General features: G+C 46.8%; 1 protein-coding gene across 3 annotated transcripts; it reads right to left on the reverse strand.

Moving 5' to 3' along the window:
- Positions 1-17,771: 17,771 nt before the first annotated feature.
- Positions 17,772-56,418, reverse strand: LOC140720033 (oxidized low-density lipoprotein receptor 1-like). Of its 3 annotated transcripts, none has more exons than XM_073034933.1 (10): positions 56,295-56,418; positions 38,301-38,478; positions 37,903-37,974; positions 36,528-36,647; positions 34,469-34,585; positions 23,090-23,233; positions 20,457-20,599; positions 19,895-19,959; positions 18,444-18,629; positions 17,772-17,804 (listed from the first exon to the last, which is right to left on the reverse strand). In XM_073034933.1, exons 2-9 carry the CDS (start codon positions 38,365-38,367, stop codon positions 18,449-18,451), a joined length of 909 nt encoding a protein of 302 aa, XP_072891034.1. In that variant the 5' UTR covers positions 38,368-38,478; positions 56,295-56,418; the 3' UTR covers positions 17,772-17,804; positions 18,444-18,448. The 3 variants fall into 3 exon arrangements, with proteins under 3 accessions (XP_072891034.1, XP_072891032.1, XP_072891033.1); XM_073034931.1 differs by lacking the exon at positions 56,295-56,418 and adding an exon at positions 54,097-54,185; XM_073034932.1 differs by lacking the exons at positions 17,772-17,804; positions 56,295-56,418 and adding an exon at positions 54,097-54,185 and having other exon boundaries at positions 18,049-18,629.
- Between the last annotated feature and the right edge of the window lie 794 nt (positions 56,419-57,212).

Below are 57,212 nucleotides of genomic sequence, written 5' to 3' on the forward strand. Positions count from 1 at the left end.
TATTAACATGTGTAAAGTGATTTCGGTTAGATGCATGGAGCATGGAAAAATAGAGGGCTTTGGGGTAAGCCTAGTAATTTCTAAGGCAGTGAAATGTACGGCACAACTTTGTGGGCCGAAAGGGGCCTGTATTGTGTTGCATGTTTTCTATGTTTTCTATGTTTCCACCCATAAAACCATTACTTAGACAAGTTGTCTTGTCTGTTCTGACTGTGTTTTGCGGTGACGATGACATTTGCTCATCACTGTAATGTCACACCTCCTCCTTTAAAATCTTCCGTTTTCTCACGTCTAAAAATAGGGAAACCCGAAATATCGTGCTGTCCTGCTTGCTCCTCCTACACCCTATTCTCAATAATGGCTGCAATATCATATTCACTGTGTTGATTTCATGTCCTGAGGCTCAACTGCGATTTTCAGAAGCTTCCTGCATTGAAATATACGGAGCTCAGGGCACCCAGTCCCATGATGCACAACTTTTTGACTCCTGACTTTTTCTGAGGTCATAACACTATCTGTCTCATATCGACTCCGCTATCTGCTCTCGAACTCTGAATCCCATCCCCCTGCAAATCGAGTTCAACAACTCTCCAAAAAACTCTCATGCACAGTACTGACAAACCTTCCCTCCAGGATATTAGCTCCAATCCAGTTTAGATGTAAACAGTCTTCTATCTCTTCAGTAGACACCTCAAGTTTCTTGGAATAAACACAATGAATTCTGAACCCCTCCATCTGCACCCGTAGCTTGAGCCACGTGCTGAACTGTATGGTCTTCCTGTATCTGGACACAATGGGACGGGTGGTGGTCCTGTCCTTTAATTTAATAGCTAAATCCCTGACCTCCACTCTGCAGAACCACTTCCCCACACATACCGATTTAATTGAGACATATATCGGACCAAGACGTCGAGCTGCTCACTCACCCACTTAAGAATCACAGAATAATTTTGCATTTGCAGTTGAGCCTCTTTCTATTGCACTTAAGTCAACTACATTATTTCAGGGTGTTAGGAGAGGCGGGTCACAGAACATTGCCATTGAAAATCCTCTGAATTCACATCTCACCCTGTCGTGCTCTCCACCGCTCAAAAATTTTAAATCAATTTCGCTGCCACTATACGTTCACATCAGTTCAGTTTTGGGTCCCGTTCATAGAAAACCATCTATTTCTTCCCTCCACTCTCGATTCAGTTTTTTAGGACAATGGCGGTTTGAACGGTCTTATGTGCATTAAGGATTTATGTTAATATATTTAAACATAATGATATTTTTAATAGTTCTGATAATCAGTGCAGTAAATATGGCCTTCCGCACAATCATTTGTTTTCAGTACCTGCAGATTCCTCCACTTTGTCAATGAAAAAAATTCCCTCTGTTCCTGATCTACCACTTTCTATGTTGTGGGACAAACTCACTCTCTAGCTCTAATAATGAATTGCTGATCTCTGTACTATACCGTTCAGCTGATGTCTTTGGGAGTTCAAGATATAAATAAAACTACGACTAGCTGGGAGGATGACCTTGGTGTGCGATCTGGGGTGAGGGATATTGGGCAAAAGCACTGAATAGGGTTCATTCCTCGTCATCATGTGCTAGACTCGGGCTCATACAATTTAAATTTTACACAGTACATTTAAGTCGAAGCCAGGCGTGCTGACAAATATACGGGGACAGTTGTTCCTTCTCTCCGGCTGGTTTATTGCATGCATTTTGGTCTTGCCCTCGGCTTGATGTCTACTGGGTATTTTTTTAAAAATTATCAGTCAGGTTTTGGGGGCGACACTGAGACCTGTGCCCGTTTATAGCTCTATTTGCTGTGGCGGATGATGTTTTGCGGTTTAAATGCAAACCAGTCGGATATCATTTCACTTACATCGCTTTTGACCCGTAGGAGAATCTTGCTGGTCTGGAAAATCTGCCACTCCCCCATCTGCTGCTGCTTGGTTAGAGGACGTAATGTTTTATTCTGAAATTAGAAAAGATTGAATTCACTCTGAGGGCGTCTGTGAGAAAGTTCTATTCGAAATGGGGGTCTTTCTTGTCATATTTTTGGAGTCTTAAGGAAATTACCTACTAGTTGAGGACATTTGATTGTACTTGGGAAGATGGCTTCCCTTTTCACACGCATATGGTTTACCTCACAGGGTGGTGCGATGATTTGTAATATGAGTGTATTCTGGATCATCTGAGATGTTGTAGATGTGTGTGGGATTTCGTCTTGAAGTAGTGTGGGGGGTATGGCTGTGAAATGCCCGTACTTGTATTTTGTGAAGTGTTGTATTGTAAATACATTAGCCGTCATTGTATGTTCGGGGAGGGCTGGTGAGGGGAGGTTTGTTTCGGGGTCAGATACAAAGAAGCAAAATGGAGGAAAATGTAATCCATTATGTATTCTATATTATGCCGTTCCTTCAGTAAAATATATTATAAAGAAAGAATCATAGAGAAGGGACGGTGGTGCTGTGAAAAAGAGGAAGGAAGGGGAGGAGAGTGGGGGCCACAGAAAGGATGTTCAGATTCAGCCGTTAGTGGCAGAACGGTGTGAGGCGCCATCTTCTTGTCTTTGTTTGTAATTCTGTTTAAAGGCCGACATTCACTGACCCATGGCCAGGAGTCACAGAGAGAGCGAGAATTCCTCCATATAATCATATAACACTCCTGGAAACATACAGTGAATAACTCTCTCTCCTCAGCGATCCATCACACACCCCCGGGATCATACACAGAGTGCAACTGCCTCCATATTGTTTCAACACACACTCCGGGGTCACACACAGAGTGAAGCTCCGTCCACACCGTCCAAACGCACAGTTCCTTGGTCGGATAACCAGCGAAACTCCCCTAAATATTATCCGCATCACACTCCCGGGGTCAGACATGTGAAGTATCTCCCGCACCATCGCAGCACACCCTACCGGAGTCAGCAAAAGTACGAAACCCTCTCCCTCCTCCAGTCTCCCACTCACCAATGCCCAGCTTTTCGACTTTCCAGTAGTCTTGAATTGTGTGTGTCTCTCGGAGATGGCGTGTGTGTGTGTGAGCGGTTTGGTGCTGCTGCCGTTAGAGGAAGGAAGGGGAGGAGAGAGGAGGCCAGAGAAAGGGGTGGTTGGTTTGCAAACACTGATGCAAGTGGTGTGGAATCACATCGCCCGGCCTGTGCATGCAGAGTTGTGGAGAGATTCAGATCATGGCGATCGATAGCCGTGGTACGGGGGGAGGTGAAACACCAGCCATTATCTCTCCCTCATACTCGGCACAATTGCCTGTGTCACAGAGTGGGAGGAGAGTGGAGGGGCGACGTAGATGGGGAGCGTTTAGCGGGTGGAGTTTTATCACAGTCACGGGGCGGGGGCGTATGGTTATGTACGCGATGACGGAGACGGCGAAGTGTGCACGAGAGGATGTGGGTCACGGAGACGGGGTTGCTTGTAGGAGAGGGATGGGTGACGGAGAGACGGGAGTGGTGTACTGCAGTCTGTGTGACAGTGACTGGGAGTAGTGTCGGAGTAGGGTGACGGTGACTGGTAGTGGTTTTCGACAGGGAGGGTGTTATGCATACGGGGAGGGACTGTATTCGAGTTACAGTGCAGGGCCTGACTCTGTGTTGGTATCGTTGAGTGGTCGAGATCCTGCTGTGGTGCGGAGCCTGTCAGTGTTGTCAGTGCTGTCACGATGAGGGGCGTGTTCATGTCAGATGTGGGTTGTGGGCAGTGACACCGAAACACTTTCAGTGTCCCATTGAAGAACATCTCCGTGTCACAGTGAGGGTTGTGTGCCCCCGTTCATAGCTTATGCAAACGGTACTGTCACACCTGCAATCAAGTCTCACTAATATCTGCCGTGTTTAGCCTTAGATGCGTTGACCCTCTGACCTGAGCGCATCTGCCCTTCAAACAATACTTCCCGCATTGAAACGTACGCAGCTCAGAATATGAGTCCCAGCAGGCTCAACGTTTTGCTTCCTGACTTTTTTCAGAAGTCTTTTGCAACATGTGACCCAACAACCACTCAACTATCTGTAATGGCGCGTTCTTGTTTACATGTCCCTGCAACTCTAGTTTATACCACCACTCTGCCCTTTTAATGGAAAACTTTACCGCTGGGATATTAGTTCCAATCCAGTTCAGGTGTAAATTGAGAGAGTTGCTCATGGGAGAGCAAGGTGGGGGCGGTGTGGCGCGGTCGCCAGCCAGGTGTCTGTGCTGCTCCCCAGTGTTCATTCGGCAGAATACAATCTCTGTTGTGAACAATTGTAGATTTACCGTGGCATTCAAAATGCCCAAGGGCCTCAAGCCTGCATAAACGTGTGTGTGTGTGTGTGTGTGTGTGGTGTCGTGTGTGTGTGTGTGTGTGGTGTGCTGTGTGTGTGTTGTGTGTGTGTGTGTGTGTGTGTGTGTGTGTGTGTGTGTGTGTATAAATCATTTGTGAATGTACTTACTGATATCCGTAAATATATCCTGCTATATTTATATTTTTATACATATTATGTGCACTTCAACCCTAACTCTTTAGCCACATTTTAAACAAAATGTTTTTTCTAATTTTTTCCACACCTGCACTAACATAAGTTTGAAAAACCGGCTGCCTTTTCCAGTATAGCAGGATATATTTATATACTGGTTGACGATAACGACAGCATAGCATCGAGGAATCTCGTTCTCGTTCTACAGTACCTCTTTTCCCTTCACCTAACAAAGACAACCCTATCGATACAGCTTGCCAGATTTTCAACCCCTACCCCCCTGCTGAGCAACAGAACCATAGTTAGTGCCACGAGACCTGACCGGTGAGACTTTCTCCTGCTTGGTCAATTTGCACCTCTCCCCTCCCATCCAGAAGTATCCAAAGTCGGTCTACCAGTTATTGAGCGGGTTGGCCACAAGGTGTCTCTGTACCTGCTCTGGCTGATTAACCCTTTAACATCTTCCTGTCTGTCCCCCCAGTTTCCTGTATCCGACACGCTGGTTTGTAAATACCTGAATTCATGTCTTCCACGTCATCCCCTCAGCTTCCTGAATGATCCCGAGTTCAGCCAGTTCCAGTTCCAACGCGCTGTTACACAGAGCGTCACAGCGAGATGCGTGTGGGTTCATGGTATGGGTCGCTTAGCGTCCGGTCAGGGTTGAGTCCATGTCATGGTGAGGTGGTGCGTACGTGTCACTGTGACAGCTGTGTGGCTCTCTCACTGCCTATGCCGTCTGTGAAGTGGTTGTTGTCTCTGTGTTTCACAATCTATCATCAAAGTCCTTGACCTACCCCACTCCCTTCTCTGCCCCCTTGATGAGTTTTAAATATGTCGTTTTGCTCCTCTTGCAGAGCAGGTGAACGTAAATCACCAAACAGAACAGACACTTTGGCCCACAATGTTGTGGTATACCAGTTGAGCTAAATCACTTCTGACTGCCACAACAACAAACTACCTGCATTCACCGCACATTAACGTCCCTGTCGAAGAGGCACATGAACCCCTCTCTCCCTGAGTTCGTCAATGAACCTCGTGACTAGTAAAGCCGCCCCTGAACTTTGAATACTTCCCACTTCACCACGACTAATACACCCGAAACCGGGAATGTTGAGCTGACTCTTCTGTCCGCCCTGCAACGGCGTCTCTACCAATATCATAGTTCCAGCCGTTGACCCCTGCCCTGAGCTGATCTGCCTTTCGTACAATACTTCCTGCATTGAAACGGAGGCAGCTCAGAACATGAGGTCCCAGCAGGCTCAACCTTTTGCTTCCTCATTTTGTCTCTGGTCTTAACAACAATCTGTCCCTGAAACCTAATCTACTAACCGTTTTGGCATTCTGTTTTTTCATCCCCCTGCATTTCTGGTTCAATACCTTCCTGCCTCCTCTTTAATGGCAGAGCTTCCCGCTGGGATATTTGTCCTGTCCAGTCCCGGTGGAAACGGTGAGATTTTGATCAGAGGCGGGAGAAAAATGAAGGGGACTGCGGAACATGTGGTGTGGGAGGGGGGGCGTGGTGGTGTGCGCCGGCCTGCGGACAGTCGTATGTGCCGCCCCCTAGTGTTTCGCTCGACAGAAGACAACCTCTGTTGGTGTCGAATCCAGATTTCGGTCGCCATTCCTGTGGAACCCGGGACTCAAGCTGCGTTGTGGCCGATTTTAAGCCTTATATTTTACAGGTGTTTTTTGCACCCTTGGTCCTGGAGGTAACGCTGTTTCGTCCAGCTATACTAATGGCTATTCATGTAAGATTGAATGAAAAATTAAGACTTTTCATTGTATTGAAATAGGACTTATACACTGGTCGCACCTTCCTTGGAAGAGAAACCCAATGGTCCAACTATCAGAAGCGCCTCATACATATCACGGCATCTTAGCCACGTGTTAATCGGTGTTGTGTCTTCCTATTTCGGGCCACACTAGCACGTACCGAACTTCGCCCTGCACACCCGTCCCACTTAAGAGTGCTGAGGATACGTTGAGAGTGGTAGTGTCCCCGACACTCGGGAGGGCAAAATACCATCCAGGAATCTCTCTATCACGCACAGAACCTCTTTTCTAATATAAAAACGGACAGTAAAACGCTTTCTAATTACATAAAGCGAAAAAGGCTAATGTGAACGCGTATCCAAGTTTCGGCACGCCCATTCCCCGGAGTGCTGGTGAGCTGTCACTTCCCCGCTTTAAGACTCAGGCTGCCATTTTCTGCCCGCCACATTCATTCCTGGAATATCTGTAGTTAATTGGCTCCTCAACCAGAAGAGATCCCTTTCTGTTACCAGTGTTTGTGAATCTGTCTTTGGTTTTCTTCAATGTGTTTTTGTTTATTTCGCATCTGAGTCTGAGTGTATTCTACACCTTGCTCTGTACTAACCTTCACCACCGTCCATATCACTCAGATGCCGAAGGGGATGACAACTTTAGGAGTCTGGGGATCTGCGGTCTCTCGCTGAAGATTCAGAAATTTCTCCAGAGGTACAGCTGGAGAGGATCAGGATCTGGTCTGGAGCCTGCAACTCAGAGAGGGTCGCAAAAGGCTGCAGAGGGATGTAGCCACAACCAGCACTATCATGGCGAACACTCCCCTCCATGGCTGTGGGCTGAATTTGAGAGGATGGGAGGGTTGAATGAAATCCTTTCTGGCATCATAATGTCCATCTCCCTCCATTCCCTGTACATCCACGCGCCTGTCAAAGAAGCACTTAAACATCTCTATCGATCTGTCTCACCCACAAACCCTGACAGCACATTCCAGTCACCCAGGCTCTCTGTGTAAACAAGAGCTTGCCCATCACAGCTCCTATAAGCATAGACCCCCCCCCCACCTTAAACTCTGCGGTATTCGACATTTCTATCCCAGGGGAGAAATGTACAGGTAATCTCGTCTGTCTATGTCTTTCGAAATGAGAAAGACCTGTATCTGCCCACCTCCCACACTACGCCGCTCCAGGAAAATGTACCGGTTGTCTGGTCTATATGTGTCTCTCGTAATAAAGTAGAATTTAGCCCTAAGGAAATGGTCTTTTATTTTTTATTCCTCATTTCCACCCATAGGGCCTCACTTAGACGCGTTCTCATGTCTGTCGTGACTGAGCAGGGCGGTGACATTTTCTCTGCCTAGGATTTTCACCCCTCCTCCTTTAATTCCTTCCACTTTCTGATGTCTAACGCTGGAATTGAATTGAATTGAAATGCAGTGAAACTGTCTCGCCTTTAGATGGCGCACATTCCTTGAAAGATCCCACTGCGATTTTCCATCATTCGGTCACCTCTCCGACAGTATCCACAGTAATATAACTGTCGCTAAGGGTGAGAGATATCCGGTGGAAGGCGCGAGGTGTAGCAACAAACGTCAGCTCTCCCTCATAGACCCCACAATTGCCTGTGAACACAGTAAGGGAGGCGAATGGGGCGGCGACCGAGACAGGGATAGTTTTAGGGGATTGAGGAGGTAATGGAGACGTGGGAGGTGCCACAGGAAGGTGGGTTATCAGGGAGACGGGGCGTGTGCAGGGGAGGGAATAGGTCACGGAGACTTGGTAGCCTGTAAGGGAAGGGGGCTGAATGAAAGTGAATCGGTGTTGTGTGTGTAGTGTGTGACAGAGACAGGGAGTAGTGCAGGAGAAGGAGAGATTGACGAAGACGGGTTCGGGTTTAAGTGATGGCGTTGGTCACGCGGACGGTGACAGGCGTAGTGAATGGTAGGAATGACCCGGACGGAGAATGTGCGCAGGGTAGGGACTGTATCAGAGAGAGAGGGTAGCTGGTAAGGGAGGGACGGATGACGGAGACTGGAGTGTGGGTAGTGGAGGGAATGTATGACGGGGACGAGGAGTAGTGTTGGAGAGGGCGTGTTTTACGGATTCGAGGAGGGGTATTGTGGAGGGTGGGTGTTATGAGCGAGGAGGTTTTCTTGTTGCATTGCAGGGTCTGTCAGTGTGTGGGTGTCACTGTGAGGGTCGAGTTCGTATCACGACGAGGGTTGTGTCGGTGACACAGAAACACTGTAAGGGGTTTTTCAGTGTCCCTTTGAAGATGGTGTCGCTGTGTGTCTTTTTCACGGCTTATGTCATCTGCGAATTGGTCGCTCCCTCTGATTGTCAATAAATCGTCAAGTTCCTTGTTCTCCCCATCCCCCTGCTCTTCCCACCCGATGAGCTCAAATCACCCTGCTCTTTCTACAGAGCAGAAAACGTAAATCACACAAGAGATCCCCTTCGGTCCAAGAGTTGTGATATACCAGTTCTGAATTCCTTCTGCCGACACAACATCCGCCCGCCTCCATTCCTGCCCACCCGCGTGCCTGTTAAAGAGCCACTTAAACGCCTCTATGGATCTCCCTCCACCACCAGCGTTGCCAGCACTTTCCAATCACCCGCCAGTCTCTGTAACAACAAAAACCTGTCAAATTCATCTCCTTTCAACCTACTCTCTCTCACCTTAATGCAGGTCCTCTGGTATGAGACATTTCCACGCTGGGGGTAAAAGATACAAGCTATCTGGTCAACCTGCGACTCGTATTATTGTAAACCTCAAAAATAAACTTAACTCGAGGTTACACCCATCCTTTTTCCGTAATTACCCTGTATCTAATGGCATTACCACCACACGATGCAAAGTGGTCCCCGGCACAAACGGCGTGTCCTGTTCGATAGGATGAGATCAAGTACTGCACTCTCTTTGGGACTTTCCGTCTACTGATTAAGGAAACTTTCTTAACTGATTAAGAAAACTGTCCAATGTTTCTTTCACGGTATGAGGCTCACAGTCAATACCAAAAATGTTAAAGTCACCCAATGACACAACCTGATGTCTCTTACAACAGACTCCGAACGCTCCACAGATTTGTTCCTCTAAATACCCAAACAGTTCGGTGGTCGATAATAAGCTCCATGAAGGAGTTCATATCTTTCTTATTCCTCAGTTCCACCTTTAAAGCCTCGCCTCGGCCTAAATTATACATACATTAACACGGCAAAAACAGCGGTAAACAGGAAGTTTGAGCTAACAAACCTGCCCCTCCTACAACCAAGTCTTACTGATGGCTAAACTACCCTAAAATTCATGCGAATATCATACATGTGGAGAAACCAACTTCCACATTAGATTATCCCAGAGGAAGTATCATTTAAAATACTTCATGTCAAATTTCAAATTAAATTCATTTTTCACGTGATCTAAATAAAACAACTTTGAGATTCGGCACACCCCAAAACCGCAGACACCTCAAATACGTGAGAAATCCGTGTGCATCTCCAAATGCAAATACATTCCCACAACTTTAAAACCGTGGACACACACCCGCTAACTAGATTATCTCAAAAGAAAAATTTCAGACCTTCACAAGATGTCAAAATCTGTGTACAACGAGCCCCACAAATGAACGTGTTTGGGCTGCGCACGGATTTGGTGATGCGCATCAATTTGACGATGCACATGGATTTGGTGATGTTCGCTGATTTGGGTTGCCTTTTCGATCACGGGACACACATAGATTTGGTGAATTGACGGATCAAAATTTGAGTGCGGATTTCTAATGTCAAGGCTGCCATTTTCTCAATTGTTTTTTATTGATTGTTGCTCCCGGAAAATCTGATGTATAAGTGGCGGAGTCCGCGGGTTTAGGGTGCGCACTGAACTTGCGATTGCGCAATTTTATTTTTTGTCGTCGAATGTGGGTTGCATACGGTCTTCTGGTTCATATGGATCTAGGGTTGTTCATGGATTTAGGAGCGTTCTCTAATAAAGGGTTGCAAACTGATTTAGGGGAGTGCTCCGATATAAGGGTGCGCACCTTTATAGGGACAGCAAATTTAGGGTCGTAGTCTCCACGTTTTTGTGAGTGCTTATCGATTTGGTGACGTACTTAGGGACTTTGAGATACGTGGTGGTTTTTACCAGACAGCCATTTTGTGTTTGCAATGATTATCCGTCTGGGTCATCTAATATGCCTGTGGGGTGCTCTCGTATTTGAGGATGTGCGCAAATTTGGGGGTGCGGACGGATTTTAGTGATCAGTGCCCAGTTTGGTCTGTAGTCTTGAATATGGGGCTGCACACGGATTTGGGTTGACACGCAGATTTGGGTATGTCGCCGATCTGCAAAAGGATTTTGGCGCACATATGGCTTGCTAACCTCGAGACGGTCATTTTCTGAATTGATTGAAATGTTTGGGATAATCCATTATGCCTCTCGGGTGTTAGAGGGTTTGGGGTGCGCACCGATTTTGGGTTTGCGCATATTTAGGGCTGCTTCGGCATATATGGGCGGCAACCGATTTGCAATGCGAAGGGATTTAGAGAAATCAGTGGATTTGTGGGTACATACAGATTTGGTCTCTTTAGGAGAGTTTCGGCGAGTACGTGTGCACAGTGATGGGTGGATTTGGAACCACATACGTAACTGATGGTGCTTTCTGATTGGGAGGTCGCACAAGATTAGAAATCAATAATCACAGGACGTCAGTACGGATTTGGGGTGCACACGGGTGCCTGACGATTGGGGATGATCAGGTGCATGTCGGTGCATATGGGTGCACATGAATTTGATAGTGTCGGTCGATTTGGGGTTGTGGTGAATCTCAAAGTCATTTTATTTATAGTGCCTTTAATAATAGCTGCACTATGCCCTCGCGATTTCTTTAAGGTGACTCTTCCTTTGGGAAAATCAGATGTGTACACGTGAGTATCAGCAGGTTTGGTGATGTACACGATCTTAGATGCTCCCGGATTTGGGGTCCCGACAAATCTCACGGTTGTTTCATTGATAGGTACTTTATTAATAAATACACTTTTTCTACTCTGAAAGAAAAGAGTTTTCTACTCTGCTCTTGCTGTGATTTTTAAGTTGGAAGTTGCTACTTTCTGAACTATTTGAAATTATTTCTCCTCTCGGATAATCTAATCTGTAAGTGGGAGGTGTTGACAGGTTCGGAGTGCGCACCCATTTGGGTGTGCATGCAGATTTGGGATTGCACGTGGATTTTGGTTGTCGGAGAAATTGGGTATAATGCCAAAATTGAAATTGTTTCTTTTACAGATACTCGGATAAATAATGCAATTTAACGTTGAGCCTTGTTCTTGCTATTTTTTGAAGTGGATTAAGCGATCTTGTGAAATAATTGAAATGTTTCTCTCTCTAGGATAAACAATTGTACATCGGGTGGACTCGGATTTGGGGGTTCTCAGAGATTTTGACATGTGCGCGGCGAGTTTGGGTACACACGGATTTGGATGTGTCGGTGGATTGGGGGGGGGGGCGTGACGAATCACAAGGTTGTTTCACTTGTAGGTACTTTAATAATAGAACTTGGAAGTTTGTTTTAGATTTTTGAACGTGAAGCTATTTTGTGAACTGTTTGACCTGACTCGTGATTTCGGATAATCCAGCGTGCATGTGGGATTGTCGTCAGGATTGGGGTGCATATGGATTTAGGGCGAGCTCTTACTCGGTCATGCGCACAGATTTACGGTTGAATACGGACTTGGGAATGTGCGCAGATTTAGGCGTCTGTTGTCTAATATGGAGGTGCACGGGTTACACCCAGATCTGTGTGTGTCAAACGATCTGGAATTGCAGATGCATTTCGGGATGCGTGCTGATTGTAATGTCGAAGCAGCCATTTTCTGATCGATTTGAAATGATTCCCTCTGATATAATCTATTATGCATGTTGGAGAATCTGCCTGTATGGATAGAGCACTGATTTTTGGGATTATGCAGATTTAGGGTGGTGTCCGCACATATGCTCTCACACACCAGTCTGGGGATGCGAACAGATTTAGTGATGTGTCCGACAATACAGAGATGCACACTTATTTGAAACACTCATTGATGAGCGAGGAGCGTGCAGGGCAGTATGTGAATGTTTACAGGTTTCGGCAAATATGTCCTCACACACTAATCTGAGGATGCGAACAGATTTAGTGATTTGGTGTTGTTAGATATCTGAAGGTTGTTTCATTCAGAGATAATTTCAGAACCAATGCACCTTGAACTTTTCACCAGTATTCTTGTAACTTTACGCTGGAGGCAGGCATTTTGTGAGCTGTTCGGAATTATTCTTGCCCTGTGACACTGTATGGTGCGTGTAGGGGTGTCAGCGGGTTTGCGATGTCCATTGAATTGAACTTTACACAGAGTTATGGCAAAATAGTCAAACATGTAATGCCTTTGATGGCTGGATCTCAGAAAAATGAGGGGGACGGATGTTGTTGTTGGAAATGATCGAATGTTTAAAGGCATCGATAACGCAGATGTGGAGAGAAGGTTCCCCGTGGCGTGACAGTCAATACCAGCTGTCCCACATCGGAATGGAGGTCCGTCCTTTCAGAACGGAGATTGGGAGAGTTAGGTACACGTAAATGTGTGTGATAAAACCATCAGCAGCAATAGAACAGACCTGGAGTCTGGTGTTGCTGTTAGCAAACATTATTCAATTGGCAACCATTTAATATAGCATCTTAAACCAGGTAAATCGAAAGTTAGCAGAGTTATGCTGATATAGGCGAATAAAATAAAGTTCCCAAACTCATTCAAGTTCGGCTGCAAGAGTTACAGTCTGACGATGGTCTGTAAGAAAGTTCAGTTCAATCCACAGAACTGAGCTGAGAGAGAGGTATTTGTAATCTGAATAAACAGGGCTCGTCGGTCTTGCCGTTCTCCTCTGAATTCTTCAAGTTAGTCAAATGTGACTCCCCGTAAGGGTATCGTCTTCAGAGGAAAATCTACTAACCCAGGCCAGGGCTAAACACACCGGTAGTTTGCACAACGTCACCCTTGCACTCACTGTGACGGCCTCTGATCAATCTCACTTGATCGATCCTCAACCCACCCTCGTGTGCACTCGAAGAGTTCATCCAGTGACTCCTTCGTCACCAGCCTCTGTGAGTCTCTTCTGTTTGTCTGCGAGAAAGACAGTTGACCTTACACACGCTGAACATCAGCTGTCCATCATGTAACTCCTCCTCTCTCTCCATAGCAACTCGGGCAGCAGCAGAAGACAGCTGCTTTTCGCAACACTGTATTCCGTCTCTCTCTCTCTCTCTCTCTCTCTCTCTCTCTCTCTCTCTCTCTCTCTCTCTCTCTCTCTCTCTCTCTCTCTCTCTCTCTCTCTCTCTCTCTCTCTCTCTCTCTCTCTCTTTCTCCTTAAAGGCACAGTCCATAACGAATGAAACATAAGATCCTATCACAGGAGGAATTTATTTCCTCACAGTATGGTAAATATGTAGAACAGGTTACACAGGCGGCTGTGGAGTCTGACTTTAGATATATTGAAGTCAGAGATTGACAGATTGTTGATTACTCAGACCATGAAGGAATACGGTGAAAAGGCAGGAGATTGGGGCTGAGGGGGACCTGGATCAGACATGATGAAATGGCGTAGCAGACCCGATGGCCTAATTCTGCTCCTATATCTCATGGCCTGATTTTAGGTTTCTGTGTTGCCGGGTGTCAGCATCTCAGTGGATATGTCCAGGGACCAAGCGAGATTTGGGGAGAGGGAGGGATTGACAGAGACGGAGGAGAGGAATATAGGAGAAGTAGGAACAACTGAAATGGGTAGTGGTGCACAGTAAGTGGGAGTCAGGGAGTCGGGGTATGTTTTATCCGATGGATGGGGTAACATAAAACTGTTCGGATGTCAGAGAGGGATGAGCTGACGGAGACGATGGTTGTAGTTGAGTAAGTATTCGAGTTGAGAAGTCACCTTGCTGTTGAAAAAGACGATCGAGAGGGGCACCAGGTTCGGCTCTGCTCGCCCCCTTATCTTCTGTGACCCCTGTCTCGAAGGCCGATGTAAGAATCATCCCTCAGGTGGGTGAACCCTCGCAGGTCACCGGGTTCCGAATGTGTACCTGGTAGGGCACTGAAAACCTTTGCCACCAACAGGCTGGATTGTTCAAGGACTCGGTGGTGAGGAAGGCAAATAAAAGGTTCGCATTCATTTCCCAGGCAAGGATTTAATTTTAAAGCTCTGGTGTGTCCTCATTTGGAGTGTGCGTAGCTGTCACTTTCACTTTAAAACTCGGACTGCCAATTATTGTCTGTCGCATTCCTTCCTGGAAAGTGTGTAATTCAAGAGTTCGTGCTGAGCACTCAGTGCTCAACCGTAGGAGATCCATTTCCAGCACTGTTGGTTGTGATCCGACACCTCCCAGTATTCTTATGAAACAGCGCTTGGGCTCCAACTTACAAGCTACATCTTTGCCAGAAAACAGCCTGGCCGAATCCACACTTGCCAGATCATTCCTGCCGCCAAAAACGTTAGCCTTCATTCAATTTAGAACTATACCCGATGTCATAAATACCCTTTTCCATAATCACCCTGAATCTAATCGCAATATCATCACGAGATGCAAAATGGTCACCTGCACAAACTTTGGTCCCCTGCCTTGTTCCATTCCGCAGGAGGATATCCAGTATTGTGCACTCTGGTTGGAATTATCTACCTACTGATTAAGGAAAATTTCTTGAAAACATTTGAGAAACTACCCCACTGGCCCTTTCACGGAATGGGGCTCACAGTTAATACCTGTTAAAATTACCCAATTTCACAACCTAATGTTTCTCTACAGATTTGTTCCTCTGAATCCTCGGGTAATTGAAAATATCGCCCCATGATCGAGTTCATACCTTTCTTATTCCTCAGTTCTTCCCAAAAAACCTCATCGGGACGGGTTCCCCAGTCTGTCCTGACTAAGCACCGCCGTGACATTTTCCCTGACTGTAAAGCTGCCCCTCACCTTTGACTTATTTGCTCATTAGCGCGACTAAAACAGCCGAAAACCGGAATATTAAGCTAACGGTCCTGTCTCTCCTGCAACCAAGTCTCACTACTGGCTACAATCTCATACTTCCAGACTTTGACCCCCCGCCCTGAGCTCATCTGCCTTTCCCACAATACTTTCTGCATTGAAACGTAGGCAGCTCAGAACGTGAGTTCCAACAGGCTCAACTTTTTGCTTCCTGACTTCGTCTGAGGCCTTAACGACATCTGTTCAACAAGCTTTCTTCTATCTGTGATGTCATTACGGTTTTCATCGCCCTGTATCTCTAGTTTAATGTCCACCTCACCCATCTTTTATGGCAAAAATTCCCGCTGAGATATCAATTCAACTCAAGTTGATGTGTAAACTGTGAGAGCCGGTCGCTGGCAGAGGAAGTGAAGGAGCTGCGCACGGCAGGCCGGTTTGGCGTGGCGTCCAGGAAGGAGTCTGTGCTGCCCCCCAGTGTTTGCTCGGCAGAATACAGGCAATGTTGTGGTCGACTGCAGATATCAGAGGTATTCAGTTGACACAGGGCCTGAAGCTGCGTTAGTATTTTTCTATTTTATCCATAATATTTGTGCATTGTTCCGCGTTTGAATGCCGATATTGTGCTTTGCACCTTGTTTCTGGAGAAACGCTGTCTCGTTCGGCTGTATACATGGATGTTCATGTGTCGTCCTGACCTCCGAGACATATCTCGACTTGATCATTTTAACCCGTCTATCCCGCCCAGAGGTAGACAAACTGGTGGACCTGTTATTCAGCCCCATGGCCACAGGGGGACGATGTACTGGGCCTGGATGTTTAACCCCTGTGAATCTCCGCACCGTCACCCAGTTTCCTGTGAACTGAACATTCGGTCTATTTTGCTCCCAATAGGACCTGATAGAGAGTCATCATATAACGACAAGATGATGAGAGGCATTGATCGTGTGGATGGTCAGAGGCTTTTTCCCGGCGCTGAAATGGTTGCCACAAGAGTACACGGGTTCAGAGTGCTGGGGAGTCGGTACAGAGGAGATGGCAGTGGTGTATTTTACTGAGAGAGTGGTATGTGCATTGAATGGGTTGCCAGCAACGCTGGTGGAGGCGAATACGATAGGGTCTTTTAAGAGACATTTTGATAGGTACATGGAGCTTAGTAAATACAGGACTATAGTTAAGCTTAGTAATGTTTTTAAAGGTAGGGCCTTGTGGGCCGAAGGGCCTGCATTGTGCTGTAGGTTTTCTATGTTCCTATGTTTCTATCTTTATTTTCTCTTGCTGAGGAACCTGCCTTGCGGATTGGTTGTTGTTCAAACAAACGCGAGGCACTGGTTTATATTGCACACATTGCCTGCTCCCGAACTCTGATTGGAGGCTGTCCCAAGGGGAAATATATATGAGTCTCTGACACCGTCAGTCAGACCCTGAGCGAGACGCCTCCTTACCATCCCATCACTCACACCCGGAGGCAGAGACTGAGTGAAGCTCCCTCACCAACAATACATCACACTAGTTCGGAATCAGACAAGGACTGAAGCTCCCTCCGCGCTGTCCCAACGTTTCGGAAAAGGAGTAAAGCTGCCACTCACAGTCGTATAACGTATTTCCGGAGTCAGCATTGAATGAAGCTCCCTCCGCACCGTCCCATCACACACTCCCGGGGTCAGACACTGACTGAATCTCCCTCCGCACCGTCCCATCACACACTCCAGGGGTCAGACACAGAGTGAATCACACCGACCCATCACACACTCCCGGGGTCAGACACAGAGTGAATCTCCCTCCACACCGTCCCATCACACACTCCCGGGGTCAGACACAGAGTGAATCTCCCTCCACACCGACCCATCATACACTCTGGTGGTCAGACCCAGAGTTAAGCTCCCTCCACACCGTCCCATGGCAGACCCCGGCGGTCAAACACGTGATTCTTACTCGACACTGTCCCATCACCTTCTTTCTGGTCCAGACACAGAGTGAATTCCCTGTTCCCCATCCCTTCACACACTTACGATTCAGATATTGTTTAGTTGAACTGCAAATGCGATGACAGCATTCAATTCGAGAGGACTGGGACGGAGAAGCATTGACGTCATTCTCAGGTTTAATACGTCACTGGTGAGGTCAAATTTGGAGTTTTGTGAGCAGGTCTCGATCGCTAATCTCACAGGGGATGTGAGACGTTAGATAAGGTTCACGGGAATGATAACGGGATTGGACGTGGTATTATAGGAGGAGTATTTGACAGCTCCGGGAGACGGAAAACCCACACACAGCGATTCAGTAACAGCTTCTTCCCCTGCCCCATCACATCTTTCAACGCGTCAGCACTAACTCGACATTTCTAAGGTGTTTATTAATATTTGCAATTTACATTAATTGTACATCTTTGCGCCGTACTGATGCTTCAAAAGAACAATTTCCAGGGGTTATAAGCTTCAGATAATAATTGAAATAGAGATTCCGGTGGAAAACATCCGATGGGGTGGACAGGACACTTGGCGCGCTGGTCTTCACCAGTCACACCAAGTACAGGAGTCGGGAGGTCAAGTTGCCTTGGTAGAAGACGTCGGTGAGGCCGCCCTGCTTTAGGAAAAATGTCAGTGAACTGGATATATTGTACAGGGAGTTCTACGGGGATATTGCCGGAACTCGGAGGACTGAGTTAGGATGGGTAAGAGGAAAGGTTGGGACTTTATTCCCTGGAGCGTAGTTATACCATTACAGAGCTGCATAAACCCGAGAGGGGCACAGACAGAAGGAATGCGCACAGACTTTCACCCAGGGTTGGGTTGTCGAGAACCAGACCGCTAGGATTGATGTGAGGGAGAGTGGAAAGGAGAAAGTGAGAGAGAGATCGGGGAAACGGAGGGTTTAGAGAGAACGGGGAGGGGAGGTACAGAGTGCCTGAGAGAGGGAAGAGGTGAGAGGTGGCAGTGGGAGCAGAGAAAGAGCGGGCGGAGAAAGTTCGAGGTAATAAGGGGAGGTGAGGGGTAGAGTGAAAGGTAGAGGGAACTAGGAAGAGCGGGACGGGGGGGAATGGCCAGAACGAAGAGGATCGACGGCGAGAGGGGTTTGTCGGTGTCTGGTGGGGAGAATATGATGGCGACAAGAGAAGCAGATGGAGTAGGAGGGAGGGGCAGAGAGGGTGAGGAGGGAATTTGACAGGATTTAGGAGTGAGAGTGTAGGGGAGAGAAGGAAGTAAAATTGGGGGTAGTCACTTGATTCATGTCGACTCCACTGGCTGTTGACAGAGACCCTGGATCTTTTCAGGAATATCCGGGAACAAAGGTGCCGACCTCTCGCAGATGAAACGCCGATCACCATCACAAGGGTTACTGCTTCCGCACTGACTGCAGACGGGCGATTCAGAGGACCCCTTGTACAGGAGACTCCAGCCCACCGTCCTATCCAGGAGGGTTAAACAATTTCAACAGAGAAAAAACAGCTTCAGTAGAGGAGCGAGCGGAGTCCGTCCCCAAGATAATCCCATGCATTCGATCTCTCCTAACTGCCTGTATGAGTCCCCAAGTTCATCCTATTGAACCACTCTCCCCCCACGGCCCCGTGTCAGTACCCAGGCAGACACTACGGTCGCAATGTCTCCCCATAATCCTGTGTCAGTTCCCTAACTAATAGTACTGACCCAATATTTCCTCACAGCCCCGTATCCCCCAAACTAATCCCACCAAACCGCTTCCCCGCCACAGTCCCCTTTCAGTCCCCAAACTCATTCCACTCAACCACTCTCTCCCCACAGCCCCGTGCCGGAACCCAGAAAAAATACCACGGTCCCAATGTCTCCCCACAATCCTGTGTCAGTCCCCAAACTAATCGTACAGACCCAATATTTCCTCACAGCTCCGTATACCCCAAACTAATCCCACCGAACCGCTTCCCCACCACAGTCCCCTTTCAGTCCCCATACGAATCGAACAGGCCCACCCTCCGCCCTCTGATCTGTTTCAGTCCCCGAACAAACCCCACTGTCCCAGTCTCCCCACAGACCTATGGAGACCCGAAATGAATCCCACTGTTCCACATTCCTCCCTCAGCCCTGTGTGGTTCCAGGTTCATCTCGTTGTCCCTTCCTCTACCCAGAGCTTCGTGTCTGTCTCCTGACATATCCCACTACACCGCGCTCTCCCCATCGCCTCTGGTCCGCCTCCAGACTTATACCACTGGCACCCTCTCTCTCACATCCTTGCGTCAATTCACAATCTAATCACGTTCACTCACTGTGTATGGTCTCCAAATCAATCCAGTTGTCCTACTCTCACCCTCAGATCCATGTCATTCACCAAACTAATTCCACTGTTGCTCCCTCTCCTCATAGCCCGGCGACTATCTCCAAAATGATCCCACTGTACCGCGCTCTCATCACCCACATGCGTCAGAACCAAAATAATCTCTGTCAGTGATCTCTCCCCACTGCCCCCAGGCAGTTTCCGAAATATTCCCACTGCCCTGTCCTTCCCCGACAGACACGTGTCGGCCCCAAAATGTTCCCATTGAAACACCCTACTCCCTACCCACGTACAGTCTACAAACAAATCACAATGCCCCTCCCTTTCACGTCAAAACGACTTCAGTCTGTAAAGGAATACCATTTTCCCTCGTCAGGACTATGCCAATAACCAATCTTCACCCCACAGATTAGTGATAATCTCACCCGTTTTCGCATTTTTCAGTCCAGTAAACAAGGTTGTTGTCCCGAAGATTGTGGGATACAAAGCGCTGGGAAGTTAAATTTACTTGATTAATGCCAAGAATTGACAACTATCTACGTGCCTTCTCTCTATTGATTATAACAGGAATCTGTGATGGGACGGTGTGCAGGGAGATGCACTCTGTGTCTGACCCCGGGAGTGTGTGATGGGGTGACGTGGTGGGAGATTCACTCTGTGTCTCAACCCGGGTGTGTGTGATGGGACGGTGTGGAGGGAAATTCACTCTGAGTCTGACCCCGGGAGTGTGTGATGGGGTGACGTGGTGGGAGATTCACTCTGTGTCTGACCCCGGGAGTGTGTGATGGGACGGTGTGGAGGGAGATTCACTCTGTGTCTCACCCCGGGAGTGTGTGATGGGACGGTGTGGAGGGAGATTCACTCTGTGTCTCACCCCGGGAATGTGTGATGGGACGGTGGGGAGGGAGATTCACTCTCTGTCTGACCCCGGGGTGTGTGTGATGATTCCTATGTTACTGTGGGATCTTCTCGTGCTGTGACACATACCGCTTCATCACCTGAATTGATTTCCAGCAGCCTTGAATCACGGTTTGAACATTCTTGCTTCGCTCCGGGGAAAGATGTTTCAAACGTGGATACGTAATAACACTGGTGTTTATTTGAGACCCAGTCCCCGGAACACGTTTGGTCTGAAAATCAGGGACAAGGAACAGTGACACAAAGAGTGAATCTCCCTTCACACTTCCCCATCACACACACCCGGGGTGACACACAGAATGAAACTGCCTCCACGCGGTCCCATCACGCACACCTGAGGTCAGACACAGAGTGAATATCCCTCCACAGCGTCCCATCGTAAATTAACAAGGATCAGACACATTGAAGTTCCCTCCACAGCATCCATCACACACTCCTGGGGTCAAGACACAGATTGAATAGAACATAAAATAATACAGCACAGTACATGCCCCGTGGCCCACAATGTTGTGCCGACACTTAAACCCTGCCTCCCATATAACGCCCAAACACTATAATTTCCTCCATGTACCTGTCTAGTAGTCTCTTAAATTTCATGAGTATATTTGCCTCCACCACAGAATCAGTGTTCATTCCACGCAACTACTGCTCTCTGAGTGAAAAACCTTCATCTAATATCCCCCTTCAATTTCCCTCCCCTTACCTTAAAGCCATGTCCTCTTGTGTTGAGCAGTGGTGCCCTGGGGAAGAGGCGTTGGCTACCCACTCTATCTATTCCACTAAATATCTTGTATACCTCTGTCATGCCTCCTCTCCAGGCATGCGTCAGCGTTCCCTGTGTGAGACACACGCATGACCCCACCCCCAAAATATCTCACCCACCACCCTTCCCTCCATAGCTTCTCATCACATACGCACTGTGTCAAACACAGAGTCCCATCATACATACACGGGGTGAGACACAGATTTAAGATCCCTACACCGTCCGATCACACACTAACACGGTCAGACGCAGATTGAATCTCTCTCTCCACGGACCCATCACACACTCCAGGCGTCAGACGTGGAGTGAAGCTCCGTGCACACTGCCTTTTATAAACGCCCGGGGTCGGACGTGGAGTTAAGCTCCGTGCACACTGCCTTTTATAAACGCCCGGGGTCAGACGTGGAGTGAAGCTCCATGCACACTGCCTTTTATAAACGCCCGGGGTCAGACGTGGAGTGAAGCTCCGTGCACACTGCCTTTTATAAACGCCCGGGGTCGGACGTGGAGTGAAGCTCCGTGCACACTGCCTTTTATAAACGCCCGGGGTCAGACGTGGAGTGAAGCTCCGTGCACACTGCCTTTTATAAACGCCCGGGGTCAGACGTGGAGTGAAGCTCCGTGCACACTGCCTTTTATAAACGCCCGGGGTCAGACGTGGAGTGAAGCTCCGTGCACACTGCCTGTTATAAACTCCGGGGTTCAAACGTGGAGTGAAGCTTCCGCCTACATTGAATTCTGAGTGTTACTCCTTCCACATCGTCTCATCACACACTCCCGGGGTCAAACACTGAGTAAATCTCACTCAACACCGCCCCTCACACACTCCTGGATCAGGGAACAGAATATATATCCTCTACAAAGTCCAATCACACACAACTTGATCAGACGCAGTGTGAATCTCTCTCTCCACGGCCCCATCACACTCTCCAGCGGTCAGACACAGAAAGAAACTCCGTCAGCGCACACGACGAATATCGGAGTGAGAGTGATTCTCCATCGTCTGCTTCTCAACGCACCACATAGCAAATTTCAGACACAGAGTGTCATCTCACACCCCCGAGTCTAACACAGTGTGAATCTCTATCCTTACGTCCCATCGCAAATTTCCTGGCGGGTCACAGAGTGAGGCTCTCACTGAACCGTTCCATCACACCCACTTGTGTTCTCACACAAAACGAAGCTCCGCCCACACCCTCCCATGGCACACTCACGGGGTCAGACTCCCTCCACAATATCCAATCACAGAATCCGGTGTCACATAGAATGAACGTCTCTCTGCGCAGTCCCATTACACAGTCCTGGAATCAAACACAAACGCTCTCTCTCTACGATCCCATTACAAACTCCGGGAGTCAGACACAGAGCGAAGCTCCCTCTGCAACGTCCCATCACACACTCCCCGATTCAGACGCATACTGAAGCTGTCTGTCCACGATCCTATCACACACTCCGGGAGTCAGACACAGACTTAAGCTCTCTCCACGATCCAATCACATACTTCCGGATTCAGAGTGAAACGCTCTCTCCACGGTTCAATAACGCACTTCAGCGTCAGACTTGCGGTGAATCTCTCTGGGCACTGTCCCATCACACAATCCCGCTGTCAGTCACAGAGTGAAGTTGGATCCATACTGTCCCATCAGACATTCCAGGAGTGGGAATACAGTGAACCTGTAATTTTACGTCTCACAATCCAGTGGTCAGACACAGAGTGAATCCACCTCCACAACGTCCCATCACACTCTCCTGGATTTCAGTGAAAGAGTGAAATTTCCTCTACGCAGCCCCATCACACACTCACCGGGTCAAACACAGAGTGAATCACGCTCCATACCATCTCTTCACACACTCCCGGTGTCAAGCACAGAGTGACGCTTTCTCTCTCCATGCCTGCCCTGTGATGAGGAGCGGGTGAAAGAGGGCGATGATGCCTCACCTCTGCTTCTGGTCAACAATTCACAGATCTGGTGACGGAGATCGGACAGATTAGAGTTGAGCGCAGAAAGCTTGGATTGAAGGGTTGATTTTAACTCATTGTAGTTTCGATGGCAGGTTTCCTTAGACTGACGAATCTGTGATACTGAGAGAGATGGTGAAGGATGTTTAGCGTTTACAGTGACACGTGAGTCAGCGTCACGCTACCGAACGGGTCACGGAGATCATAACCATGTGACAATATAACAATTACAGCATGGAAACAGGCTATCTCGGCCCTTCTGGTCTGTGCCGAACGCTTACCCTCGCCTAGTCCCACTGACTCACACTCAGCCCATAACCCTCCACTCCTTTCCTGTCCATATACATTAAATTTTACTTTAAATGACAATACCGAACCTGCCACTACCACTTCTACTGGAAGCTCGCTCCACACAGCTACCACTCTCTGAGTAAAGAAGTTCTCCCTCGTGTTGACCCTAAACTTTTGCCCCTTAACTCTCAACTCATGTCCTTTTGTTTGAATCTACCCTACTCTCAATGGAAAAAAGGGTTATTCACGTCAACTCTATCTATCCCTCTCATAAATTTAAATACCTCTATCAAGTCTCCCCTCAACCTTCTACGCTCCAAAGGATAATGACCTAACTTGTTTAGCCTTTCCCTGTAACTTAGGTGCTTAAACCCAGGTAACATTCTGGTAAATCTCCTCTGTACTCTTTCTGTTTTGTTATTATCTTTCCTATAATTCGGTGACCAGAAATGTACACGATACTCCAAATTTGGCCTCACCAATGCCTTGTACAATTTTAACATTACATTCCAACTCCTATATTCAATGCTCTGATTTATAAAGGCCAGTATACCAAAAGCGTTCTTCACCACCCTATCCACATGAGATTCCACCTTCAGGGAACTATGCAATATTATTATTTTGTTGTGTCAGTGTCACGGTGAAGGGTGTGACAGTGAAGGAGGTGCTGGTGGCACAGTGAGAGTCGTCAACGCCAACTCGAGGAACGTGTCTGTGTCACACTATGGTGTATATCAATGTCCCGGTGAAGATGTTGTTGATGTTACAATGGGGGTTTGCGTCAGTATCATGCTGGACATATCCGATTTGCTGTGAGGGACGTGCCTGTGTCACACTATGGTGTATATCAATATCCCGGTGAAGATGTTGATGTTACAATGGGGGTTTGCGTCAGTATCATGCTGGACATGTCCGATTTGCTGTGAGGGACGTGTGAGGAAACTGTGAGGAGTTTCTGTGTCCCGGCGAGGGGTGAGCCGGATCACAATGAAGTGTATCTCGATGTGAAGTCGAGGAAATTGTCAGTGTGAGGGGCCTTGTGGTGTCACCGTAGGTACAGTATCTGTGTCATGGTGTGGGGTGCGCTGGTCTCACAGAGCGGGGTATGTCAGTGTCACGGTGAGAGACATGTCATGGCCACGCTGCATGTGAGACGGTCACGCTGAGGTGTGTGTCGGTGTCACAGAGAGTAGTATGGCGGTGTCATTGTGAATTTGTGTGTGGGTATCACGTTAAGGGGTTTGCTTGTGTCAGGGTGAGGTGTGGGTAATTGCCTTAGCGAGCGGTGCATCGGTTTTTATGTTGAGGAGCGATACTGTCTCACTAAGGCGTGTTAAAGTGACTTCTGACTCGTTTTCACGATGCGGTGCGGAGCGGATCACATTGAGGAGCGTGAAGGTGTCACGGTGTACGTTACCTCAGGGTCACGGTGAAGAGCGTGTCGGTGTTATTGTGAATTTAGCTGTCGGTATCACGTTAAGGGGTTTGCCTGTGTCAGGGTGAGGTGTCACTGTGAGGTGTGTTTCGGTGTCGTTTGAGCAATTTATCAGTGACACGGTCAGGGACATGTCGATGTTACTGAAGGGTACCATGCGGTCAGTGTGACAGCCATGTGCGTGTCACGGCGATGGTCGTGTCTGTGTCGCGGATAGGAGTGTATCTGTGTCTCGTTGAATGTCGTGATCGTAATACGGTAAGAGGTTTGTTGATGTTATGCTGAATGGCGTGTCGCAGTTAGCCTGAATCCTGATTGTGTTACAGTCAAGGCCGTGTTTTTGTCATGGTGTGTGTTAGGCGTGTGTATTAGGTGTGTTAGGGGTGTGCCCGTGTTACAGATGATAGAGCATAGAATTGTACAGCACAGTATAGGCATTTCGGCCCACAATGTTAAGCTGACCCGTAAACCCTGCCCCACATACCTGTCCAGCAGCCTCTTAAATTTCACTGATGAATTTGCCTCCACTACTGACTGAGGCAGTGCATTGCACGCATGAACCACTCTCTGAATATTTTTTTTTTAAAAATCTTCCTCTATAATCCCCCTTCAACTTCCTACCCCTTACGTTAAAGCCAGGTCCTGTATTATGAGGCAAAGAGGCGCTAGCCGTCCACTCTGTCTATTCCTCTTAATATCTTGTATACCCCTATCATGTCTCCTCTATCCTCCTTCTCTCCAAAGAATAAAGTACTTCCTAAGAAGGTTGGCGTCATTCAATGTCTGTAGTGAGATGCTGAAGATGTTCTATAGGTCAGTTGTGGAGAGCGCCCTCTTCTTTGTGGTGGCGTGTTGGGGAGGAAGCATTAAGAAGAGGGACGCCTCACGTCTTCATAAGCTGGTAAGGAAGGCGGGCTCTGTCGTGGGCAAAGTACTGGAGAGTTTAACATCGGTAGCTGAGCGAAGGGCGCTGAGTAGGCTACGGTCAATTATGGATAACTCTGAACATCCTCTACATAGCACCATCCAGAGACAGAGAAGCAGTTTCAGCGACAGGTTACTATCGATGCAATGCTCCTCAGACAGGATGAAGAGGTCAATACTCCCCAATGCCATTAGGCTTTACAATTCTACCGCCAGGACTTAAGAACTTTTTAAAAGCTATTATTAATGCTTTTTGAGATAGTGATTTAGATGCATATCATATTTTTTACTGAGTTAAGTATTGTATGTAATTAGTTTTGCTACAACAAGTGTATGGGACATTGGAAAAAAAGTTGAATTTCCCCATGGGGATGAATAAAGTATCTATCTATCTATCTATCTATCTATCTATCTATCTATCTATCTATCTATCTATCTATCTATCTATCTATCTATCTATCTATCTATCTATCTATCTATCTATCTATCTATCTATCTATCTTAATCTCTGATCATAATTCAGACTCTCTAAACCAGGCAGCATCCTGGTAAATCTCCTCTGTACACTTTCCAATGCTTCCACATACTTCCTATAGTGAGACGACCAGAACTGGGCACAGTACTCCAAGTGTGGCCTAACTTGAGTTTCATAGAGCTACACCATTACCTCACTTTCCTGTGGAAAGTGGCCAGTGAGTGAGTGGGCCAGTGAAGGAGTGAAGATTTGAGGCTTGACCTGAGAGACTTTGGCGAGAAGAGGCGGTGGACGAGCTTGTTCCCAGTTAATCTTAGCAATGCCTCCTGAGACGGTGATGTACCTCTCCTATGAGATGTGGCAGTCTTGGGGGATCTCCCCTCTCCTGCAGAGTCACATCTACCAGAGATGCTTGCTGCTGGCCGATATGGAAGACCGTGTGAGGAATCTGGAGCAGCAGCTGGATGACCTTCGACTCATAAGGGAAAATTAGGCAGTCATAGATGAGAGCTACAAGGAGGTAGTCACACCTAGGCTGCAGGAAGCAGGTCGTTGGGTGACAGTCCGAGGGGGGAAAGTGAAGGAGAGTAGACAGGTAGTGCAGAGCACCCCTGTAGCCATTCCTCTGAATAACAAGTTTTCCGTCCTGGATGCTGTTGGCGAGGATGACTGACCAGGTGTGAGCCACGATGGCAGGGCCTCTGGCACTGAGTCTGACCCTGTGATGCAGAAGGATGGGACGGAGAAGAGGAGAGCTGTCGTCATTGGAGACTCTATAGTCAGGGGAGCAGACAGGAGATTTTGTGGACGTGAGAAGGACATCCGCAAGGTTTGTTGCCACCCGGGTTCCAGGGTCCGGGATGTCTCTTACCGGGTGGATGGCATTCTGGTACGAGGGAGAAGGCAACCAGAAGTCGTGATACATGTTGGTAACAACGACATAGGCAGGAAGAGTGATGAGGTCCTGAAGTGTGAGTTTCGGAAACTAGGCAGAAGGCTGAAGAACAGGACCTCAAGGGTGGCGTTCTCAGGATTGCTGCCAGTGCTACGTGATAGTGATGGTAAGAATTGGAGGAGATAGCAGTTGAATGCGTCGATGATGGGTTGGTGCAGGGAGTAGTATTTTAGATTTTTGAATCATTGGGATCTATTCTGGGGAAGGTAGAACGTTTACGGATTGTCTGGGTTGAACCTGAACTCGGCGGGGAACAATATCCTTGCAGGTAGGTTTGCTACCATGGTTCGGGAGGGTTTAAACCAATTTGCAAGGGGGATGGAACCCGGAGCAACAGAGCAGCGAAAGAAGTGCATGGAGTAAAGCCAGATCTAACATATAGACAGGCATTGAGGAAAGAGAGGCAGAATAAAGGGTCTAAAGATTGTAAGGTAGAAGGGCTAAAGTGCGTGTACTTCAATGCAGGAATCATCAGGAAGAAAGGAGATGAACTGAGAGCTTGGAGACATACATGGAAATATGATGTAGTGACCAAGACAGAGAATTGGCTGGCACCAGGGCAGAAATGGATACTCAATATTCCTGGAACTCAGTACTTCAAAATAGATAGAGGGGGGTCAAAGGGGAGGAGGGGTGGCATTACTGGTCTGGGATACTATTACAGCTGCAGAAAGGGTGGGTAATGTAGCAGGATCCTCTTTTGAGTCAGTTTGGGTAAAAGTCAGGAACAGGAAGGGACCAGTTACTCTACTGGAGGTATTTTATAGGCACCTGGTAGCAACAGAGATACCGAGGAGCAGATTGGGAGGAAGGTTTTGGAAAGGTGCAAACATAACAATGTTGTTACCATGGGTGACTTTAACTTCCCTAATATTGATTGGCACCTGATTAGTTCCAAGGGCTTGGATGGGGCAGAGTTTGTTAAGTGTGCCCTGGATGAATTCTTGTCACAGTATGTTGACAGGCCAACTAGGGGGAATGACATACTAGATTTAGTATTAGGTAACGTACCGGGTCAGGTCACAGATCTGTCAGTGGGGGAGCATCTGGGGGACACTGATCACCGCTCACTGGCCTTTAGCATTATCATGGAAAAGTATAGAATCAGAGAGGACAGAAACATTTTTAATTAGTGAAGAACAAACTATGAGGCTTTAAGGCTAGATCTTTCCAGTGTGAACTGTGATGATGTTTTTGCACGGAAATGTACTGTGGACATGTGGTCGATGTTTATGGATCTCTTGCAGGATGTTAGGGATAAATTTCTCCCGGTGAGGAAGATAAAGAATGGTAGGGTGAAGGAACCATGGGTGACAATTGAAGTGAAAAATCTAGACAGGTGGAAGAAGGCAGCATACATGAGGTTTAGGAAGCAAGGTTCAGATGTGTCCATTGAGGAATATAGGGTAGCAAGAAAGGAGCTTAAGAAGGGGCTGAGAAGGGCAAGAAGGGGGCATGAGAAGGCCTTGGCGAGTAGGGTAAAGGAAAACACCAAGGCATTCTTCAATTATGTGAACAAAAAAAGAGCGATAGAGTGAAGATAGGACCGATGATGGAGAGGACAATATGAGTGAGGTTGATGTTCTAGAGCATGTTATTATTAAGGGAGAAGAGGTGTTGGAGTTGTTAAAATGTATTAGGACGGAGAAGTCCCCGGGGACTGACGGAATATTCCTCAGGCTGCTCCACGAGGCGAGGGAAGAGATTGCCGAGCCTGTGGCTAGGATCTTTATGTCCTCGTTGTCCATGGGAATGGTACCAGAGGATTGGAGGGAGGCTAATGTTGTTCCCTTTTTAAAAAAAAAATGTAGTAGGGCTAGGGATAAGGTAGTAGGGATATAAAATACTGCTTAGGCCACACTTGGAGTACCGTGTCCAGTTCCCGTCTCCTCACGCCAGGAAGGATGTGGAAGCACTGGAAAGGGTACAGAGGAGATTTACCAGGATTCTGCCTGGTTTAGAGAGTATGGATTATGATCAGAGATTAAGGGAGCTCGGGCATTACTCTTTGAAGAGAAGGAGAATGAGAGGAGACATGATAGAGGTGTACAAGATATTAAGAGGAATAGACAGAATGGGCTGTCAGCTCCTCTTCCCCAGGGCACCACTGCTCAGTTCAAGAGGACATGACTTTAAGGTAAGGGGAGAGAATTTCAGGAGGGATATTAGAGGAAGGTTTTTCACTCACTGAGTGGTTGAGACAGATACACGAGAGAAGTTCAAAAGACTACCAGACAGGAATATGGAGGAATTTAAGGTGAGGGGTTATATGGGAGGCAGGGTTTGAGGGTCGGCACAACACTGTGGGCCAAAGGGCCTGTAATGTGCTGTACTGTTCTATGTTCTCAGAACTTTTAAACTCTATCCCTCGACTTCTGAAAGCTAACACCCCATAAGCTTTCTTAAGTCCCCTATCTACCTTTGAGGCAACTTTTTGGGATCTGTGTATATGTACACCCAGATCCCTCTGCTCCTCCACACTACCATGTGTCCTGCCATTTACTTTTTACATTGCCTTGGAGATTGTCCTTACAAAGTGTATCATCTCACACTTCCCCGGTTTGAACACCAACTGCTACTTCTCAGCCAACTTCTGCATCCAATCAATGTCTCTCTGCAATTTTCCACAATCCTCTACAGTTATCTACAACATCAACAACCTTTGTGTCGTCTGCAAACTTGCCAACCCACCGTTCTACTCACACTTCCAGGTCGATAATAAAATTCACGAGAAGTCGAGGTCCCAGAACAGATCCTTGTGGGACACCGCTGGTCACAACCCTCCAATCTGCATGTACTCCCTCCGCCATAACCCTCTGCCTTCAGCAGGCAAGCCAATTCGGAATCCACCTGGCCAAACCTCCCTGGATTCCATGCCTTCTGTCATTCTGAATAAGCCTACCGTGTGGTAACTTGTCAAATGCTTTACTAAAATCCATGTATATCATATCCACTTCACTACCCTCATCTATAAGCCCGGTCAACTCCTCAAATAAATCTATCAGGCTTGTTAGACAAGATCTGTCTTTCATAAAGCCATGCTGACGGTCCCTGATCAGACCATTATTCTCTAAATGCCCATCGATCATATGTCAAAGAATATTTTCCAACAGCTCTCCCGCCACCGAAGTAAGGCTCACTGGTCTATATTTACCCGGACAATCCCTACTACCTTTTATGAACAAGCGGACAACTTTCGCCTCCCCCCAATTCTGCGGTAACTTTTCGGTGGACAACGAGGACATAACGATCCTAACCAGAGGCTCAGCAATCTTTACCCTCACCTCGTGGAATAGCCTGGGGAATATTCCATCAGGACCCTTGGACTTACGCGTTCTAGTGAATTTTAACAACTCCAACACTTCATCTCCTCATCTCTCATGCTCCAGAACATCAGCGTCCATCATATTGTCCTCACCGTCATCAAGTTCTCTCTCATTGGTGAATACCAATGATAAGTATTCATTGAAGACCTCGCTCCCTTCCGCAGTCTCCAGGCACAACTTTATCCCACCTTTATCTCTAATCGGTCCTTCCTTCACTCCTGTCTTCCTTTTATACTTCACAGAACGGAGGAATGCCTTACCCTACTCGCCAAGGCCTTCTCATGGCCGCTTCTGGCTCTCCTGAGACCCCTCTTAAGCTCCTTTCTTGCTATCTTATATTCCTCAATAGATCCATCTGTTCCTTGCTTCCTAAACAGCATGTATGCTGCCTTCTTCCACCTGCTATATTTTCCACCTCACTTGTTAACCATTGTTCCTTCACCCTACCATTCTTTATCTTCCTCATCGAGACAAATTTATCCCTAACATCCTGCAAGAGATCCCTAAACATCGACCATATGTCCTGTGACTACTTGTGTGCCTGTGACTAGTGGTGTGCCACAGGGATCAGTGCTAGGTCCATTTTTATTTGTCATCTATATCAATGAGCTGGATGATAATGTGGTAAATTGGATCAGCAAATGTGCTGATGATAAAAAGATTGGAGGTGTAGTGGACAGTGAGGAAGATTTTCAAAGCTTGCAAAGGCATTTGTACCAGCTGGTAAAATAGGCTGAAGAGCGGCAGATGGAGTTTAATAAAGACAAGAGTGAGGTATTGCACTTTGGAAGGGCAAACCAAGGTAGAACATGCAAGGTAAATGGCAGGGCACTGAAGAGTGCAGTAGAACAGAGGGATCTGGGAATACAGATTGAAAATTTCCTATAAGTGCCATCACAGGTAGGTAGCTTAGCAAAGAGAGCTATTGGTACATTGGCCATGTATATAAGTATTGAGTATAAGAATTGGAACGTTATGATGAGGTTGTATAAGGCATTTGTGAGGCCGAATTTGGAGTATTGCGTGGCGGTTTGGTCATCGAATTACAGGAACGATATTAATAAGGTAAGAATGCTGTGAAGGTTTACATGGATGTTGCCGGGACTTGAGAAACTGAGTTACAAAGAAAGGTTGAATAGATTTGACAAGGTTCCACACGGAAGGTTAGTAAGGAAGTTTCAATCATTAGGTATTAATATTGAAGTAGTAAAATGGATTCAACAGTGGCTAGATGGGAGATGCCAGAGAGTAGTGGTGGATAACTGTTTGTCAGGTTGGAGGCCGGTGACTAGTGCTGTGCCTCAGGGATCTGTACGGGGTCTAATGTTATTTGTCATATGCATTAATGATGTGGATGATGGGGTGGTAAATTGGATTAGTAAGTATGCAGATGATACTAAGATATGTGGCGTCGTAGATAATGAAGTAGGTTTTCAATGCTTGCACAGGGGTTTAGCCCAGTTAGAAGAGTGGGCTGAACGACGGCAGATGGAGTTTAATGTTGATAAGTGTGAGGTGCTACATTTTGGTAGGACTAATCAAAATAGGACTAACATGTTAAATGGTAGGCCATTGAAGAATGAAGTAGAACAGAGTGATCTAGGAATAATGGTGCATAGTTCCTTGAGGATGGAATCTCAAGTGGATAGGGTGGTAAAGAAAACTGTTGTTATGCTGTCCTTTATAAATCAGAGCATTGAGTATAGGAGTTGAGATGTATGGTTAAAAATGTACAAGGCATTGTAAGGCCTTATTAGGAGTATTGTGTACAGTTTTGGTCACCAAATTATAGGAAAGATATCAACAAAATAGAGAGAGTACAGAGAAAATTTACTGGAATGTTACCTGGGTTTCAGCACCTAACTTACTGAGAATGGTTGACCAAGTTAGACCTTTGTTCGTTGGAGCGTAGAAGGTTGAGTGGGGCCTTGATAGAAGTATTTAAAATTAAGCGGCGGATAGGTAGAGTTGACGTGGATAGGCTTTTTCCATTGAGAGTAGGGGAGATTGAAACAAGAGGACATCAGTTGAGATTTAAGTGGTAAAAGTTTAGGGGAAACACCAGGGGGAACTTCTTTACTCAGAGAGTCTTAGCTGTGTGTAACGAGCTTCCAGTAGAAGTGGTAGAGGCAGGTTCGATATTGTCATTTGAAGTAAAATTACAGAGGTATATGGACAGAAAAGAAATGGAAGGTTATGGGATGAGTGCAGGTCGGTGTTTCTAGGTGAGAGTAAGCGTTCGGCACGGACTAGAATGACCGAGCTGGCCTTTTTCCTTGCTGTAATTGTTTTATGGTTATATAGTTTAGATTAGGAGTTTATTCCCTGGAGCGTAGAAGAACGAGGGGAGATTTGATAGAGGTATATAAAATTATAATGGGTATAGATAGAGTGAATGCAAGCGGGCTTTTTCCACTGAGGCTAGGGAAGGAAAAAAAAAACAGAGGACATGGGTTAAGGGTGAAGGGGGAAAAGTTCACTTTTAACATTTAAGAATATCCCGGCCAGGTACATGGGTGAGAGGGATATGGAGGTATATGGTCCAGGTGCAGGTCAGTGTGACTGGCCAGAAAAATGTTTAGGCACAGCCAAAAAGGGACAATAGACCAGTTTCTGTGCCGCAATGTTCTGTGGTTCTATGGTTCTATGTCCATAGTTCATTTCCCTGAAAATTATTATCCCAATTCACACCCGCAAATTCTTGTCTGCTAGCTTCATATTTTCCCTTCCCGAATTGAAATATTTCCTGTCCTCTCTGATTCTAGCCTTTTCCATGATAATTCTAAAGAGCAGGGAGCGGTGGTTACTGTCCCCCAGATGTTCCCCTATTGTGAGATCTGTGACCTGACCCAGTTCGTTTTGTAATACTAGATCTACTAGGCATTCCCCCAGTCGGCCTCTCAACACACTGTGACAGGAATCCGTTCTGGACACACTTATCTAACTCTGCCCCGTCTAAACCGTTGAAACTAATCAATTCCCAATCAACATTAGAGAAGTTAAAGTCATCCATGATAACAACCCACTTAATTTTGCACCTTTCCAAAATCTGCCTCCCAATCTGCTCCTCGCTGTCCCTACTGCTACGAGGGGGCATATTGAATACTCCCAATAGAGCAGCTTCGCCCTTCCTGTTCCAGAATTCCACCCATACTGACACAAAAGAGGACAGTGCTACATTACCCACCCTTTCTGCAGCTGACCAGTCATGCCACTCCTCCTCCCCTTCCAGAAATATTGAGAATCCATTCCTGCCCTGGTGCCAGCCAAGTCTCCGGAATAACCACTACATCATAATTCCATGTATGTATCCAAGCTCTCAATTCATCACCTTTGTTCTTGATGCTTCTTGAATTGAAGTAGACGCACTTTCGCCCTTCTTCCTTACTACCTTTACACCCTTTATTCTTCTTCACTTTCCTCAAAGTCTCTCTATATGTTAGATCTGGCTTTACTCCATGCACTTCTTTCACTGCTCTATCGCTCCGGGTCCCATCCCCCTTGCAAATTAGTTTAAATCCTCACGAACCATGCTAGCAAACCTACCAGCAAGGATATTGCAACCCCTCGAGTTCAGGTGCAACCATCTAATCTGTACAGTTCCCACCTTCCTCAAAAGGGATCCCAATGATCCAAAAATCTAAAACCTTGCCCCCTGCACCAACCCCACAGCCACACACTCAACGGTCATCTCCTCCTGTTCTTACCATCACTATCACGTAACAGAGGCAGTAATCCAGAGAACACCACCCTTAAGGCCCTGTGCTTCAGCCTTCTGCCTATTTCCCGAAACTCACAATTCAGGACCTCATCCCACTTCCCTATGGTGAGCTTTTTTTAATCGGTGTTACCGTAAGGGGGGGGGGTGGTTTCACTGTTGTGTTTTACAATAACAATTTATTCCACTCTCTTTATTTATGGTCTGACTCCACCCGGAGACCGTTCCACTCACCATGAATCGAGAGACCGGCCACTATCACGATGAAGGCGGATGTAACTAGGCAGAGTAGGCAGATCAGACGGTACGGTCTATTTCCGATCTTCACTTTCGACTCCTGTTCTTGCGCCGCTGCGGAGAGACCATACAACCATAAGACCATAATATATACTTTATAAATCCATAGGAGCTACTCAATGAATAGTTCACTTCAGTAACATAGTGACTGTAGTGATACTTGCTGCAGACTGAAAAGCTTGACGATGTAGATATTCAGAAAGGATGTGCTGGAGCTTTAGGAGAACTTCACGTTGGATAAGTCGCTTGAAACGGACGAAATGTAAAGGAGGCTATTGAGGGAGCCGAGGGAGGAGATTGCTGAGCCTCTGGCGATGATCTCTGCATCATCAATAGGGACGGAGAGGTTCCCGAAGATTTGAGGGTTGCGAATGTTCTTCCATTATTACACAAAGTGAGTAGAGATAGCGCAGGGAATTATAGACCAGTGAGTCTTACCTCAGTGGTTGGTAAGTTGATGGAGAAGATCCTGAGAGGCAAGACCTATGAACGTTTGGAGAGGTATAAAATATTTAGGAGTAGTCTGCATGGCTTTGTCAAGGGCAGGTCGAGCCTCACGTGCCTGATTACATTTCTGTGAGGATTCGGCTAAACACTTTGATGAAGGAAGAACAGTAGATCTAGTGTATACGGATTTCAGCAAGGCTTTTGATAAGGTACCCCATGCAAGGCCTATTGAGAAAATAAGGAGGCATGAGATCCAATGGGATATTGCTTAGTGGATCCAGAACTGGCTTGCATACTGAAGACAAAGAGTGATTTTAGACGGATCACATTGTACATGGAGGTCCTCAGTGGATTACCTCAGAGATCTGTTCTGTGACCCTTATTCTTCGTGATTTTTATAAATGACCTGGATGAAGAAGTGGAGGGATGGCTTAGTATGTTTGCTGATGACACATAGTTTGGAGATGTTGTGGATAGTGTGGAGGGTTGTCACATGTTGCAGCGGGATATTGATAGGATACAAAACAGGACTGAGAAGTGGCAGATGGAGTTCAACCCAATAAGTGTGAAGTGGTTCATTTTGGTAGATCAAATATCATGGCAGAATATAGTATTAATGATAAGACTCTTGGCAGTGTGGTGGATTAGAGGGATCTTTGGGTCCGAGTCCATAGGAAGCTCAAAGCAGCCGAACATGTTGACTCTGTGGTTAAGAAGGCATATGGTGTATTGGCCTTCATCAATCGTGAGATTGAATTTAGGAGCACAGAGGTAATGTTGCAGCTATATAGGACCCTGGTCAGACCCCACTTGGAGTTCTGTGCTTGGTTTTGGTCGCCTCACTACAGGAAGGATGTGGAAGCCATAGAAAGGGTACAGAGGAGATTTACGAGGATATCTCCTGGATTGGGGAGCATGCCTTCAAAGAATAAGCTGAGTGAACTTGGTCTTTTCTCCTTGGAGCGACGGAGGATGAGAGGTGAGCTGATAGAGATGTATAATATTATGAGAGGCATTGATTGTGTGGATAGTCGGAGGCTTTCTACAGGGCTGAATTGGCTCGCAAGAGAGGGCATGGTTTTAAGGTGCTTGGAAGTAAATACAGAGGAGATGTCAGGGGTAAGTTTTTTACGCAGCGAGTGGTGAATGCGAGGCGGTGGTGGTGGTGGTGGAAACGAGAGGGTCTTTTATGAGACTTCTTAATGGCTGCATGGAACTTAGAATAATAGAGGGCTATGGGTAAAGCCTAGGTTGTTCTAAGGTAGGGAAATGTGTAGTCAGTTTTGTGGGCCAAAGGGCCTATATTGTGATGTGCGTTTTCTATGTTTCTATGTTTCTAACCAACCCATCTAGAATTTCATCCAGATCATGTATATACATCACAGACAGGGATTAATTGGTGAGCCGAGTGACAACGTTTTATTACACAGATGGTGGTCAGTCTGTGTGAGACAAAGGAAGTGGTCGAGGCAGATGCATTAGAAACGTGGACAATTGCGAGTATGACACGTGATCCCTCCAGACTGACATCATCACTGTGAATTCTGACCTGTTTGTTCAGTGGTTGACAACCCACCGGGTCCCGAGGCAATGGGAGGACCTTCGTCCTCATCGATGCGGGGTTCCTCTTTCCGAAAGTTCAGATCTGAGTAGGTGGAGTTCAGACCGTCTGGAAGAAAGAGAGAGAGAGAGCGGATAAGCAAGAGAGTGAGAGCGATAGAGAATGGGGGAGGGTGTCAGGAAGAGAGAGGAGAGGGGTGACAGAAGAGAGAGAGGCAAGTGAGGGAGAGAGAAGGGGTGAAAATTCGAGAGAGATGTTCAGGGAGAGTGGTAGGAAAGGCTCTCGGGGGCAGCAGAGGAGAGCGGTGGACAGAGAGGGGGAGGTAGCGACAGGGGCGATGGGCGGGAAGATGTAAGAGAAAGAATGCGGAGGGAAAATGGGGTGAGAGAGGCGGAGACAGTGGGAGGGACAGCGAAGAGAGTCGGGAAGAGTGAGAGGGCAGGGAGAGGTGTGAGAAGGGGCGAAAGAGAGGAGGATTGAGAAGAGAGTGTGAGGGGAAGAGAAAAGGGAGAGGGATGGATAAGTGAGTAGACAATTTGAGTGACAGAGAGAAGTGCGAGGGGAGACAGCGTAGGGGAAAGGGCGTGAGCCATGGATAGACAGGAGGAGAGGGCGTGAGGGGAGTTCAGGTGAAAATTTAGGGACAGAGCCAGGTTGGAAGACCGGAGGGGCGGACGAGGAAGGATGAGAGCGAGCGGAGAGAGAGGGAAAGGACGCGATGGGGAGACCGAGAGTGGTAGAGACCGTGACTGTGATAGAGGAGGAACGGGAGGGAGAAGGAGGGCAATGAGGCAGGGCGAAGAGAAGGGGACAGTGCGAGAGAGTGGGGAATGCGGGGAGAGAGGAGGGGAGAATGGGGGAGTGGAAAGGGTGTGAGGAGGTGAGGGAGCGGAGAGAAGGGGAAAGAGGGAAAAGAAAGTGGGGTTAAGAAAAGAGAGAGCAGTTATGGATTTATACAGCGCCTCCTCCTCAACATTTCTACCACTGCGTCCCTCCTCACCACACGGACACGGCGCTCACTCATCTGCGCACACCCATCCCACAGCGCTCGCTCCTCATCGCCCCTACCTCCATACAGCACATCCCATGCTAGCTCTCCTCACCGACCCACAGCACATCCTCTTCATACCATCCTACGGCGCTCCCTCTATACCGCCCCTCCCTTGGCGCTGACACCTCACGGTACCTTCCCCACCGTCCACCCTCCCACAAAGTCCTCCTACCCATTGTCTCTCCCACGCGTTACCTCCGTCTTCTGCTCAAAGAAGGAATCATTAGAATGACTGTACGCTTGCCCTGAGATTTCTCGACAGCATTGGACACGACAGCTAAACAGGGTCAAACCAACAAAGATGAAACTGACCTCTATCTGTCCAGGCCCGTGGCGGCGAGAGGGTCTTGAAATTAACTTCCGCGTACGATACATCAGGTTCAGCTGGGAACAGAACAGCGAGGGTCAGAGACTGACTGAAGTTGCCTCCACACAGTCCAATCTCACACTCCCGGGGTCAGACACAGAGTGAATCTCCCTCCACACCGTTCCATCACACACTCCCGGGGTCAGACACAGAGTGAATCTCCCTCCACACCGTTCCATCACACACTCCCGGGGTCAGACACAGAGTGAATCTCCCTCCACACCGTCCCATCACACACTCCCGGGGTCAGACACAGAGTGAATCTCCCTCCACAGCGTCCCATCACACACACCGGGGATAAGCTGCAGAATAGAACTGTCGCCTGTCTCTCTGCCCCACTCACCTCGGAAAGGAGACCGTGAGTCCGTGTTTCCCAACTTCACGTTCATGTAACTCTCGCTCCGGTCCATACTTCCGAGGATTCCCTGCGTCTCTGAGCTCAGATAGGTGAAGCAACCGTTGTCAGAGGAAGCCTGTTAACAAATGTGTCAGACCGATTCCAACCAACGAGGGATGAAGAGCTGATAAATAGAGGAACCGAGATCAGGGGGAGGAAGTGCGGGGAGCAGAGAGATTGAGGGTGTTGCAGAGGGTGGTCGTGAGAAATGAGAGTGGTTGTGGGAAGAGTAATGAGTGTGGGGAGAATATACAGAGGATTTGGGGTCGTGCAGAGATAGAGAGCTGGGTGACAATGGACAGACTTGGGAGAAGGGAACGAGATAAGGAGCATGAGGAGAGAGCAGGGAGGATGGAGTGATGGAGATGGGGGATAAAGCGCGGTGATGGTGAAACTTGGAGAAATGAAGGCCGCGAGTTGGAGAGTGATTGAAGAGAGAGGGTCACTGAACGGAGGTAAGAAAGTGAGATCAGGGTGGAAAAAGACAGCGGGGTGGAGGACAGGAAGAATGGAGATCGCGGTGGTCATGGAGGAGGAATTCCGTGTGGTCTGAGGAAATGTGGAAACAAAGAAGGGACAGAGAAAGGAAAGGATTTGGACGATGTGAGTTGAGACGGAGTGCAGGAATGAGGAAGGAGGGAACAATGAGGGATTTTGTCACACATACAGAGCCTCAATCCGGGACGGATGCACCCCCAGCTGGTTCCTGTTTTGAGAAATGGCCGTTCCCACTGTCCCTGCTCATGGCTGTGATTCAACCCCCTCCCTTAGAGTGAGGTGAACAATTCACCTCGAAACACGGTTCCTTCAGAGCGTTTCCTCGCTTTCCTGGTCCAGTGGCGCACTCTCTCTCTCTCTCCCTCCTTATTCCATGGCATTTTCTGTCTCTTCCTCTCGTTCTCCTTCGACAAGCTTCCCACACTCACCCCTTTTCATTCTCTCTTTCCTCCCACCATCCTCTCTCTCACTTTCTATCCTATCTTCCCTACTCAACCCTGTCTCTTTTCTGTACCTCCTCTCACCCTCCTTTGCCCCACTGTCTCCTCTTCCCCATTATCTTATTCCATTCTATCTCCCATCTGCCCCTCTCTTTTTCTTCTCTCCACGCGCAACACTCCTGTCGCCCTGACACGCAGATGTGCTTAAACACCCACAGATGCTTTCCGTATTCCCCGTCCCTTCGGCCTTTCTACCTACTTCATCTCCTTCACCCCATCTCCCCCGTCCCTTCTCCACACCTCCTCCAATCAGCCTCCAAGCTGCCCGTTCTCTCACATCACACCTACCTCCTTCCATGTCCCTCTCTTCCTCTTCCTTTCGTTTCCCTCAGTCCCTCTCTTCCTTCTCCCACCCTCGCCTGGCACTGGCTCCTTCTGTTCTTTCCCCACCTCAACTGCTTCCCTATCACGCACCTTCTCTCTCCACTTCCTCTCTCCTCACAACCTTCTTTCTTTCTCGACCTTAACCGTTTTATTTCCTCCTCTTCCCACATATTTCCTCATCCACCTCACTTATTCCTTCACTTCTCCCTCCTGGGATCCCATGCTTCCTTACTTTCTCAATATTCCTTCCAGGGATACCTTATCAAATGCCTTGCTGAAATCCATATACACTACATCTAATGCTCTTCCTTCATCAAAGTGTTTAGTCACATCCTCAAAAAAATGATCAGGCTCGTAAGGCACGGCCTGGCCTTGGAAAAACCATGCTGACTATTCCCAATCATATTAAACCTCTCCAAATGTTCATAAATCCTGCATCTCAGTACCACTTACTAACCACTGAGGTAAGACTCACATGTCTATAATTTCCTTAGCTATATCTAACCCTTTCTAGAATAAAGCAGAAACATCCGCGACCCTCCAATACTTCGTAACCTTACCCTACCCTATCGCCATAGGCTCAGCAATCTCCTCCCCCGCCTCCCACGGTAGCCTGTGGTACATCGCATCCGGTCCCGGTGACTTATCCAAATTGTTGCTTTCCAAACGCTGCAGCTCATCCTCTTTCTTAATATCAACATATTCGGGCTTTTCAGTCTGCTGCAAGTCGTCACTACTATCACCAAAATTATTTTCCATAGTGAATACTGAAGCAAAGTATTCATTAAGTACCTCTGCTGTTTCTTCCGGTTCCATTGCATTTTTCCACTGTCACACTTGATAGGTCCTATTCTTTCACGTCTTATCTCCCTACTCTTTACATACTTGTAGAAAGCCCTGAGTTTTTCCTTAACACTGCCCGCAAAGAATATCTCATTGCCCTTTCTGGCTCTCCTAATTTCCTTCTTAAGCTCTTTCCTGTTAGCTTTATAATCTTCTAGATCTCTAACATTACCTAGCTCTCTCAACCTTCTGTAAGCTTTCCTTTTCTTCTTGACCAGATTTATTATAGCTTTTGTGCACCACGGTTCCTGTACCCTACCATAACATCCCTCTCTCATTGGAACGTACTTATGCAGAAGTCCACACCAATGATGCCTGAACATTTGCCACATTTCCTCCGTACTTTTCCCTAATAACAACTGTTTCCAATTTAAGATTTCAGTCTCCGGTCTGATAGCTTCATGATTCTCCTTACTGCAGTTAAAAGCTTTTCTATCTTGTCTGTTCCTATCTCTCTCCAATGCTATTGTAAAGGAGATAGATCTGACCCTGACCAGGTTCACTTCCAAATATCAAATGAAGTGCAGGCTCTCCTCTTGTCGGCTTATCTACAAATTGTGTTAAGAAACCTTCCTTAACACACCTAACAAACTTCGCCACATCTAAACCCCTTGCGCTAGAGTGATGGAATATATAATCTCTCATCACGACATCTTTGTTATTATTACACCTTTCCATGGTCTGTTTCCTTATCTGATCCTCGATATCGCTGTTACTACTGGGCGGCCTATAGCAATGCACCCAGCAAAGTTACTGACACAGAGACACCGTAGAAAAATCCTCAATGGCGTCCACCTTTTCTGCAGTTGTGTCACTATCTCTGATCAACAATACCACGCCCCCAACTCTTTTACCTCCATCCCTGTCCTTTCTGACACACCTAAAACCCGGCACTTCAAGCAAACATTCTTCTCCCTGAGCCATTCAAGTCTCGGTAATGGCCATCACATCATATCTCCAAACGAGATAGTGATCACAATCCTATATCCTTTACCAAAGCATTGGAGAGCGATAGGAACAGACAAGTTAGCAAAGCGTTTAATTGGAGTAGTGGAAAATATGAGGGTATCAGGCAGGAAGTTGAAAGCATAAATTGGTGATAGACAATAGACAACAGGTGCAGGAGTAGTCTATTCGGCCCTTCGATCTATCACCTCCATTCACTGTGATCATGGAGCAATTATTGTTTAATTGTTCTCAGAAATGCACGAAAGAATTGTTCCAAATGTTCCGGGGATATTTGCGTGCAGTTCTGCACAGGTACGTTCCAATGAGAAAGGGAAAGGATGGTAGGGTACAGGATCCGTGGCGTAGAAAGGCTGTTTTAAATCTAATGAAGAATAAAAGAAGACTTTTTTTTGAACGGAAGGTTAAAAAGACTAGTTGATGACGGAGAACTAAAAAGGTTATAAAGCTAGCAGGAGGGAGCTTAAGAAAGAAATTAGGAGAGCCAGAATGGGCCATAAGAAGGCCTGGCAGGACAGGATTAAGGTAAACTGCAGAGCGCAGTAGACGTGAGGGAATAGGATGAATCAAGTGTAACAGTGGAAAAATGTGTATGCAACCGGAGAAGACAGCAGAGCGACATAACGGATACTTTGCTTCAGTATTCACTTGGATAAAGAATTCTGGTGATTGTAGTGGTGGCTTGGAGCATGTACAGTTTAATAAAGACAGGCCACTGTGCGATCCGAGGGAGGGGATTGCTGAGCATCTACCGATGTTGCTTGTATCAGCAATGGGGACGAGAGACGATCCGAAAGATTGGAGGCTTGCGGATGTTGTTTCTTATAGAACATAGAATAGTACAGCACATTACAGGCCCTTCGGCCCACAATGTTCTGCCGACCCTCAAACCCTGCCCCCATATAAACCCTCACAATAAATTCCTCCATATACCTGTCTAGTAGTCTCTTAAACTTGACTAGTGTATCTGCCTCCACCACTGACACAGGCAGTGCATTCCATGCACCAACCACTCTCTGATTGAAAAACCTTCCTTTCTTTATTCAAGAAAGGCAGCAGAGATGGCCCAGGAAATTATAGACAAATGAGTCTTTCTTCAGTGGTTGGTAAGTCGATGGAAAAGACGCTGAGAGGGAAGATATATCAACATTTGAAGAGGCATAATATAATCAGTAACAGTCAGCATGGATTTGTCAAAGGCTGGTCGTGACAAACGAGCCTGATGATTTTTTTTTTGAGGATGTGACTGAACAAATTGATGAAGGCAGCGAAGTAGATGCATATTGATTTCCCCGAGCATTTGCTAATGTATCCCATGTAAGGAGGCATGGACTCAAGGGGACATTGATTTGTAGATCCTGAACTGGCTTGCCGACAGAAGAGAAAGAGAGGCTGTAGACCGGTCGTGTTCTACATGGAGGCCAGGGAGCAGTGGCGTTTCTCAGGGATCTGTTCTTGGAACCCAACTCTTCGTTTTTTTTATAAATGACCTAGATGAGGTTGTGGAGGTTGTGGTTCTTAAATTTGCGGATGATACAAAGGTTAGTGTGTATGAGGTCTGTCAGAGCTGGCAGCGGAACATTCATAGGATGCAAAACTGGGCTGAAAAAATTCAGGTGGAGTTCAAACCAGATAAGTCTGAAGTGGTTCATTTCACTCAGGCCAAATATGATGGAATAATATAGTATTGATGGTAAGTCCCTTGGCAGTGTGTTTGATCAGAGAGGTTTTGGGTTCGAGTCCATAGGACACTCAACGCTGCGGTGCAGGTTGCCTCTATGGTTAGGAAAGCAAACGGTGCATTGGACTTCATCAACCTTAAGATTAAGTTTAGAAGCCGAGAGGAAATTTTGCAGCTATATAGGACCCTGCTCAGACCCCACTTGGAGAACTGTGCTGAGTTCTGGTCGCCTCACTACAGGAAGGATGTGGAAACGATAGAAATGGCGCAGAGGAGATTTACAAGGATGTTGCCTGGATTGGGGAGTCTGCCTAATGAGAATAGGTTAAGTGAACTCGGTCATTTTTCCTTGGAGCGACAGAAGATGACAGATGACCTGATAAGGAGTATCAGATGATGAGAGGCTTTTATAGTGTGGATATTCGGAGGCTTTTTCCCAGGGCTGAAATGGATAGCACGAGAGGGCACAGGTTTAAGGTAATATGTACTGAGGGGATGTCTTGGGTATTTTATGTTTGTCCGGAGTGTGTGGTGAGTGCACAGAATGGGCTGCCGGCTACGGCTGTGGAGGCCGATACCGTAGGAGAGGTACATGGAGCTCAGAAAAAACGGAGGGTTATGGGTAGAAGGGAAGAATATTTTCGCACAACCTCTGTGGGCCGAGGCTCCCGTATAGTGCTGTTGGCATTCAGTTGTTTCTACGCTTCTATGACTGCTGGACGGAGTGGACTGAGGAGCGTGGGTCCAAGAGTCGGGTAGGCTCGGAAGAGGTCGACGGGAACAAAAGGACGACACTGTGAGCTCCACCGTTTGCACATTAGTTTGCTTCATGAGAATGTGCCCCTTTTATGTTGGTTTACAAGTCATATAGTCAAATTATAAAGCTTAATCATTTACTCTCATGTTGTATATAGTTTGTAAACAGCCCAGAACATCCACCCATACGAGATTTTGTAAGGTTCTCGGGCCGGGGGCTACCATCACCCGGATGAAGCCGGGAGCCGAACCGATGATTACATTCCCACGAATTGTTATTCTCTTTTATGCCCTTTCTTTAATTTTTACCAGAGCTTTGTGTCCCCTTTTCGGCCAGAATTGGATACTTCTTGAGTACTGATAACTTCTTCATTTTTGGAAAACACATGTCCTGCACCTTCCTCATCTTTTCTCAGAAATGAAAGCCATTGCCGCTCTGCTGACATCCCTTGCAGTTGAGTTGGAAAAATAACAGATAAAGTTCAACCCGGACAAATACACAGAGATTGTACATATAGCCAATATGTGGATAAGTGGAGGGCAGGTTGTTTTGAGGATGTAGACAGGCCTGAGAAGGACATACAGAGGGCAAAGAAATGGCAGATGTACTGCTGTGTTGGACCCTGTATGGTTATTCACTTTGGGAGTGGAATCTCTGTGGATTTCTTTCCCACAGGCCGCTGTGGAGGACAAGGCTTTCTTTTTTGTATATTTATGCCAAAGTTTCCTGATTGGTCAGTCAGGTCTTAAAGGAATGCTGGGAGAAGGCAGGGGATAGAGGTTGAGATGTAAATTGGATCAGCCGCGATTAAATATTGGAACAGACTCAGTGGGCCAAATGGTCTAATTCTGCTTCTAAATCTTACATTTTATGATAAGTTGCTTTATTTTATCGTGGGAAAACTAAATGTTGTTGCTAAGTTTGGCTATCTGAAGATTGAGGTCACGAAGTTCACAGGATAAGATGCAGACACTGCCTTGCTTGTGGGAGATAACAAAAGCGATCAACATTTCATGCTAAGAATGCGGTATTGTTCACCTCTGCCTGACACTGTCTTGGTAAAAGAGGAACTGACAGTAGATGTTCAGTTCTCATCCTGTGCACAGTCCGGAAGCATTCGTAGACTGTTTGATATCTAACAAGTGCTCCTTGAAGTGTCATCACTATATTTGGCTGTTGGCTATTTCCCAAAATTCACTGTAGAAATTTCAGAAATAACCTGAAATTGGCAGAGTCGTAAGGAAACGTGATCACCTATTCAAGGGTTAACCGTACACCAATATCTGTGTCTTTATTTCTGTTCGGTCCCGGGATAAGTTATTTTACAGTCTGTGGGCAAGCCAGTTCTGGATCCAGAAAGTAATGACCCCTTGGATACCATGCATCCTTTCTTTCTTAATAAGCCTTGCATGGGGTACCTTATCAAATGCCTTGTAGAAATCCTTTAACACTAAATCTACTGTTCTTCCTTCATCAGCGTGTTTAGTCACATCCTCAAAAAATTTCAATCAGGGTCGTAAGGCACGTCCTGCCCTTGACAAAGTTATGCTGTCTTTTGCTAAACGTATTATACCTCCCCAAATGTGCACAAATCCTGGCTCTTACGATCTTCTCCATCAACTTACCAACCACTAAGGTAGGAATCACTGGTCTATAATTTCCTGGGATACATCTATTCCTTTTCTTGAATAACGGAACAACATCCGCAGCCCACCAATCCTCCAGAAACTCGCCCGTCCCCATTCAGGATGCAAAGATAATCGCCAAAGTCTCAGCAACCTCCTCCCTTACTTCCCAGAGTAGCCTTGGGTACATCTCATCCGGTCCCGGCGAGTTATCCAAATGATGCTTTCCAAAATATCGAGCACATCCTCACTTTTAATATCTACGCACTCAAGCTTTTCAGTCTGCTGCAAGTCATCACAACGATCACCAAGATCCTTTTCCATAGTGAGATCTCACTGAGATCTAACACCTGACCAGGTTAATTTTCCAATAACAAATCACGAAGCTTCTCGTCCGGCAGGCATATCTACATATTGTGTCAAGAAACCTTCCTGAACACACCTAACAGACTCCAACCCATCTAAACCTCTTGCTCTGGGGAGATACCAATCGATATTTGGGAAATTAATATCTCCCATCGCGACTACACTGTTATTATCATGACTTTCCAACATTCGTTTCCGTATCTGCTCCTCGATATTCCTGCTACTATTGGGCGGCCTATAAAAAACACCCATTAAAGTTATTGACCCTTTCCTGTTCACAACCTTTACCCTAATAGTCTCCGTAGAAAATTCCTCCATGGCGTCCACCTTTTCTGCAGCTGTGTCGCTATCTATGATCAACAGTTCCACGCCCACACCTCTTTTGCCCCCCTCCCTGTCCTTTCTGAAACATCTAAAAGTCGGCACTTGAAGTATCCATTCCTGTCTCTGAGCCATCCAAGTCTCTGTAATGCCCACCACTTCATATCTCCAAATGATTACTTCGGCAGTTTGAACGGGGCACGACTGCGCAAGCGCGTGAATGTTGGCCCGTGAGGCAGCAGGATAGTTTAAAAAGCGAGCAGATTAACGGAGCGGGCGACGTAGTGGAGGGAGACAGAGTAGGAATGTTTTGGCTCCAGAGGCTTCGGCGAGCTGATGCTGAAGACGAGCTTGTTCCCAGTAAGGTAAGGCCGGGTAATCTCGTTTAATTAATCTAATTATTTTAGGAGTAGGTAATGGAGGCAGAGGTTAGGGCAGTCGATTGCTCCGTTAGCAGGACGTGGGAAGTCCGGGCGAGCACAAGTGTGCCTGATGACCACATCTGCAAAAGGTGCATCCAGCTGCAGCTCCTGACAAACCGAGTTAGGGAACTGGAGGGAGCTGGATAAACTTCAGATCATTCAGGAGGCGGAGGGAGAAATAAACAGAAGTTACACGGAGACATTCACCCTGAACTGACAGGAGGCAGGTAGCTGGGTGACTGTGAGCGGAGGGAAGAGGAATAGACAGAATGACAAGAGCACCCCTGCGGCCGTTCCCACCAATAATAAGTATACCGCTTTTGATACTGTTGGTGGGGACGACCTACCAGGGACAATTTGTAGTGGTCACGTCTCTGGCAGTGAGACTGGATCCTCAGCTCAGAAGGGAAGTAAGGAAAACAGGAGAACAGTAGTAATAGGGGATTCGATGTTTCGGGGGGAGCAATAGGAGGTTCTGTCGGAGAGATCGTGAATCCCGGATGGTCTGTTGCCTCCCTGGTGTCCGCGATATCTCGGAACGAGTTCTCAGTATTCTCAAGAGGGAGGGTTAGTAGCCGGATGTCGTGGTCCATGTGGGGACCAATGACGTGGATAGGAAGAATGAGGAGGTCCTGCAAAGAGAGTTTAGGGAGTTAGGTGCAAAGTTGAAGGTCAGGACATCCAGGGTTGCAATCTCAGGATCGCTACCCGTGCCACGTGCTAGTGAGGACAGGAATATGAAGATAATGCAGCTAAATACGTGGCTAAGGAGTTTGTGCAAGAAGGATGGCTTCATGTTTCTGGACAATTGGGCCTTGTCCCAGGGAAGGTGGGACGTACCGACGGGACGGGTTGCACCTAAACTGGTGGGGTCTAACATCCTTGCGGGAAGGTTTGTTAGTGCTGCACCGGGTGGGTTAAACTAGATTTGCAAGCGGGGGGGTTGTGATATGGTGCAACTCAAACTACCTGCGTCTCAATATCACCAAGACCAAGGAGATGGTGGTGGACTTTAGGAGATCTAGGCCTCAGATGGAGCCAGTGATCATTAATGGACAATGTGTGGAGCAGGTTAAGACCTACAAGTATCTGGGAGTACAGTTAGACGAGAAGCTAGACTGGACTGCCAACACAGATGCCTTGTGCAGGAAGGCACAGAGTCGACTGTACTTCCTTAGAAGGTTGGCGTCATTCAATGTTTGTAGTGAGATGCTGAAGATGTTCTATAGGTCAGTTGTGGAGAGCGCCCTCTTCTTTGTGGTGGCGTGTTGGGGAGGCAGCATTAAGAAGAGGAACGCCTCACGTCTTAATAAGCTGGTAAAGAAGGCGGGCTCTGTCGTGGGCACAGACCTGGAGAGTATAACATCGGTAGCAGAGCGAAGGGCGCTGAGTAGGCTACGGTCAATTATGGAAAACCCTGAACATCCTCTACATAGCACCATCCAGAGACAGAGAAGCAGTTTCAGCGACAGGTTGCTATCGATGCAATGCTCCTCAGACAGGATGAAGAGATCAATACTCTCCAATGCCATTCGGCTTTACAATTCAACCGCCAGGAGTAAGATATGTTAAAGTGCCAGGGTTAGGACTCAATGTATTTAAGTAAACTACTTAAGAACTTTTTAAAAGCTATTATTAATGCTTTTTGAGATGGTGATTTTAGATGCATATCATATTTTTACTGAGTTAAGTATTGTATGTAATTAGTTTTGCTACAATAAATGTATGGGACATTGGACAAAATGTTGAATTTCACCATGGGGATGAATAAAGTATCTATCTATCTATCTATGTATCTATCTATCTAAATAGTGAGGTGGGGAAGGATAAAGGTCATGCGAGAGCTGCAAGTACAGTGCATGGAGTAAAGCCAGATCTAGCATTTGAGGAAAGAGAAACAGAATAAAGGGTGTAAAGGTAGTTAGGTAGAAGGGCTAAAGTGCGTGTACGACAATGCAAGAGACATCATGAACTGAGGTGATGACAAATTGCCCTTAAAATTTATCAGTTCTATCCATACTGACTTTACATCTCCTGATTCTCTGTCACACCTTGCAAGGGACAGCATTTCATTCCTCACCAGCAGAGCCATCCCACCCTCTCTGCCCATCTGTCTGTCCTTTCCATAGGAAGTATACGCTTGATTATTCATTTCCCAGTGAAAAGTGGCCGATGCGTTCACCTGGGAGAAGTGTGAGGTGGTACACTTTGGAAGGACAAACTCCAAGGCACAGTACAAAGTAAGTGGCAGGATAGTTGATAGTAGGTAGGAGCAAAGGGATCTGGGGGTACGAGTCCACAGATCCCTGAATGTTGCCTAACAGATAGATAGGGTAGATAAGAAAGCCTATCTGGTGTTAGTTTCATAAGATGAGGGATGGAGTTTTAGAGTCGCGATGTAAAGATGCAGCTCTATAAAAGCCTGGTTAGGCCGAACTTGGAGTACTGTGTCCAGTCTGGTCGCTTCACTATAGAACATAGAACATAGAATGCTACAGCACATTACAGGCCCTTCGGCACACAATGTTGTGCCGACCTTCAAACCCTGCCTCCCATATAACCTCCCCCCCACTTTAAATTCCTCCATATACCTGTCTAGAGGTCTCTTAAACTTCACTAGTACATCTGCCTCCACCACTGATTCAGGCAGTGCATTCCACGCACCAACCGCTCTCTGAGTGAAAAAAAATCTTCCTCTAATATCCCCCATGAACTTCCCACCCCTTACCTTAAAGCCATGTCCTCTTGTACTGAACAGTGGTGCCTTGGGGATGAGGCGCTGGCTGTCCACTCTGTCAATTCCTCTTAATATCTTGTACACCTCTACCATGTCTCCTCTCATCCACCTTCTCTCCAAACAGTAAACCCCTAGCTCTCTTAATCTCTGATCATAATCCATACTCTCTACACCAGGCAGCATCCTGGTAAATCTCCTCTGTACCCTTTCCTATGCTTCCATATCCTTCCTATACTGAAGCGACCAGAACTGGACACAGTACTCCAAGTGTGGCCTAACTAGAGTTTTATAGAGCTGCATCATTACATCGCGTCTCTTAAACTCTATCCCTAAGCTTTCTTAACTACCCTATCTACCTATGAGGCAACTTTCAGGGATCTGTGGACATGTACCCCCAGATCCCTCTGCTCCTCCACTCTACAAAGTATCGTGCCATTTACTTTATATTCTGCCTTGGAGTTTGTCCTTCCAAAGTGTACCACCTCACACTTCTCCGAGTTGAAATCCATCTGCCACTTCTCAGCCCACTTTTGCATCCTATCAATGTCTCTCTGCAATCGTTGACAATCCTCTACACTATCTACAGCACCACCAACCTTTGTGCCGTCTGCAAACTTGCCAACCCACCCTTCTACCCCCACATCCAGGTCGTTAATAAAAATCACAAAAAGCAGAGGTCCCAGAACAGATCATTGGGCGACAGCACTAGTCATAACCCACTAATCTGAATGCACTCCCTCCACCATGTCCCTCTGCCTGCTTCCGGCAAGCCAATTCTGAATCCACCTGGCCAAACCTCCCTGGATCCCATGCCTTCTGACTTTCTGAATAAGCCTACCATGTGGAACCTTGTCAAAAGCCTTACTAAAATCCACTGCACTACCCTCATCTATATGCCTGGTCACCTCCTCAAAGAAATTATGTGGAAGCTTTGGAAAGGATACAGAGGAGATATACCAGGATGCTGCCTGGTTTAGAGAGTATGGATTATGATCAGAGATTAAGGGAACTAAGGGTTTACTCTTTGAAGAGAAGGGAGATGAGAGGAGAAAATGATATACAAGATATTAAAAGGCATAGGTAGAGTGAACAGCCAGCGCCTCTTCCCCAGGGCACCACTGCTCAATACAAGAGGACATGGCTTTAAGGTAAGGGGGAGGGAAGTTCAAGGCGGATATTAGAGGAAGGTGTTTTTATTCAGAGAGTAGTTGCTGTGTGGAATGCAATGCCTGAGTCAGTGTGGAGGCAGATACACTAGTAAAATTTAAGAGTCTGCTAGAGAGGTAAATGTTAGAATTTAAGGTGTGGGGGGGGGGGGTTATATGGGGACATGGTTTAAGGGTCGGCACAGCATTGTGGACCTGAGCGCCTGTAATGTGGCTGTTCTATTCTATGTTCTATGTTGTAACATTGCCATATATTTCTTATTCGTTCATTTCCACCCACAAAGCCTCACTTAGACGCATTTTCTTGCCTGTCCTGACTGTCCACTGCGGGAATATTTTCTCAGCCTAGTGATGTCACCCCTCCTCCTTTAATTCCTTCCTCTTTCTCACGACTAAAAATAGGGAAACCCGAAATATCGTGCTGTCCTGCTTGCTCCTCCCACACCCAATTCTCAATAATGGCTACCAATTTCATAATTCACTGTATTGATTCCTTCGCTGAGCTCAACGTCTTTTTTAAAGCGTTTTGAATTAGAATGCTCAGTGCACCAGTCGCAATATGCATAAACTCTTGTATCAGACTTCTTCTGTGGTCTTAACAACAGCTGTCTCCATATCGACACCGCTATCTGCTCTGGAGATCTGAATCCCATACCTTGCAGCTCAAGTTCAACAGCTCTCACAAAAAGTCCCATGCACAGTACCTACAAACCTTCTGCTTGAATATCAGTTTCCCTCTAGTTCAGGTGTAAACCGTCTTCCATCTCTTCTAAAAAGGGTTCTTAGAGTAAACCTAGCAATTATAGGCCTGTCACTTTGTCGTCAGTGGTGGGTAAATTAGTGGAAAGTATTGTTAGAGATGGTATATATAATTATCTGATAGACGAGTCTGATTAGCAACAGTCAAACTTGGATTTCGGCGTGGAAGGTCATGTTTGACAAATCTTAATGAATTTTTTGAAGAGGTTACGAGGAAAGTTGACCAGGGTAAAAGCAGTGGATGTTGTCTATATGGACCAGTAAGGACTTTGACAAGGATCCGCATGGACGGTTAGTTAGGAAAGTTCAATAGTTAGGGTATTAATATTGAAATAGTAAAATGGATTCAACAGTGCTGGATGGGAGATGCCAGAGAGTAGTGGTGGATAACCGTTTGTCAGGTTGGAGGCCGGTGACTAGTGGTGTTCCTCGGGGATCTATGTCAAAGGCATTACTGAAGTCCATATACACAACATCCACTGCTTTACCCTCGCATTAGGGTTATATGTTTTATGGTTATATGGTTAAAAAGATCCCACCTTCCTCGGAAAGAAAATGCAAAAAATGCAAAAAACAAACAAAAACGGAGAAACTGTCCAGTCCTTGTCGACTCACTATAGAAATGATGTGGATGCATTGGAGCTCATGTTTGAAAAAAATCTCATTAAATTTTTTGAAGAGGATACGAGGAAAGTTGCCGAGGGTAAAGCAGTGGATGTTGTCTATGTGGACTTCAGTAAGGCCTTGACAAGGACACGCATGGAAGGTTCGTTAGGAAGGTTGAATCTTCAGGTATTAATATTGAAGTTGTAAATTGGACTGGATGGAACATGCCAAAGAGTAGTGGTGGATAACTGTTTGTCAGGTTTGAGGCCGGTGACTAGTGGTGTGCCTCAGGGATCTATGTCAAAGACCTTACTGAAGTCCATATAGACAACATCCACTGCTTTACACCTCGCATTAGGGTTATATGGTTATAAAGATCCCACCTTCCTTGGAAGGATGTAGCATTGGATAGGGTACTGGTGAGATTACCAGGATGCCGCCCTGGTTTAGCGGGTATGCATAATGATCAGAGATTAAATGAACTAGGGCTTTATTCTTTGGAGAGAAGGGGGACGAGAGGAGAAATGATAGAGGTATACAAGATATTAAGTGGAATAGATAGAGTGGACAGTCTTCGCCTCTACCCCAGGGCACCACTGCTCAATACAAGAGGACATGGCTTTAAGGTAAGGGGTTGGAATATCAAGAAGAATATTAGAGGAAGGGGTTTTTACTCAGAGAGTGGTTGGTGCGTGGAATGCACTGCCCTGAGTTATTGGTGGAGGCAAATACACCCGTGAAATTTAAGAGACTACTAGACAGGGAAATGGAAGAATTTAAGTGTGGGGTTATATGGAGGGGGCATGGTTTATGGGTCGGCACAGCATTGTGGCCGAAGTGGTCTGTACTGCGCTGTACTATTCTATGTTCTATGTTATAATATTACCATACATTTCTTATCCGTTATTACCACCCATAAAGCCTCACTTAGACGCATATTCTTGCCTGTCCTGACTGTTGACTACGGTAATATTTTCTCAGCCTAGTAATGTCACCCCTGCTCCTTTAATTCCTTCCTCTTTCTCACGACTAAAAATAGGGAAACCCGAAATATCGTGCTGTCCTGCTTGCTCCTCCTACACCCCAATTCTCAGCAATGGCTAAATGTCATAATTCACTGTATTGATTCTTCCCTGAGCTCAACCGCCTTTTTTTAAAGTTTCTTGCATTGAAATATACGGAGCTCAGTGCACCAGTCGCATTATGCATAAACTCTTGATATCTGACTATTTCTGCGGTTAATAACAACTTCTGTCTCCATATCGACTCTGCTCTGCTCTGCTCTGGAGCTCTGAATCCCATCCCACTACAACACAAGTTCAACAACTATCTCATGCACAGTACCGACAAACCTTCCCGCTGGGATATCAGTTTCCCTCCAGTTCAGGTGTATACCGTCATCCATCTCTTCTATACAGATCCCACCTTCCTTGGAAAAAATACTATGATTTCAAATTTTGGAGCCCTCCTACTTACACCACGTGCTAAACCGTAAACCTATATCTGGACACACTGGGACGGGTAGTGGTCCTCTCCTTTAATTTAATAGCTAAATCCCTGACCTCACTTTGCCAAAACCACCTTCCCGTACATACCCATTACATTTGTACATATATTGCTGCTCACTCACTCACTTAAGCATCATAGAGAAGGAATGGTGTGCTGCAAAATGAGGAAGGATGTGGAGAAGAGTGGGGCCATAGAAAGGGTGTTTCAAATTGCAGCCGTTGGAGCATAGCATGAGAGTTACCATTTTCTTGTTCCCTATCTTGCTTGAGTCAGCTTAAAAGCCTAAATCCACAGACCCATGACTAGGAGTCAGAGACAGAGCGAGAATCCCCCCATACAATTCCATCACACACTCCTGGAAACATACACTGAGTAACGCTCCCTCCGCAATGATCCAGCACACACAGCCGGGGTCAGACACAGAGTGCAGCTCCCTCCACATTGCCCCAACACCACAGGTCCGGGGTCATACACTAAGTGAAGCTCCGTCCACACCGTCCCAGCACACTCTTCCTGGGTCAGATAACAAGCGAAGCTCCTAAGTATTATCCCATGACACTCCCGGAGTCAGGCATGTGAAGTACCTCCCGCAACATCGCAGCACACTTCACTAGAATGAGAAAAAGTACGAAACCCTCTCCCTCCTCCGTCTCCCCACTCACCAATACCCAGACTTTCGGCTTTCCAGTAGTCTCGAACTGTGTGTGTCTCTCGGAGATGGTGTATGTGTGTGAGCGGATTGTGTGCTGCCGTAGAGGAAGGAAGGGGAGGAGAGAGGAGGCCAGGGAAAGGGTGGTGAGAATGCAAACACTGAGGCAAGTGGTGTGGAAGCACATGACCGGCCTAAGCATGCAGAGTTGTGGTAGAGTTTCAGATCCTGGTGATCGATATCCGGTAGAACGGGCGGGAGGTGAAACACCAGCCATCATCTCTCCCTCATACTCCCCACAATTGCCTGTGTCACAGAGCGGGAGGAGAGTGGAGGGACGACGTAGATGGGGAGTGTTTAGCACATGGAGTGTATCCACCGAGACGGGGAGGGGCGTATGGGTACGTACGGGATAATGGAGACGGGGAAGTGTGCAGGAGGGGTTTTGGGTCACGGAGACGGTGTTACTTGGAACTGAGGGATGGGTGACGGAGACGGGAGTGGTGTATTGCAGACAGTGTGTGACGGTGACGGGAATGAGTGTAGGGGGAGAAAGTTTGATGGGGTTTAGTGGGATTTTGCAGAGGCAGGGTGTAAAGTGTTTTCGATTGTTTTGGAATTACATTGCATGTTAACGTTATACCAATATGTCCTTCCTATCACACCCTCGGCATCCCGAATGACTCTGAGTTCATCCAGTTCCATTTCCAACTCCTCAACGCGGAGTGTTAGAAGCTGCAGCTGGATACACCTGACCATAAGACTCAGGAGCAGAGGTCGGCCATTCGGCCCATCGAATCTGCTCCGCTATTTTATCATGAGCTGCTCCATACACCCATTTAGTCCCACTTTCCACACCTTCTCACCATAACCGTTTGATGCCCTGGCTACTCAGGATACCTATCAATCTCTGCCTTAAATACACCCAATGACTTGGCCTCCACTGCCTACCGTGACATCAAATTCCAGCGATTCAAACACCCTCTGGCTAAAAGAATTTCTTCGCATCTCTGTTCTGAATGGGGGCCTTCAATCCTTCAGTCATGTCCTCTCGTAATAGACTCCCCACTATGGGAAACAACTTTGCCACATTCCACTCTGTCCATGACTTTCAACATCGAAATGTTTCTATGAGGGTCCCCCTCATTCTTCTAAACTGCAAGACCGATCAAACGTTCCTCAAATGTTACCCTCTCATTCCCGGACTCATTCTAGTGAAATTTTCTCTGAAACCTCTCCAACGTCAGCACATCCTTGATTAAATAAGGAGCCTAAACTGCATACAACACTCCAAGTGAGTTCTTACCGGTGCCTTATAGAGCTTCAACATCACACCCCTCGCTCCTATAATCTATTCTTCTAGAAGTAGACAATAGGTTCAGGAGTAGGCCCATTGGTCCCTTCGTGCCAGCACCGCTAATCAATGTGATCAGGGCTGAACATCCACAATCAGTACCCTGTTCCTGCCTTCTCCCAATATCCCTTGACTGCGCTATCTTTAAGAGCTCTATCTCTCTCTTTCTTGAAAGCATACAGAGAATCGGCCTCCACTGCCTTCTGAGGCAGAGCATTCCATAGAACCACAACTGACTGGTTATTTTTTTTTCCTGAACTCCGTTCTAAATGGGCTGCTCCTTATTCTTTAATCTGTGGCCTCTAGTTTCTGCACTCCCCCATCATCGGGAAAATGTTTCCTGCCTCTAGCGTGTCAATCACTGAATAATCTATATGTTTCAATCAGATCCCCTCTCATCCTTCTAAATCCAATGTAATACAAGTCCAGTCGCTCCAATCTTTCAACACCTGACAGTCCCGCAATTCCGGAATCAACCTCGTGAACCTATGCTGCACTCCTCAATAGCAAGAATGTCCTCTCTTCAAATTTGGAGACCAAAGCTGAACACAATACTGTAGATGTGGTCTCACGATGGCCCTGTACAACTGCAGAAGGACCTCTTTGCTTCTATACTCAACTCCCCTTGTTATGAAGGCCATCATGCCATTAGCTTTCTTCACTGCCTGCTGTACCTGCATTGCTTACTTTCAGTGTCTGATAAACAAGGACACCTAGATCTCATTGTACTTCCCTTTTTCCTAACTTGACACTATTCAGATAGTCTAGTGGTTCTTGTCCTCTCTCTCTCTCTCTCTCTCTCTCTCTCTCTCTCTCTCCTTGAGTGTAGGAGCGGGGAATGTGGGATTTTACCTCACCTTTCCTGCTGGTCAACAGCTAAAAAATAATTTGCTTTCGGGATAGAGCTGTTGTTGTTCAGGATGCACATATTCCTGAGACAGGTGGTCTGGCAGAGGTCCCGAAAGGAATTCACGATTGTCCTGGATTTCAAGGGTCGAAAACAACTCAAGGACGTTTAGTCGATATTGGCTCCGGGTCCTGTTCATCTCCTGATATTGTTCCCATGAGTCAGCTTGTCTCGTTCGAAGAGATCAGGGAGAGGCGAAACTCTGTCAAGAAGAAAAGAAAAAATTACAAAAGTGTCGGAAGGCTAGCTAATATCTAAAGGATTATAAGGCTAGCAGGAAGGATCTTAAGAGGGAAATTATGTGAGCCAGAAGTGGCCATCGGAAGCTTTGGCGGGCAGGATTAACGAAAACTCCAAGACATTCTACAGTACATGAGGATTAGGAGGATAAGACGTGAAAGAATAGGACGTATCAGTTGAGACAGTGGAAAGGTGTGCATGAAACCGCAGGAAAATAACAAAGGTACTTAATGAAACTTTGCTTCAGTATTCACTATCGAAAGGATCTTGGTGATAGCAGTGATGACTTTGCAGCAGACTGGAAAACTTGAGCTTGTAGATATTAAGAAGCGGATGTGCTTGGGCTTTTGGAATCATCAAGTTCGATAATTCAACGGCCGGACTGCATGAGATGTGCACCAGGCTACAATGAGAGGCTAGAGAAGAGATTGCTGAGCCTTTGGCGATGATCTTTGCATCATCAATGGAGACGGGACAGGTCGGGAGTATTGGAGAGTTACGAATATTGTTCTTTGTTCAAGAAAGAGTGCAGAGATAGACCAGGAATTTATAAACCAGTGAGTCTTAATTGAGTGGTTAGGAAGTTGATGGAGAAGATCCTGAGATGCAAGATTTATGAACATTTGGA

Source organism: Hemitrygon akajei, unplaced genomic scaffold (genome assembly GCF_048418815.1).
Source record: "Hemitrygon akajei unplaced genomic scaffold, sHemAka1.3 Scf000035, whole genome shotgun sequence".
Classification (NCBI taxonomy): Eukaryota; Metazoa; Chordata; class Chondrichthyes; order Myliobatiformes; family Dasyatidae; genus Hemitrygon; species Hemitrygon akajei.

Bases quoted from the DNA above. Each gene is read 5' to 3' on its own strand.
- LOC140720033 (XM_073034933.1), bottom strand. From the start codon at position 38,367: ATGGACCGGAGCGAGAGTTACATGAACGTGAAGTTGGGAAACACGGAC. The intron at 36,648-37,902 runs GTCAGTTTCATC...TCTTTCTTCCAG, and splicing joins ACGGGCCTGGACAGATAGAG to ACGGTCTGAACTCCACCTAC. The intron at 20,600-23,089 runs GTGAGGCATCAT...CCTGATTTTCAG, and splicing joins ATTGTTGACCAGAAGCAGAG to ACCAAACGTGTTCCGGGGAC.